This window comes from Pygocentrus nattereri, chromosome 5 (assembly GCF_015220715.1).
Source record: "Pygocentrus nattereri isolate fPygNat1 chromosome 5, fPygNat1.pri, whole genome shotgun sequence".
NCBI lineage: Eukaryota > Metazoa > Chordata > Actinopteri > Characiformes > Serrasalmidae > Pygocentrus > Pygocentrus nattereri.
The window spans coordinates 27,118,237-27,190,325 of NC_051215.1; the positions used below are offsets into that span (position 1 = coordinate 27,118,237).

The 72,089-nt window shown below is 40.1% G+C and overlaps 1 protein-coding gene and 1 long non-coding RNA gene across 2 annotated transcripts; one reads left to right on the forward strand and one right to left on the reverse strand.

Annotated features, from left to right (window-relative positions):
• Window positions 1-16,773: 16,773 nt before the first annotated feature.
• On the reverse strand, window positions 16,774-25,022 carry si:dkey-78p8.1 (ewing's tumor-associated antigen 1). Its single transcript, XM_017690697.2, has 6 exons — window positions 24,682-25,022; window positions 23,284-23,412; window positions 23,099-23,166; window positions 22,911-23,017; window positions 18,885-20,278; window positions 16,774-17,929 (listed from the first exon to the last, which is right to left on the reverse strand). Exons 1-6 carry the CDS (start codon window positions 24,848-24,850, stop codon window positions 17,805-17,807), a joined length of 1,992 nt encoding a protein of 663 aa, XP_017546186.1. The 5' UTR covers window positions 24,851-25,022; the 3' UTR covers window positions 16,774-17,804.
• A 7,398-nt stretch (window positions 25,023-32,420) lies between these two features.
• Window positions 32,421-36,892, forward strand: LOC108420892. Its single transcript, XR_001857528.1, has 3 exons — window positions 32,421-32,449; window positions 33,308-33,400; window positions 36,812-36,892. It is a non-coding gene; the product is annotated as an uncharacterized LOC108420892 (long non-coding RNA).
• The last annotated feature ends 35,197 nt before the right edge of the window (window positions 36,893-72,089 follow it).

A 72,089-nucleotide genomic window follows, 5' to 3' on the forward strand; every position in this document is an offset into this window, starting at 1 on the left:
TCCTAGCTGCTTTCCTTTTCCTTTTTTCCCTTTTTTTCCCGCAGCCTTTGTGGCTTTGGCTCGGCCTAGCTCGAGTTATTCGCTTTCAGCACCAATGAGGCTCATCACGAAGTGGCTGTTTCAGTTAGAGAAGTTTTCCTTCATGCTGAAACGGTACCCTCCCCGCGGGCTCCTCCTTTGAACCCCCCTCCCAACTCTCCGTGCGGAATCAACGTGGGCCACGAAAATACGAACCAGACTGCAGAATTTGGGGATTTCAGCTGCTGAAGGTTATTATGGCAGCTGGCCCACTTCCTGCGAAGCACCTCATTAACATTAATGTATGCAAATGAGGGGGTGGGGGAGGAGGGAGGGCTAGATGGGAGGTGTTGTTGCCCGAGCTGTAGATGGTTGATATCAGCCCTTCGCTTTTACTTAGACTGAACCATTTACCGCAGTTCTGTGTAATGGACGGAGGATTACGTCTACGGTGGGGTCAGCTTGCTGTCGCTCTTCTGGAGCTAGCATCCTTCCCCAGAGGCCTTCAATGGCCTGGCTTCTTACCCATTAGCTTCGTTATCTTTGATACGCACCGCGTTATCTACACCCAGATACGGAATGTGGTTGTGGGCAGATACTGATAACCATGCAAACAGTAGCTACCAGGCAAGCTGGTACACACTTACATACACAAACACACACCAGGCTCTCTCTCTCTCTCTCTCTCTCTCCCTCTCTCTCTCTCTCACTCGCTCTCTCTCTCTCTCTCTCTCTCTCACTCGCTCTCTCTCTCTCTCTCTCTCTCACTGTCTGTCTCTCTCTCTCACGGTCTCTCTCTCTCTCTCACTCGCTCTCTCTCTCTCTCTCTCTCTCTCACTCGCTCTCTCTCTCTCTCACTGTCTCTCTCTCTCTCACTCGCTCTCTCTCTCTCTCTCTCTCTCTCTCTCACTCGCTCTCTCTCTCTCGCTCGCTCTCTCTCTCTCGCTCTCTCTCTCTTTCTCTCTCTCCCTCTTTCTCTCTCTCTCTCTGTTTCTCTCTCACTCACTCTCTCTCTCTCGCTCTCTCTCTCTTTCTCTCTCTCCCTCTTTCTCTCTCTCTCTCTGTTTCTCTCTCTCTCACTCACTCTCTCTCTCTCTCTCTCTCTCTCTCTCTCTCTCTCTCTCTCTCTCTCTCTCTCTCTCTTTCCGTATATCTCTCTGCAAACACGTTCCCCTTTGCTCCTCACACCACAACAATCCTTCCTTTGTCATGGATGATTGATGACATGTTGGAATTTCATTCATGGACTTCTGTGTTTTGGAGTTGCCGGGGCGACCAGGTGTAAACAGACTGTGGCGGGGTATTGGGTTTCAGCCCTAAGCACTGCACTGAAACAACACCGAGGGTCTTCCAGAGGTTAAACAAACAGTTATCACTGTTATATCAGCAGATAATGGGGGAAATTATCTCGCACAAAATGTTTATTGTTCGCCAGCAAGATCGATCGGCGCTCGCTGCGGATTTACGCATTCCTCGTCTCTGATGAAGCGCTTCCTCCTATCTGAGACCAGGGAACCGATTTAAAGTCTAGTCGTAGAAATTCGGCCATCCATTTATTTGATAGCGCTCATCATGCTGAATTTATAAATAATGAGGAAAGTGAGGCACAGTGGCTGACCTTTGAGCATTAAAGGCCTGCTGTGGTTCTGACTCTGTCTCTCTCTAAAGGCAGAGCTCTTTAACTTCTCTTTTCAGGCCACGGCTCCGGGCTTAGAGGCTCCATTTGAAGGCGGGTTTGGGTTCAGATAAAAGCTGCTTGGCTCCATGATTTATTAATGCTCAGATATTAATACCTCGGCGCTTTCGGAGTAAGTCCTGTTGACTCTCTGACTTAGGTCAAAAGTATTGAGAGGATTTCCTCAAAGCAGAAACATCCTGGCCGTTCCTTCAGCGCCCCCACACTCCTGCTCATGCGCACACATGTCGGGTCACTGGGCGCCAAGGGCTTCTGGGGGATTTCACTCATGGTCCTCTACAGAGGTCCATCTGCAGGCTGGGCATTCGGAGGTTTTGTTGGGCAGTTATTTTGCATCTCTCATGTTTCAAGCGACAAACTCTGCTGTCAGGTCAGACATTATTAATGACATTGACAAAACATTTGGGTCAAATCAGGCCAGTTAATGGGCATGAAAATAGGATGCTGGAAAAAAAACCCAGAACCATTAAATGAAATCATCCTGATGTGTTTCAGCAGAAGGAAACATTAATGTGAAATCTCTGTTACCAGTTAAAAGGGAACTCCATCAATTGAGCAAAATTACTTAATCATTCAACTGTTTAGATGTAAACAAAATCATTCAGAGTGGTTTGGTGAGAAATGTGCCTTTTTTAGAGAAATGTGTTCACCATTGTAGTACTAAGAACCAGATGTCATTATGTCTACACTACAAATATCACCATTTTATCTGGCATCCAAAATGACCAGTGAACCTCCATGTGTCTGAAGTGTATGTAGATTTAACAAAGGTTACAGTCCAAGCAACACAAAAGCTGTGCAGGGTGGAGAGGTGCATGCAGGGCATTGTAAGGAAAAAAATAGAACCCAAAAACGTGTTTTTTAAAAAAATTTAGCACTATTTTACCTACAATGCCCTGCATGTACTTCTCCACCCTGCACAACTTTTGTGTTGTTTGGATTGTAACCTTTGTTAAATATACATATTATTGAAAAATATATATAATAAATAAACACAAATAAATGCATTTAAATATATATTTAAGAAAAAAATCCCTTTTTCATATTGCAAAAAATATTTCATAAATACATTTGGAATATATATTTTTTTCATATGGGACGACTCAGCGCTGTGGGTCTGAAAGGATGTGCAGCTGTTAAGAAGCCTCACTGAGAAAAGGAAACAGATAAAATAAGTTTTTAGTTTTTACTCGGATTGGGAGAAGCAGAAAATGCAACCAACTTCTAAGACTGAACTTTGGAGGTGTGTCTTCAGATGTCCTTGAGCGGATGAGAGCGAGTGTCCTGACACGGATGGAAGCTGTGATGAAAAAAAGGATGGTCACACTAAATACTAAAAAAAATATTTTGATTTATTTGTTTTTACTTTGCATTTTTTTCCTGACACTAAAAAATTGAATTAGGTGTAGTTGGTTATTTTTACTGTAAATGACATTAATCAAGGCTGATCTTTGACTCCATTTAAAGTCTACCTACTTTTTTATCTGTATGTTGTTTTGACTTGTTGGCCTTGGCACAACCAAACATTGCAAACGTTTTCTGCATTAGACAGATAATGAGGCCTGTTTGCCATCATAACAAATTGTGGTAAATGATTGTGGAATATATTTTAAAGGAACTTACTGATTCATAAACAGTAAATTTCCATAGTCTATGAATGTGTAGACCAGTCCTTCTCAGTACAAACAACTGCCACGACTAACAGCTTTCCATACCTGCAGCTGAATTATAATAGGCTCTAACTGGTTCAGGGATGCTATGCTGGTGTGGGTTCTGCTGAGAGTGAACTGATTTGTTTCCTATTCTGTTTCTGAGCTCTGGTTAAACCTGTCAGTGGGACATTTTTCACTCATATATATGTCAAGGACACCACACACACACACCACGCACACACACACACACACACACACACACACACACACACACACACACACACACACACAGAATGAGAGTGGGTACTTTGTGTTTCCCTAGCGTGGGGCTTCATCACCTCAGGTAAATGACTTCTTGTTTTAATGGAAGGATGAAATAACTGCCTGGTAAAGTGCACCATTAAGAAATACGGCTGCCCACAAATAACAAAGGCCTGATGCAATATTTATGCCACTCCAATCCCCTGCTAATGCTGTTTCACCTTTATGTACAAAGCATACATGCAATTAGATTACTGTCTGCCCGAATCACTGCGCTAAGCATTTAGCTTCATATCCAGCTAAGAGCTTTTCTCTTTTTAGATATAGATTCAACTGTGTATGGGTTCATCTTGGCCTAGGTTTTGTTTTCCTTCCGTATACTGTGATTGTACAGAGACATCAGTGGCAAACAGCAAAATCAGCACTGCCTCAATACTCTGAGTCACTGCTTTCAAAGGGCAACTCCACCTATTTTTCAAAAGTTTATAATTACATGGTTATGAAGTAAACAAAGTCATTCAGAGTGGTTTGATGTAAAATGGAACCAGATGTCTGAGGAGCTTAATGCTTCTAAAAGCTCCCCCAACAAAAGTTAATACATGAAATGGTTACGAATACACTGCCTGATGCCTAAGACATTGTTTTCTGATAGGTTTGAAAATATTTTTGTCAAATCTGTATTTTTAAATCTGTTATGCCAGGCTTATTACATACCCCAACTTATTATTCAGTAACTACAGAGACTTTGATGCAAACTGGTTGAGCAGTTCTTAGGCTATAGAAGTGCATAACAAAACTTTGGGCCCATTGGTTGGCCCTGGCTATTTAAGGGGTCAAATGGAGACGTACATTCAGAAAGTTTTAAGACAAAGTAGTCACCAAATAAATATTTTTGGATTTAGCAATATTTTACCATTATTACATATTGTTGCTGTGTAAAAAAATTATATATACCTTCAAAATGATAACATTACATGAGAAGGTGAAAATGTTATTAACTTTTAATGCAAGTTAATATAAAAATATATTTCTATTGGCCCATTTATCATATCGTTCAAAAATGTATGACTTTTTGGACAACAACTAACATAAAAACTCATAGAAAGATGTTTGTAGGTTCATTGATATTTTTGGATAGTTGTGGCCCCTGGTTCCTATCACCACCACTGTAAAGAAATCAGAGTCAGTGAGTTTTTTTTACAGTCATCCATTTCACATCAAAGTACTCTGAATGAGCTTGTTGAAATTTAGTGATTGAATTCTGCAGAGATTTTGCAAATTTGGTAGAATTTCCCTTTAACTAGATACAGTGTTGCACACACAGCACTGGAGCTCCATTAGCAACAGCAAAGGTCTCAGGAGCACACACAAAGTGTTTCTCTCTCTCTCTCTCTCTCTCTCTCTCTCCCTCTCTCTCTCTCTCTCTCTCCCTCTCTCTCTCCCTCTCTCTCTCCCCCTCTCTCTCCCTCTCTCTCTCCCTCTCTCTCTCTCTCTCTCTCTCTCTCTCCCTCTCTCTCTCTCCCCCTCTCTCACTCTCTCTCTCTCTCTCCCTCTCTCTCTCTCTCTCTCTCCCTCTCTCTCAGCCCACTGCATTCTGCCATTAGTCAGGAGATTAATGTATGAAAATGCTGCAGCTCCATGCTTTCCCCACTTCTCTACTGCATGAATTATTTACAGTTGCTTGGGAGCTCCATTATGCACACTGCCCACCACTTTAGACCACCCTAAACACACACACATACACTCACCGCATAACCCACACACCCATTCCCACATTTCACAGTATGTGAATATATGGCTTTGTTTGCAGAGTCATTTCAGTTAATTAACAAACAGGCCAGATTACAACTCATTCTGTGAGATGCAACAATCAAACAAAAGGATAAACAAAACAAACTGTAAACAACTTCTAATAGATATACTGTAATTTATAGAGGTTTTAAGTAGAACAGAACAAATTGGATCAATTAGCATCCATAGATGAGAGCAGGAGCAGCTCTGCTCTGTTCGCAGTGTCACACGTCGCTGCTCTGGCTGTAAGCGGAGGATGGTTCACACGTCTCCTTCAACTGAAGAAGGAAATAAGAAGAGACACACTAGATGTCACTATTGTAACTTGATGAAGAGCTCGTGTTACACACAGATTGAGCGAACGGAATGGGGACATTCCAGCATACAAAAGTGGTCCTTTGATGGTGGGTTGTTTGGGGGGGTGGGTAGGGTCTATAGCACTGTTTATACTGTCTGTACATACAGGTCCTTTATGGTCTCTGTATATTTCTATATATCACTGTTGTTGGAACAAAACCTCATATCTCCAAAATATGAACTTTATAGGAGAAGGAAAAAACATACTGTACTTTTAATGTAAGTCTATGGAACGAGACTTTTTCCATGTAATTCCAGGCTATTTGTTTTAGTCCATTCATCGTGAAATTTACACACAATGTAAATTCAAATGATGTGAATACGAGACCAGTGTGAGTTCTGTTCAGTTGAGCCCAGTGCGCTGAGCTTTATTAACATTTTTATTTGTAAATAAAATTAAAAATGTTAACATATTTTTTACTTTTTGTTTATTATGTACCCTATTTACGTATTTACATGTTCCCCAGTAATACAAAAATAAATAACACAAAAACAATTCTTATGTAATGAAAGCCTTTTGTGTTTCAGTGAATAAACACTGGTCATTGCTTTTGTAGTTTGATCTATAAGCTATTTTCACAAGTTGACCAACATCTCTAATATATAATAGACAGTAAAGCAGCTTTTCATTATTATCCTGTACTGATGACACTAATGGTAATAAACAGTGATCTCTAGTTAGTGGACAGTGAATGAAAATCAGAAGAGTCCCATTCACATATAGGTCAGTTTCTTGTGGTCCTTTTAATTGACCCATATGTGCATAAAGTTCCATATGTGCATTTTTTTTCTGAAAACAGTAGAAAATCCAAATTAGATTGTAAACGAGAGCATGACAATGATATATACTAAAAAACAGCTACTTTCAGATGTTCATTCACAGTGTAACCACACACAGTTTCATCACTTCAAACCAGTCAGAACAAGTTCAGTAGCATTTTTGCATTTTATACTGAATGTAGCTGCTGGGCATGAATGGGTTAAATCATTTAGACTGCAGCTCTGCGGTCAATACATGTTTCAGTGGGGTGATAGTGGATCTCTCATGAACTTTTGCGGAGGCAGGGGGGCTCAGGGGTACAAATACAGTCATATGCTAGAGTTCGGCTGTGCTGCTGGTCAAATTACATATTTTATTAAGTAAAAACTCTACAGAGAACACACTTATGCACATGTAGTTACTGTTAATGTTCTGAATTTAATATATGGGGGGAAATACAGTTTGACATATTTTATGTTAAAAAGTCCTATTTTTCACAAAATATGTTAAACCTAGCAAATACATAGAATTCCGTGCACTAAAATGTGCAGAAACATTTTTAATTTGGTTCCCTTCATTTAGAAAATCAACAAAACATGTAATTTGACACTGGGTGTTTTCATATGACTGTGTTTTGGATGATTTTTCTACAGAAGATAGTTTAACATCAAGCACATGTATTGTTTTATGAATTGTGTCTGCCAGAATCTTAGTTATAGTAATAGTTATATAGTGAAACACATGCATTCATCTATTAATGTACCATGCACACACGCACTCACACAGCAATCCGCACATTTGTAGAATAGATTTGTCTATCTCTACTCAATTGTATTCCCATCAGTTCCCTGAAGCAGGAGCTAATTGAAAACACATATCCAGCCTGGCACCCAGCAGAAAGCCAGCACACAGAACAGCTTTTATCACAAGACACCATAATAAAAGCTACAAACAGCAATATCGGAGTTACTCTTGTATCTGGCAAGTCCTTAAAAAGTGTGGTCATTTTCTTTTATGCCATTGCCAAATTCTTTCGGCCCGTAGAAATCTATCTGTTAAAGGCTGCGGGATGAGTCAAATCATAAATCACTGTTTTGAAGTTATGCATGTTGGAAAACACTCGTTCTCGGATGTCTTTTTTATTCATTCGATATTTCCAGAGGGCAGACACAGTAGGAATTACATGGAAACAGGCAAAATAAAGGCACAGTGTGCAATAGAGCCGTACTGAGAGTCAGCCTGATTATTTGGGCTGCTCATATCACGCTCTTCAAAATAACGGGGCTTTATTTTACTTTTTTGAATTAATCTTGGTTCCTTAAATGAACCTTTCAAGAATGTGGAAAAAGAAGATGAGAAAACTTTCTAGAGGATACACTTCCAACATGCCAGTGTGTTCTCTGAGCGATACCACAGAGGAACCACTTTTGCTTTGCTAAAGAACCATGTGTGCTGCAGAGGTTGTGCTTTATTGTGTAATTGGGCCAGCGGTGCCCAAATGTATACACACAACTGTATATTGTGTATCTTAGTCCCTCGCAGTACAGGCAGGCATGCTTTACTTCTGCTCGCATGTGTGTAAGGGTGGTGGAGGGTGCACACACGCAGATGTACCCCCTTGCTAAGGTTACCACCGGCGGATTTTTAATCTACATGTAAGATGTGGCCTAGCGTGCCTTGTGTCTACTCAGCAGTATGTGTCGGAGTGTGATTTGGTGCACTGGGCTGCATCGTATTGATTGGACGTGTCGTGGTGGGGAGTAGGCAGACGACACACTGGTGACTTTGTTGTAGATGCAGCGGGGTGAGTGGTAAGTGTCAGGCTTGGCGTGATGGCCAATCATCAATCATGTGCTGTCAGACTCTCGCGCTCTCTCTCCCCCACACCTCCTCTTTTCTTCCACCTCAATGATCACTCTTTGTTTAAATCGCACAGTAAGGCTCCAGCTAGACCGCATGAACAAGCCCCAAGTTGTTTGCAGGTGCTATGCTTCACAGCTGTCAATTAAAAGGGCCTGTCATTTCCATAACAGCCACGGGCTAAGTTAAACACAACACATTAGCTTCAGCGTAACAGTAATGTATGTACACAAGATGTAGAGAAAAGCTATACTTAGTTTTTTATCAATCTTGCATGTGTAAGTGCAAATGTACATGATTACCACACCTGCAAATGCCTGCAAATCTCCTGGCTGTATTTGTTAGCTGACATGATCGTATCTGTAAATAAATTTACTTTCTGTAGCTACAGAAAATAATCAGAGTAAAATTTCTGATTTAACATAAATTTGCAATTAAAGGGGTCCAAGCACACTAGTGCAGTTGCAGGCCTATTACACTTGGTGTTGCTTTAGCAAGTTCCATCATGATGTTAGCATGATATGCAAATAATAGCCACCTTGGCTGTCTCTTGGAGCATTTTGCAAATTTGGATAAATTCACTTCTAACGTGTTTCTGTATGGGGCAATAAAACGTCAATTTAATAATGCCTCATAAAGTGTTTTACTGTCCTTGAATTATACCTTTGCTACTTGTTGGGAAATGACATGTTATAAATCAGACACCCCACTCTTAGCATTAACTCAAAGTAGTCGCACTTGCTTATATCACTATAGAATAATAAATTCCAGGTCTTTTTTTCTTTTGTTGCTCCCATCTCCTGGAGCACGGTGCAAGAGAGCTGGCTTTGGAAACTTGTAATTTATAACCCTCATTAGAGTGCTGAAAGGCCAAGACTATAAGCCACAAACGCACAGCAGCATCCGGACTCTTTTTCCATTCTCTCGCATCAAAAAAAAAAAAAACACTTACATATTTACAAGTGTAGAATTGCACCATGACCTGCAAAGTACATTTAAAACGCTATAAGCATAAACGTCCTATAGCTCTCAAACCCTCCTCTACAAATGATCCTCCCCTTCTGAGAGCGGCTCTCAGGAGGGCTCGACAAACATCAAGTGATTTTGAAAGGAAAAGTTTCTAATTGAGTGCGCGCACATTTGCATCTCCGAGCCCCTTTGTTTGTTTGTTGCTGCGTTATTTGCATGTGCCAACAGCTTGTGTAATTTGACTGGGGACTCCCAATTTGCCTGTAAGGCCGTGATCCAGGTTGGAACGTATTTTTCTCATCTCTCTCCTCTCTCTCTTTTTCTTTCTGCTGGGTAGAGCTGGTCTCATCAGTGGAGAGCCAAGCCCATCTCCTCTCTTCTCCTCTCCTCTCTCTCTCTCTCTCTCTCTCTCTCTTCGCTCCGCTGCTGATCTCATCTCCATATATGAGCTGTTCTACACTCCTCCTGCCTGACAGGATTAATTAGCCATAGCCAGGTAAGGAAACTTCTGACAAAATGCCAAGAGCAATAAACATTGATCATAGTCACAGACTTTTTACTGGCTCACTGGATGAAGGGGGGGGGGGGTGATGCGGGTGAGAGAGAGGAAGAAAGAGAGATAAAGAGAGAGAGAGAGAGAGAGAGAGAGAGAGAGAGAATATGCAGTTGCATTCAGAAGTGTGTTTAGCTGAGCAGTGTAAGCAAAAGTGTTGTGAGTCTGTAACAAGACTAAATTCTATTTTTTATATTTTTGCTTTTCCTTCCAGATGCAGTTAGAAAGATGACTCTAAACTCTAATGGACCCATATGTGGACCTACATTTCAGTTATTGGTTTGAGATAAGATAATGCTTTCTAAGTCCCGCAATGGGGAAATTCTCAGTAGTGGCTGAATAATTTACACTAAATATCATATTTTAAGACTAATAAGCCTGGATATTAATAGATTAATTAATCCCACAACAGACTAACCCCACATGCAACCAGCCATATAAATATAAAGCTGGATTTCGTTAGGAAAACAGAGGAAAAAATGACAAAAACCAGAGCACAATGACGGTACCAAACAAAAACAGTAGAGTCTGTCCTGCTTGTGAACGCGTATGCGCAGAGGGGGAAGGAAGAAAAGGCAGAGTAGAGTAATGGAAGCCAGATGAGCTGACAGTAACAAATCCCACCATTCACCGCAGAGGGGGCGTAGGGTCAAGGACAGGGCTGACCTCACCCAGGGCACCCAGAAGAGCCCTCGAGAGGTGGCGCTGGCCAGGTGGGATGGGGAAAGCCTGGTTTGTGTGTGGAGACCGTCACCTGACTGGTCTCAATAGGGAGGAGCAATAGGGTTGGGTTCCACTGATCAAGTGTGCCTGTATAGTCTTAAGGGTTAAATGGCACAAATCCTCCCTTTTGCCAAACAGCATGACTCTCTATAGACTTTTCCTTTGAACTACCTTCTTGTGAAAATACTTTTCTTTTGCAAACAATAGCTTTTTTTTCATTTTATTATACAAAAAAAATCTCCCGGTGACTATTTGTTTTAAGGGCATTAAAACAGAAATATGTTTTGTGGTTACCTCATAGCTGTTACGTATGCTTCCAAGCAGGGCTGGCTCTAGACCCCATGTGTCAAACTCAAGGCACGTGGGCCAAGTCAGGTCCTTGCCACAGTCCTATTCAGCCCGCAAAATTATTTTAACATTAGTCCATTTCAACCTAAGCTGCTCTACATTTCCCAGCATGCACTGCAACGTAATGTGTGCTCCCTCCCCTTCCCCAACAACAATCTATGCCAAAAAAAAGTTGTCAGGTGTCTAATTTAAGTGAATGGGCACTTTTAAAAACCCTACCATACCCTGGAAACATATACACTCACCAGCCACTTTGTTAGGTACACCTTGCTAGTATAAAGATTGGACCCCCTTTTGCCTTCAGAACTGCCTTCATTCTTCATGGCATACTTTCAACAAGGTGCTGGAAACATTCCTCAGAGATTTTGGTTGGTTATTTGAGTTACTGTTGCCTTTCTATCATCTGGAACCAGTCTGCCCATTCTCCTCTGCCCTCTCACATCAACAAGGCATTTTCGTCCACACAGCTGCCGCTCACTGGATATTTTCTCTTTTTTGGACCGTTCTCTGTAAACCCTAGAGATGGTTGTGTGTGAAAATCCCAGTAGATCAGCAGTTTCTGAAATACTCAGACCAGCCCGTCTGGCACCAACAACCACGCCACGTTCAAAGTCACTTAAATCACCTTTCTTCCCCGTTCTGATGCTCGGTTTGCACTTCAGCAAGTTGTCTTGACCACCTCTACATGCCTAAATGCATTGAGTTGCGGCCGTGTGATTGGCTGATTAGCTATTTGTGTTAACAAGCAACTGAAAACCTAATAAAGTGGCCAGTGAGTGTACATTTAACAGTATCTGTGTATGTAGTCTATTGTTTTATATAAAGCCATTTGTTTTCATGTTAAATTATTTTTGAATCGTTCAAGTATTTAGTGCCTTTTTTCTGCCCTTGTAGTTTTGGCATATATTGAATAAACAATGGCCAGTTGAGGTCATCAGCTCAGATTATGGTGATGAAAGAAATCCCAATGGTGCAAAGATGGCAGCATCTGTGATATACTTCTGGGGGGGGGGGGGGGTGCATGTGTCACAAATCAAATTCCACTGAAATCAGCTAATGCTGATGACTCTCTAGGTCCTGTAATATCTCCATGAGGAGAATTAGGAAGTGTAGGGAGATACTCTGTGAACTGGGGAGTCCCTGACCTCAGTGCAAGGGCCTGCACTTTACTGCATTTTCCACACCGGGCACAAGTGTGTCTTGTCCATATGTGTGAGCACCTCAAGCACACACAGCTGGGATTCCAATCGTGAGCCGCTTTATGCAGTCTTGCAACACATAATGAAGTGAGCTACTACTCAACATGAGCCAGCCTTACTTCGCACACATGGCCTGGTTTTTAGCATCATCATCACACAATCAAAACCAAATGTGCTCCGTTCGGCCCGTGCTTTGAAGAAGCATGTCAGTAATGTTCATTTAGAGGCAATATGATCAATCCTCATAGTTTACACTGCGTCAACAATTCCTTTATGATACATATATACAATGAGTCCAAAGCCCACTAGTGGCAGCGCTCCAAAGGGGACCGTTTTGGCACCTAACTGCAAAGGGTACCAAAAAATGACCTCAGCCTAAAGCTGTCAACACACCATTTCAGCCCCCACCACCGTATTATGTGATGCAAAGGGGGAAAAAAGGCAAAACCAGTGTAGCAAGAAGGTGTTGGCAGATGTAGACTTAAGGAATGCAGCTAGAGGGTTATTTGCTGGAGAAAGTTCATCATATTGAGAGCGTAGTTTGAAGGGGAAAAAAACAGTTTAGTCTGTGGGTTCTTATCAGCAAGCCTAATAGACTTGAATGAGGGAACATCTAGATGAGATCAGATATGGAAAAAAATGGCAAAAGCAGCAAAACATAAGCTATGAAGGTTACAGTCAAGAGAATCAATGCTACGTGCCAAATGCTGGGTGAACCTGAAAAGTATGCTGAGCGTGGTACAGTTTGTTTTTCAAAAATGCTTGCATAGTTTTGAAAAGATAAATATAATACAATGCTGTGCAAATGTTAGAGACCACCCAGAGACTATTTATGAAATTTCCAGTTAAAACAGCCATTAAAGGGAAAGTGAAAGGAAAATAAGCAAAACATATAGCAGTTTCCAAAACCGGAGTGATTAAAAGATTCCTAATAAAGACCTGGCAGACCACCAGAACTGCCTCTATCAGATAAACAGTAATTAAAGTTTAAAATTCTGAAAAATCCACAGCTGTCCATCCTTTCACTAAAGAAGCCATGCCTTTATCAGAACTATGAACTGTCCACATCCCAACATTGCATCAAATGTGTTAGGGATGACTTGAATTGTATGAAACAGAAAGTGCAACCAACTTCTAAGACTGAACTTTGGAGGTGTGGAAAAATATCCCTGCAGATTTTTTGAAAAATTGAAAGCAAGCCTTTTAAAAAGAAGACAAGTAGTAAAAGTTGACACATATTATCTAGATACATAGATACATGTTTTTTTTTCCAGATGCTGAAAAAGAAATAACTTGAACATAATGGCTGTTTTGTCTGGAAGTATAAATAAATGTTGGGCTCTGATATTTGCACAATACCGTCTAAGAACAAAAAAGCTAGAAACCTAGTAGATGTCAATGGTAGAATAGCGCTAGCAGAGAAAAAGTGGCTTTTTCAAAACAATTCAGCTTTGTTCATGTGTACACAAACTAATCTACAGCAGTAAATGGCATTCATGAGCATACTTCCTTAAAACATTCCACTGCAAACACGCACACAGTGAGCAGTGTGGAGAGGCCTTTTTTTTGAGGGTTCAGAGTGTGCATTAGCCCATTCATACCTGGGGGCCTATGAATAGAGCCCTCAGGTAAGCCTTGTTGAAACAAATCTAAGCTGCTAATGACACACACTGTGAAAATATTCACAGTTCATTTAGCTTGATGACAACTACAGCCCCCTCTGCCCCCTCACCTGACTGTTTTCTGTATTAGTCATGCTTTTGGGCCACTAACCTGCAGTGGCAATGCTGTGGAAACAAACCTCTTCCAGCACGGCTTATTGCATGGGAAAGCTATTGCTGTGATCTGTTTGTGAAATGTTATCTCAGACAGCTGTGTCCAATACCATAGAAGCACTCATCTGATGAGTTGGAGAGAAAGTCTGCGTGACTGTGTGCATATCATTGTTGCCATAAGGAAACCTGGTCTCTCCAAAATAGTAAATTTACAGAAGAAAAAAAAAGCAAATGTTACTTTAATGTAAGATATACTTAATATACTGAGATTATATTCCTAAATGTACTATATGGTCAAAAGTATGTGGACACCCGACCAAGTTTGCTGGACATCCTGTTTTAAAACCATGGGCAATAATATGGAGATGTGGCTATAAAAGCCTCAACTCTTTCCATAGATTTTGAAGTGTGCCTGCAGTTTGTGCTCATTCAGTCAGAATTCGTGTAGTCAGGAACTGATGGGGTAGTCATGATAGAACAGGACAAGGCCTTCCTCAAACTGTTGCAAGTATTGTGCAAGTATTAACATTACCCTTCACCAGAACCAAGGGCACAAAACCTTGAAAAATCTGACACCAGTCCGTTAATCCCGCCTCCACCAAACTTTACGATTGGCACTGCCAGACACCGCTTCAACACTGCACTGAATGCATTTAGGATTACTATTGTATTGAATAGAAAATGCTACAAACGTCTAAGACCAAAATTTGGAGGTGTGGAAAAACATCCTTGCAGATTTTTGGAAAAATTGAAAGCAAGTCTCTAGAAAAGAATTTCTAAAAAGTTGACAGACTAAATATTGAACAACTTATTATAATATTTAGATTCCAAACACTGAAAAATAAATATAAATGTGTAAAATGTCTTTGCATGCACTAGTATGAACATCACCCTTCACTGGAACCAAGAGGCCCAAACCCTGGAAAACAGCCCCAGATCATTATCATTATGCATTCTGGCAGGAATAGTCCATCAGACAGCTAGATTCATCACTCGAGAACACGTTTCCACTGCTCCAGAGTGGTGGCATACTTTACACCACTCCAGCCAATGCTTGGCATTGCCCATAGTAATCTTAGGCCTGTGTTAACTGCTTGGCAATGGAAACCAATTTCATGAAGCTCCCAACACAGTTATTGTGCTGATGTTTCTTCCACAGGCAATTTGGAACTCTGTAAAGACTGATACAGCAGACGATAGCCGATTTTTGCACATTATGCACTCCAGCACTTGAAGGCCTCGCTCAGTGAGTTTGAGTGGTCTACCGCTTTGTGCGTGAGATGCTGTTCCGAGATGCAATAATAGTTCTTACAGTTGTCTAGGGCAGATCTAGCAGGGCAGAAATTTCACAAACTGACATGTGACAAGGGTGGCATCCTATGACAGTGCCTCTGAGCTCTTCAGTACTACCCATTCTACTGCCACTGTTTGTCTGTAGAGGTTGCATGGCTATGTGCTTGATTTTATAGATCTGTTAGCAATGGATGTGGCTGAAACACCTGAACTCCATAATTAACAGTGGTGTTCACATACATTTGTACACAAAGTATATTCTGGACTATTTCCATTGGTCCATTTTTCACGAAATGTACACAATGTAAATGGCAGATAGTGTTTTCCAAGTTGTTTGAAAAAATGAAAAAGCTTAGAGATTTTTATATGCCTGCAATTGTATGTTTCTCAACATATTAAATTCATTGATAGGATTTTTGGGCTTAAGTGCACAATTACACTTAATATTAACCGGTGGAAAAAATGTGTAAGTTAAACATACTTTGTGCACGTTCCTTTCAACAATTTTCAGAATGATTCCTTTTGAAAAGTTGTGCTCATTTCTCACTTCCAGAAAAGTGCAAACTTATATGTGGAGTTTTCTACACATCCTGATGTTTATATTTAAGCAAGTTCCACTCTATTTTGTGACCGAACACTCAAGCCTCCTAACAGATAGCATGTTTCAAATGAGCTTCTCTTCTCCAACACCATGTTGATTAGGCCGCTCTCTTGCGTCTGAAATACACCAACAAGAACGAAGAAACGTAAATGAGCTCTGGCACCAGCGTGTGGTAATTTGCCATAATTGCTACAGCTTGATACCAGGGTACGCCGCCGCTGCAGATGATCACTCCTGCTCTACAAAGCTGACTTTGTATGGCATGGGTCCATCTCAATAATCAGTAATTGCTCCCTAGTTTTTAGGAGGAGAAAAAAAGAAAGAAAAAAATCTTAAGCACCCATTACACTGTCCACCAGCAGCTTGATAACGCCACATTACTGAAAATCCTTCACCAACATCTATATTGTGGCAACTCAACACCTGTTGGGTGCAGCGTTTTCATCATCTGCTTGGAATAAATTGTAGTCATCATCATAACCATGATCACAGTAATAAAAAAGCCTTCATCCTCATGCCAAATTACTGTGCCATTTGATTTACAGTAATTGAGCAGGAGGAGGAGGAGAGCACTGCGCGAGGATATCTTGACTCAGGGAACGCAAACCCACATACACATACACACCTGTGTGCCTTACACCTGAGAATGGTGAGGGCTAGATCTGATATACAGACATTCCCCCTGGGCAAACAATGACTAACATTGTGGCATGTATAATGCACCAGGTGTGCAGGATCCTGGGAGAGTTTTCTCATTAAAAGTGAAAAAAAGGCTTAATTTTCACAAATTATGTTTTAAGAGCATTACACATAAACTGGCAGTGTCATCGTTTGACATATAACAACATTCAATTTTGGATTATTCTGGACGTTTTCACATCATTACATTATTAGGAATAACGACAAGGGCACACTGCTAAAAATGTTTCTGAGAAGTTTAATAGAGGGGAACAGTCATCTGTAAAAGACTGAAAATGATTTTTTACAGTCATTTTCTTTTTTCTCTTTCTTTTTAACCCTCAGGTTACATTAAATCAAAAACGCAACTATAGACACAGAAAAAAGACAAAGACCAAAGACTTCATCTCTGATCTGCATGTATAACACAAACTTGGGCTTCTTTTTACTTTATTTTTCATTAAATAATGAAGCTTCCTCTGTGATTGCCTTTCACAGCATGCAAACTGCACCCAATCTGCCTGTATCTCAGAAAGAACCTCTCATTTGCACTAGCTAAGACCCAGTACAACATACAGCCAGCCTTGATTTAGAAGAAAAATAAAATTTTAACAAATCACATTATCTATGCATCCTGATAATGAGGCTAAATGAAAGACTGGAGTTTTGCCCAGGCAGTATTCAGATCACAGACTGAGTTTTACTGCTTCATATGCAAATGTCTGAACACTTTCTAGAAATTTCTAAGTGAAAATAAGTTAACATCCTCTACAGAGAACAATTAGCCATTTTTCTGCACATATTCTTGCACAATTTCTATTTAACATATAGGAAAGGGTTTTTTTTTAGGTTAATTTAGAAAATAAACAGTAATTGTGCATGAAAAAGTACAGAAGTGTGTTCTCTGTAGAGGATGTTTTCACTTATTTACACTCATTTGAACAGGGGTGCCCAAACTTTTGCATATAACTGTGCATTCCACTTGAAAACCACTTGATTCACAATTAGCACTTTTGCTTCATTATTCCTCCGAAATATCTGGACTGGAGAGAGAGAAAATAAGTTTTGCAATATGATTTGTTTCTTTAGTCTCATTAGTGTTTTGACTAATTACAACAGGTGTAGAGACTTAGTCAAGTGTTAAAAAAAAGAAGTGATCTGTGTCATCAGGCAAAACTCTGTTAGACAGAATCAATGACCTAAACTGGTCTACTACACTTCAGCGGGCCTAAGCAACTCACTACGAGAAGCTGGATTCCTCTGTGGTGGTCTATGTAGGAGCTCCAGGATTTTGGTTAGTTTGCAGTCGGAATCTTCTCCTTGCTATGGCTTCCTGCTTCTTCCTCTCAATCTCAGCAGCAGTGCACTTCACAACAGGTTGGGCTGCAACAAACACTGCAGACACAAAACAATAATGTCAGGTATGGTTGGGCAATATGATGAGATGCTATTGACCAAGATATACGTATGATGAATAACAGTATTGAGCATACCATGGGCACTGTCAGTACTTCAGTACTACTATGCTGAACAACTGCATGCATCATTAAGACAATGAGATAAATTACAGAGACTGAAAACAATAATGACTAGCACAGAGTAACTGCATCCAACAGAATAACAAGCTAACTGTATTTCAGCACATTATGACAATATCTTATTTAATTAATTTAATTTCAGTTCAGTATGAGAAATTTTATTAAACCTATCCCTAAACCTAAACTCAAGGCAAAACCTACACATACTCCTAGCACAAGAGATTCTGAATCCTCTGCGCTGTGGCGTAAAGAAGAAAAACTGAATAAAACTAAATAAACGTTTTCACGCCCAAATTGCTGAGCACCCAGATACAGCCCAGGCATCCACTATACATTATCCATATTTCAGCATGTTCATTAAATTAACAGCATGATGTCAGACACTGAAACAATAATAATAATAATTGTATTCACGCCGATGGCAGCTCAAAGTGCTTCACAGACAATGAAAACAGTTTTCCAAAATTTCCACCCCAGAGAGACTCTTACTAATAAATTGTTTTCATGTAGTCAGGAGAAAACAATAACATTTTAAAACATGTCAAACTTCACAAAACACTGGACACAAAGTCTGTCTCTGACAAGCATTTGATTAAACAATTAACTGTTTGCTAGTTTACAATTAAACAGAAAACCTAATAACCACAAATAGCTGTACAGCAAACTCCCCATGCATGAACACCCAGCCACTCGAGTGAGTAAGACTCAGGATGAGAAATGGCTAATGGGTTATGCAAACTTCCTTATTACAGTAATCCACAGTAGGGGTGATCTCTAATGAAATTTTAGCGCCAACACAGTACAATGCTTACCTTTGTTGCCCAGAGGCACAGGGTCAGACTGATGTCTCTTGAATGTGGAATGATGGAAGGTACTTTCTGCAGATTGGCTGTGCGTGCTGACTTCATGGATAGTCCACTGGGGGTTAAGCGCAGCTGCAGAGGCATTCTTCACCTGTTTGAATCGGTACTGCCTATTAAGCTGAGGATTGTGACTTGTTCGTGAAATTTCATGCAAGTTCTGTTTATTTCCAAATGTGCTTGAAGCACCTGGTATTGAATGCGAGCGCCCAAATATGCGTGTGACTTGACTGGGCTCTCTGGGTTGTCCTGGTTGAGTATTATCGTTAACAAAGTTATTTGAAAAACAAGTAGTGTCTTTCGATGAAGGTGCTTTTGTGGGTTTGTTAGACTGGAAATCAGCACAGCTGTTCTGCTTTTGCTCCTCTTGACTGGCTGAGATTCGCTCCACGTCATCGCAGGCTTGATACAGCAGATCGTCATCTCCATCACCCCATACACCCCAGTCCAGCGTCTTAAAGTCCTTCCCTGAAGTACCAGTCAAACTGTCAGACTTTTTGGCTCCCACGATGCCTTTAATCTCCCTCTTTGTTCTATCAAAGTCACTTACAGGCCCCCTCTTACAGGGGAATATTTGTGCCTCTGCCTGATTGTTTTCAGACCTCTCCATTTTGGCCGGATCAGGGCTAGTTTTAGGCAGCTGTTGAGCAATTCCAGTATTAACAGGAGCAACTGGTTGTGGTCTAAAAGTGCTCGGGTTGGTATATGGAGCTTTTGATAAGGTCCTAGTGTAGCGATTGCTATTACTGCTCAGAAGCAGTGGAGAGAAACTGGCTCTACTGCCAGATCCAGATGAACTGGCTACATTCGTTGGTTCACATTTGCTGGACATAACAGACCCTGTTTTCTTTGGACATGAGCATGAAAGATCTGGGTTCTGAGTCATCTCTAGCACAAAGGAGTCATTGAGCAAATCGTCATTGTCCCAGTCATCATCAAAGACTGATTTTGGTACTTGAGCAGCATCCTCAGGGAAGTTCTTGCTACCTGCAGTGTCTGGTTTTTTTGCATCCAGGGCTGCTGATTCAGTCCTGCTCTCCTGTGAACCGTTCACTGATGGAGGACTTAGTCTCCCACTCAGGTACTGGGTGGGCCCGTCAAAAAGAGCATGCAGCTCCTCTTCATGGCTCAATACTTCAGGCTTGGCTGGAACAGGAAAATGCTTTGCACCTGAAGGTTCAATGCCATCTAACACTGAATGGCTGGCAATAGATCTGTCGAGCTTGTTAGATCCTTCTGTGTTTCTTCCTTTGTTCTCTAGTTGCCTCTCTTCATCTTGACGAGTCATGTTGATGTCAAACTGTTTAGCAAGTTTCATGAGATCCTCAACGTTGTTGCTTTGCCGGCTTAAGGGAGGAATAAGTGTAGAAGAAAAATTATATTTAAGTGAATTCCCAGTTCAGTGGGTACATCTACCTTTTACCTACACTCACTAGGCATTTTATGAGTAATACCTACCATATAGACATATTTCAGACATATATTTAAGAATATAGACATACTTTATAGTTACTGAATATACTGATGTACAACCCTAAATTCCAGTGAAGTTGCGACATTGTGTAAAACATAAATAAAAACAGAATACAATGATTTGCAAATCCTTTTCAACCTATATTCAACTGAATACACTACAAAGACAAGATATTTAATGTTCAAATGGATAAACTTTGTTTCTTGCAAATATTCACTCATTTTAAATTTGATGCCTGCAACACGTTCCAAAGAAGTTGGGACAGGGGCAACAAAAGACTGGGAAAGTTGAGAAATGCTAAAAAAAAAACACCTGTTTGGAACATTCCACAGGTGAACAGGTTAATTGGAAACAGGTGAGTGTCATGATTGGGTATAAAGGGAGGATCCCTGAAAGGCTCAGGCTTTCCCAAGCAAGGATGGGGTGAGTTTCACCACTTTGTAAACAACTGCGTGAGCAAATAGTCCAACAGTTTAAGAACAACATTTCTCAATGTGTAATTGCAAGGAATTTAGGGATTTCATCATCTACAGTCCATAATATCATCAAAAGATTCAGAGAATCTGGAGAAATCTCTGCAAATAAGCGGCAAGGCAGAAAACCAACATTGAATGCCCGTGACCTTCGCACTGCATGAAAAACCGACATCATTCTGTAACGGATATTACCACATGGGCTCAGGAACACTTCAGAAAACAATTGTCAGTGAACACAGTTCGTTGCTCCATCTACAAGTGCAAGTTAAAACTCTGCCAAAGTGAAAGCCATATATCAACAACACCCAGAAATGCCGCCGGCTTCTTTGGGCCCGAGCTCATTCGAGATGGACTGACGGAAAGTGGAAAAGTGTCCTGTGGTCTGACGAGTCTACATTTCATATTGTTTTTGGAAATCATGGACGTCGTGTCCTCCGGGCCAAAGAGGAAAAGGACTGTCTGGACTGTTATCAGCGCAAAGTTCAAAAGCCAGCATCTCTGAAGGTGTGGGGGTGTGATAGTGCCAACGGCATGGGTAACTGATGCATCTGTGAAGGCACCATTAATACTGAAAGGTACAGGTTTAGGAGCAACATATGCTGCCATCCAAGTAACGTCTTTTTCAAGGACCTGCCTCCCATTAAAAATGTGTGGTGCATTATGAAGCGCAAAATACGACAATGGAGACCCCGGACTGTTGAGCAACTGAAGTTGTACATCAAGCAAGAATGAGAAAGAATTCCACCTACAAAGCTTCAACAATTAGTGTCCTCAGTTCCCAAACGCTTATTGAGTGTCGTTAAATGGAAAGGTGATGTAACACAGTGGTAAACATGCACCTGTCCCAACTTCTTTGGAACGTGCTGCAGGCATCAAATTCAAAATGAGTGAATATTTGCAAAAACAATAAAGTTTATCCGTTTGAACATTAAATATCTTGTCTTTGAGGTGTATTCAATTGCAAATCCTTTTCAACCTATATTCAAATCATCGTATTCTGTTTTTATTTATGTTTTACACAACGTCCCAACTTCATTGGAATTGGGATTGTACTGTATATTTTATTGGTTTACCCTGTCAATCAATTAAAAGGCAACACCACAGGAACACAAACACCATTATATGGGTGGCGGATCATTCTCAGCCCAGTAAAGACAAAGCAATGGTAGTGGTATGTAAGCCAGTATCGTGGGTGCTGGTAAGAGTATCATCAGCCATGATATCTAAAAATCCCAACAATGAGGGGTGGACATAGCCTACTGTCCAGTGCCCCACAACACATCACATTTTACCCACTAAAAACAGAGCCCCACCGACCTGGCACGACAGATGCTGTTCCACTAGCTTAAGATTGCTAATATCACTTCTATAAAATTAAGTCTTAAGGTGTTATATTAAGATGATAAATAAGATGGTGTTACATAGGGAGACCATCACTGCAGTAGCTAAACAGTAATTAATGATAACCTAGATAGTTTGGAGTTCAGCTGACCAGATTAGCCATAGGGGGACCACCATAGACACCACAACGACAATGTAAAGCTTTTAATAAATATTTCCTTTTTCAAACCAAGACTAGTGCACATGTTTGGTGTCTGATAAAATCGTAGCAGTATAACATGTTGGTGTCATTACTGTGCTGAGCTTGGTCCATCACACAAAAACATATGGTCAGTACTGGTCTTTTGGTGCAATAACTTTATTATTAAGCACTGGGGGAATGTGAATATTTGTAGGTGTGGATAAAAGAAAGAGAGAGCAAGTTTATTCATACTTCCTACTTCATTTTATATATTTTCTTCTAACATATAAATAGTACCATTCGGAGATTGAATGCAATATCGTTGTCTACTGACAATGACAATAAATCTACAGACAGGGTAAAGGGGTTTGATAAACAGTACAGCAATAGAGGAGCTGCAGTCAGTAACTGTAAACCTATAAAGTACACCAATATGATAAGTAAGTGAAGATATGAGTGTGAATATAGGTTAGGGGAACTTATGAAAATGATGACCATATACTGACCGTGCTGAGATCCTCCGAACTCGTGGCTGCTGGATCTCTGGAGTGCAAGGGATGGCACTGTCTCCAATCCACTGAAGCACCAAATCTTTGTCCACAGGCTTTTCATCCTTTAACATCAAACGATACAGTCTTACATCAATGCTGCAGATACTATGAATAGCAGGTATTATCACAAAGTCAATACTTACCTTTGGTGCAATCCTGTTGACAATATCAGATATCTCCACGACTCGCACACCTTCCCCAGCTCCTTTTCCTATGGAGATGTGCGTTAACCATACCATTATACATGTCTTTTGGCGTGAAAAAAAATGTGAATATTTAAAAATAAGCACCCAGGTGGAGTAACGGTGTTAATATGCAATACACTTACCATTCCATACTGGAGTTGGTGAAGCAGGATCCCAAATGATGTCCTGCAAAGCGTCAGCCTCACTTGGTGAATCTCCTGTACTACATCCATTAAATCTGTTCCTTGATTGACGTTTTGGGGTTTCTAGATCTGATATAAAGTCATTATTATTCTCGTGTTTAAAAAAATTTACTAGATTTACATGATTAACATGACTGCAATAGGTTCTACTACAGTGTTCAGCATAATCGCAGAAATCCAAATAATGTGTTTCATGCTTGAATCCAAAGGTTCCTCCCATCTCAAAGTTAGCTTACCTCAATAATCTATTCTTCCCGACTTAAATGTTGTGGCAAATCTATGGTGATTAATATGTTTATCCCAAAATTCACTTCAATTTCACATGTTCAACGATTTTCAGTTACTTTACAGAAATCTTGGTTTAGACACCTAACGCGCAAGCCTTGAACACAATATGCAGGTAAACCATCCTAAAAGAGGAACCAGCTTCTGTATCCTTGAAGCTTTTCAGTGTAGGAGTGCTGATCTAATATCAGAGACCTCTTAATATTCACTATGATCTTACTAACAAGAACAGGTCCCAGATCAGCACTCCTGCTTTGAGACACTTCATGAACACAGGCCCAAAGCTCAAAAGGGAAACTTGTCCATTCTTGTCAGGTTGACACAGTCACTTCCAGACGTCCAGTGGGATGTATGCAAAGATGGACCTCATCTATAAAAGTAACTGTGATTTAGATATGGCAAAATGTAATTTTACAATATTTCAGGAGGTTTTTTTTAATGATACACAATGTGTCACAATATTTATTTTTCTTGACATCTGATGAGCAAGAACAGAAAACACATTGCCACAATTACTTGTATTCAAGATTCCCCACACCGTGCTGCACTAAATCTGACACAGGACTTATTTTGCTCTCTTTTCAGTGAAGCATGCAGTTGGTCAGTGTTTAGGTAATGACTATAACCACAATATGCTCAGAAAAGCATATGGTGATGAAAAAATTCACGATGATAAATACGGTCATATTGCCCAGCTTTACTGGTACTCCGCATATAAACACACTGGAAAAATGCTGAATATTAAAAATACAAACCTTAAACTGCTAATATGTCTTATTAAGAAACATGTTACCTTTGGCTGCACAGCGCAGGCCCGTTATCTTTAAACATGGCTTATAAAAATCGACCGATTCGGCAGTAAAGACATCTGAATAGGTTACTAGTAAGTCGTGATCTCTAGTTAACAAGGCCAAAGCTGTACTGAAATCTTATTTCTCGGTCAGTGAGCCTCAGACAGAGCCCGTGAAGCGCCCGAGCGGCTGGCCGGTCTAAACTCGGCTGGACCTTCAGGAACGGGTTCGAACTGCGAGTCACACCTATTGGACCTCTTACCTTTGCGATAATAAAGCGACGTGCCTAAACACGGAGACTGGGCTCGTTTTCGGCCTTTGCTGTATTTCTTTGCTTTGAATTTGTCCTGTGAGAGTTTAGAAACTCGGCTCCAGCTTTCTTTGGAGGCATCGGACGCGCAGCGACTAGCGGCGCTTCTGCTGTCTGTCATGCTTATATATCACAGATGCACATTGTTTAAGGCTTCTTTTCAGCGTCTGACTCATTCGCTTCGTACGTATTTAAGTTGTGTTTCTTATATTTAGTGAGAAACGCGGCTTTGTTATGGCATGAATATCCTCTCACGACGCCGCCATGTTTTCTTCGTGCTCCAGGATTACACGTTTCTAATTGGCCCACAACGCACACGTTTGATCTCGCGAGATCTTGCGCGATTTGAGCTGCTCGCTTCTTGAGGGGGTTCATGTCACGTGCACGCGTCATTCACAGTGTGACACCACGGAACAGGTTGTTTTCCTGTGGGTACGACAAAATATTCTGGGCTGAAACTGAAAGAAGCTTTCTGCTTTTTATTCGATCCTACCTGCATTTCAGTGCGAAGACGTTAAGTGTTCATTCAAACATTCTAGTGACTTTAGAATTAATCTCTTTAACACTGTTTTTGCTTTCTATCCACAACATGTCTATATGTACACACGTACACACACACCTGTACCTGCTGAGAAGGACTGCTAGTATATATATATATATATATATATATATATATATATATATATATATATATATATATATATATAATTACAGAGCCTCACTGGTGACATCCTGTAGAAATAGAAATAATGCGTGTCCATGACTTAGTAAAGCATGTGAATGAGATCCTAATGATTGGCCACAACTTAGTAAGCCACAATCTCACTCCCATGCTTTACTAAGTCATGTCATAGCCACAACTAAATCATTTCATTCCCACGCCTTACTAAGTCGTGGCCACACATTATTTATATTTCTACAGGATGTCACCTGTGTATATATGTCCATACATGTCCATATATATATGGACCCCCTTTTGCCTTCATAACTGCCTTAATTCTTCGTGGCAAACTTTCAACAAAGTGTTGGAAACATTCTTCAGATATTTTGATCCATATTGACATGACAGCGTCACGCAGTTGCTGCAGATTTGTCAGCTGCATGTCTATGATGTGAATCTCCCATTCCACCACATCCCAAAGGTGCTCTACTGGACTGAGATCTGCTGACTGTGGAGGCCATTGGAGTACAGTGAACTCATTGTCATGTTCAAGAAACCAGTTTGAGATGATATGAGCTTTATGACATGGTGCATTATCCTGCTGGAAGTAGCCATCAGAAGATGGGTACACTGTGGTCATAAAGGATGGACATGGTCACCAACAATATTCAGGTAGGCTGCGGCATTTAAACAATGCTCAACTGGTACTAAGGGGCCCAAAGTGTGCCAAGAAAATATCCCCCACACCATTACACCTCCGCCAGCCTGAACTGTTAATATAACGCAGGATGGATAAATGCTTTCATGTTGTTTACGCCAAATTCTGACCCGACCATCTGAATGTCGCAGCTGAAATCGAGACTCGTCAGACCAGGCAACATTTTTCCAATCTTCTATTGTCCAATTTCGGTGAGCCCGTGTGAATTGTAGTCTCAGTTTCCTGTTCTTAGCTGACAGGAGTGGCACCCGGTGTGATCTTCTGCTGTAGTTGCAGCCTTGTGATTGGCTGATTAGCTATTTGTGTTAACAGGTGTACCTAATAAAGTGGCCAGTGAGTATATATACATATGTATATACAAACCCTCCTGTGCAAAAATTATGGCTTTTTTTTATATTTATTATTATATTTTATATCAATTTCTTGTTAAACTCTTGTTCATGTTCATGCTAAATTCTTATGTTAAGCCATATTTTACATATTTATTTTATATATACATATAGTTCTGTTGTACCCAAACTTATTGTGTAATTTTTGTGATTTGTAATTTTTTTTTGTGCAGTGTTTGTGATGGATTATACACAAGATAGTTTTCAAAAATATGTTGTCATGAAATTAGATTTAATTAACTTTAAACCCTTTGAACCCTCACATGATCAGACCCTGCTGGCAGGCCCAAAGTTTTATTGTGCACTTCTATAACCTAAGAATAGCTCAATGGTGTGCACTGGGGTCCCTATAGTTACTGAATAAAAAACATTACTATGTACTAAGCCTGTGACTTTAAGGGGTTAAAAACATACAAATGTAAAAGGAAATGTAAAGAGTCATATTGTGTGTAGTATATATAGTACACACTTTGGGCAGCCCTGCTGTGGTTTAGAGGTAGAGATACACATTCGTTAGTTTCTCACTCATATACACAGTTTCTCAAAGTACTTTAAATCCTTTCCACGCTCTAGTTGACACTTAAGGTCACCAATAAAACATTTCTGTTTAATCTTATTGTGAAATTGTACTCTGGTCATCCATCTGCTAAGAGAAACAGACTTTAGAAAACACGTCACTGGAGGTTTCCTGGCCATTCATCTCTGCCGTTTTGGATGACCTCAGAAGAGCATTACTAATGTCTGCTGGATGGGATTCAGACACTGAGCCTGTGTTTGTCCCTCGGCACAACATGCCAGTGAAACAGTACGCTTACTTATAATGGTCTCTGTTTGGCCTTGCCACAAGTTGGAGTAGGCCTAATGATTTCTCTTTGTAAGTGCTTACAGAGACTGGGTTACTGGCAGATAAACTAGGGTACTTTAGTATTTTTAAAGGGCCCATTTCATGGAAAACTGAATTTTCCTCACTTTTTTTTAAGAAGAAAGGTTGATGCTGCATGTAATTATTGTTAAAGTTGCGAAATGTAGTATTTGCTCTCCAGTCCATGCTGTCCATCAATGGTCACTAAACTATTGTGAAAATCAGCACATTTGCACAAACCCACCTATTTAGGCTACAGTACTTTAGCCCACATGACTCAACCTGAAGTTATGAGAAAAGTTTCAGCCTGCACAGCTTTTCAATGAGGTGCAATACAGGGCAGACAGAGGTCATTCACAACATCAGTTTTAAAGGCACAGCAACAAAAACAACCTGTTTATTTCTAAGGGGTAAATAGAAGTGGTCATGTAAAAATTAATTGCAACTGTTTTGGGCACATAAAATGACACAAACATCATAAACAGACCTCAGAAATATAAAATAAAATGTACAAAAAAGTAAGATATGGGCCCTTTAAAGCATTAGTATGTGTTTTTCTCTATTTCTTTCTTTTCCTTTTTTGGAGTTCATGTTTTTCACCCCAAGATTGTACAAAGAACCTAATGGACTGCAGCTTGTGTTTCTCTTATGGGCTTTTCTTTAATAAAGCACTAGATGGTGCCTGTATTCTCTCTCTGCCTGTCTGTGTAGCAGAACAAGAAAACAGTGGTGTACTGCTGGGATCCCCCGCTGAAGTGCTGTGTGTTTATGTGTGTGAGGAGCAGACTTAACTGTCAGCACTCATACTTCACACACACACACACACACACATACACACCGTGGACTGTACCTGCTGAGAAGGACTGCTAGTCACAATATAAACCTTTGGCTCAAACGTGTGCTTTTCAAATGGTTACTGTAGAAAACTCTGTCACAGATAGCCGTGAGAGGGAGGAGGCCAAACCCTGCTGTGTTTTTTATGGGCAGGGCCAGAGAGGTGCCAAAAAAAGAAGGAAAGAAAGAAAGATGTGTTGGAGCAGAGGTGGTCAGTAATGTAGTGCTGCACTTTGTAGCTGTTTTTAAAGGGCCCATATTATGAAAAACATGGCATTGTATCAGTTTTATTTAACAAAATTTGATGTAATATGGAAATGTTAAAATTTCAAACTGCATCGGTTCATACAGTCCACAAACGGAAAGCTGAAAAAACAGCCTGCTTTTACACTGTTTTTGTGATGTAAAAAAAATCAGTGCATTTACATATATCCACCTATTCACAATACAGTTTAGCTTCTTTCACTCATTTTAAAGAAGTGTTTCAGCCCAGACTGCTTCCTGAATGAGGCACAATACAGGACAGCCAACCAGAACAGAGGTCATTGACATATATCAGTCTTGAAGGCACAGTAACAAAGACAACCTATTTATTTATTTTTGGTACAATAAACTGCACAAATGTCACAAAAGGACATCCACACACGTTTCATAGTAAAATATCGTATGTTTACTCCACTACTTTCTGCATGTATGTGCCATTAATCACTTATCCAGATGCGCTCCATGCATATGAATTTGAGTGACATCCCATTCTGAAGCCATAGGGTTTAATATGATGTCGGCCCACCCTTTTCAGCTATAAGAGCTTTAACACTTCTGGAAGGCTTTCCACAAGGGTTAGGAGTGTGCTTAGGGGAATTTTTGACTGTTCTTCCGGAAGCGCATTTGTGAGGTCAGACACTGATTTTGGACGAGTAGACCTGGCTCGCAGTCTCCACTCTAATTCATCCCAAAGGAGTTCTGGTTGAGGTCAGGACTGGTCAAGTTCTTCCACATCAAACTCGCTCATCCATGTCTTTATGGATCTTGCTTTGTGCACTGGTGCACAGTCATGTTGGAACAGGAAAGGACCGTCCCCAAACTGTTCCCACAAATTTGGGAGCACGAAATTGTCCAAAATCTCTTGGTGCTGAAGCATTAAGAGTTCCTTTCACTGGAACTAAGGGGCCAAGCCCAACTCCTGAAAAACAACCCCACACCATAATCCCCCCTCCACCAAACTTTGCAGTCAGACAAGTACAGTTCTCCTGGCAATTGCCAAACCCAGACTTGTCTATCAGATTGCCTGATGGAGAAGCATGATTCGTCACTCATCTCCACTGCTCTAGAGTTCAGTGGCGGTGCTTTACACCACTGCGTTCGGCGTTTTGCATTGTGCTTGGTAATGTAAGGCTTTGATGCAGCTGCTCGGCCTTTTAAATTCCATGAAGCTCTCTACACTGTTCTTAAGATAATCTTGAAGGCCACATGAAGTTTGGAGGTCTGTAGTGATTGTGATCGTGAAGCTGTCGACCTCAACCTGCTGTCATTTTATGTGGCCTACCACTTCGTGGCTAAGTTGCTGTCGTTCCCAATCGCTTCCATTTTGTTATAATACCACTGACAATTGACTGGAAATTTCACGCTGGAACTCACTGAGCTCCTGAGAGTGACCCATTCTTTCACAAATGTTTGTAGAAGCAGTCTGCAGGCCTAGGTGCTTGGTTTTATACTCCTGTGGCCATGGAAGTGATCGCAACACCTGAATTCAATGATTTAGATGGGTAAGTGAATACTTTTGGAAATTTGTAAGTGACAAATAATCCAGATTAAGCCACTTTTGATGCCTAAAAGCTCCGGTTCAGTCTTTAAAGTTGCATTTTGTCATAACAAACACCACATTGGAGATCATGGCAAAGCTAGTGTGTATACATTATCAAATTACTGTTGCAGTGAGGAACACAGTAGCAACGATGTGGAATTAATCAGCAGAGGGTAAAAAAAACACATCTAGAATGGGATAAAACAGGAACATTTTCATCATCTGGTCAAGTGTGCCATCGTGTCATATCACCCTCTGCCATGGGGAGGCCTTTAGGCCCAAACTGTAGTGCATCTAAAAGTCAACGTAACACCCATTGTCACATCAAATGTTAGCATTTCACAGAACTGATAGTTGGACGGGGGAATAAGGGGCATAGAGTTGTCACTTTCAATTTGAATATGAGTCTTCAAAGCCGTAACAATCCTGCCTCCTCCACCTTCTCCTCATATCTCTCCCTCCTTGGTATTTTCCTTTGCCTCTCTACCACGGTGGTGCGGCAGAAACCCAAAGGCCACTCAGAAGAAGCACTTTGCTTCATGGAGCTCCAGCAACTCGAGGCCTGCTGTGTTTTTATTTATTTGTTCTGCTTTGGTTCTTCAGACCCTATTAAGAAGCTAATTGGTAGATTAGGGAAGACTGGATACAATTACCGAGTGCACGGCTAATTGGCGTGGCAGCTGCTAGTGTTTACAAAAAATGGCAGGCCATATCTGAGACTATTCGCTATTTTATTGTGGTATCCATAAACAAAGGTAGAGAACATCCAGTACACTCTTACAGTCTCACAGGGGAAAGTACTGAATTTGCCTAGCTGCTTGAGTACTTGTAGTACCACTGTAGTTTGAATTTCGGTGAATAAAATAAATCTAAAAATACTAAAAATTCATCAATTGCCGAAGTAAGAGTATATTATTTAAAAAAACTAGTTGAATAATTTACTTAAATATGTGCTTACAAAAAAAAAAAAAAGAGTTAAGTGGTTTTATTAGGTTCATGGCTGCCTAAGCTAAATGATTATCTTACCCTAAATGCTAGCTTTTATAGATTAGCTAGCAAATATAATTGCAGTAGGCTATGTGGAATACTCTGTTTGTAGTCTTGGACGAAGAAATAAATGTATAATTAAATGTGTTGCCATCTATATCTAGCACAGTCATGTCTTTTTACTTTTTACTCATTCTGAGCTTAAAAAAAAAAACCTAACAATGCCCATGTCTGTGATTAAGCAGCTAGTGAATCTAGGGAATTAGTGAATATGTTTGAATTCATTGTATCGCTTTTTATAGTTCCCCCTAATAGCTATACATTTTGGTCACAGCCAATATGTCTCAGGCTTTACTCAAACTTTTACAGTTTCAGTTGCCTGAAACCTATGTAAAATGAAATTGCACTTAAAGTGCATGTAAAGCTTCCCGCAACTCAGTTGAAACTCAGCTGCAACAGTTGAAAGCTGCTCAACTGCTTTTTGGGGGCAGTCGTGGGCTGGAGGTTAGGGAGCTGGCCCTCTGACCGGAAAGTTGCCGGTTCGATCCCCAGCACAGTCCATGACTGAGGTGTCCTTGAGCAAGACACCTAACCCCCAATTGCTCCCCAGGTGCCGTGGATAGGGCTGCCCACCGCTCCGGGCAAGTGTGCTCACTGCCCCCTAGTGTGTGTGTGTTCACTAGTGTGTATGTGGTGTTTCACTTCACAGATGGGTTAAATGCGGAGGTGGAATTTCCCCGTTTATCTGTTTCATAATCCCTATTGGGATTTAAAAAAAGCTTCACTCAACTGAATGGGACATGAAACAGCCAATCCCGCGTCACGTGATCACGGCGAACGGCGCATTTCAAAAGCCTGGTTTCAAACGGCTTCGGTTCCACGGACCGGAAAAAGAAGACAGTTTTTCAGTCAGTTGGAGAGGAGATATTCCTCACTGCCTTTAGGCAAGGTTGGCATTTTCTCACTGTGGCAGTTAACCGAGGAATTGCGAGAAACAAACAAACTCGTTGCTAACGTTAGCGTTCCTGTAACCAGCTAGCTTGACTAGCCAGTATGTGGCGTAAGGGTGCCCACAGAGGACAAACGTAACGTCACTGTAAAGCACTGTAGTTCGGCTGAATCTGTAGGAATGACGCGTAAACGCGATTTCTCGTTTGACTGGCGCCGTCCGGCACGCAGCAGGAGCTGAGCTCCACACTTAGTTAAACGAGCAAATCAAGTTCAATCATGAAACAATACAGTCACATTTTACTAATAATATAATATATTTCACAATTTTATACGCTGAATCTAGGCTGAAAAATGACTTGCGGAAAACCGCCGGTATTGGGGACCACCATCATTCTAGCGATACTTGTGTCAAAGTAAACAAAAACGTTATTATTGAAAAAACTTTTCTCATCATTCTCATCAGATGACTCTTGTACATGAATCTACACATCTATCCCAAAAAACATCGATTTGGGTGAGTGAAGTGCTCTTTCATTTCTTTGCAGTTACCTTAGATTCCAGATGTTTTGTATGGAGGTGGCCGATAACGGGTAGGTTACCTACGCTAGCTGCTAGCGTTAGCTAGGTTAAGCCTTAACAGCGGGTTTCTCTCTTTTTTAGTCGCCAGTGTTTCACCCACATTCGGCCACACTGCCGTTTTAGTCTGTTTTTCTTTGTCAAGTACAAGTGTGTGCAATGAGAGCAACTTAGAGCTTAAATGAAATAATGCAAAATTGATAAATGTGCTTAGTAGCTCCTGTGTGGACAGATTAGTTACACACCACAGATGAGTTTATACTGCAAGAGTGACACAATACAACAAACAGTACGACGTGTATGACCTGCAACTAGTTGCATTGAAGTTTCATTGTGTAAAGGCAGCCATAGATAGATAGATAGATAGATAGATAGATAGATAGATAGATAGATAGATAGATAGAACGTAGTGTTACAGTAGCAAGATATATAATTGCACATAGACGTACATACATTAGGCAGAAATAAAAACAGACACGAATTAAACGCAAGTTAAAGTAGGAGAGATTGGGAATAAAAATATATCTATTTACATATTTACATAGTAAATAAGATGGATTTGTTGTATTTACGTGAGAGCAGGTATTGCTCTTTTAAGTGCAATAATACCCACAATGCACCAGTTAGTTTGCTTGAAGATTCACATGGATTTACTTATCAAATGCAGGCTGTTCATTTCATTAACAGCATTCATGAAACACTATGTGCAAAATATTCTTAGGTACTCAGGCATGTTGTCAAATTTAGCATTTACTGTGGATCTGATTGCATGACCTGTTTTTCTCTGCTGTCACAGGATGAAGAGGAAACCTTCTAGTGTAGGAAATGATTTACCTGAATTATGGTTAGAGGACCATTTTGACCCCTGATGGCATGCATGAAGACCCTGGTAGGTAGGCAGGCGAGTGCACACAGACATAATGATCAGGGATTCCTGTTCATCTTCTCTTTGAGTCTCTCCACCAATGCTCTGGGACATGCAAAGCCTAGTGGATGGCACTTAGCATGTGGTGAGACTCAGGGATTGGGAAGGAGTCCAAAAAGTGACTTTTATGCCAGATTGTGACTAAATGATCTGACTTTCTGGGCCAGTTGGCATTGGATGTGGGCATTTGCAAAAAGTATCATGTTTATGAATCAATGTGGTGGGTGTAATGGTAACTGTGGGCATTCAGGTCTTGATGGACTATCTCCCATGGTCCTTGAGAACATTTAAATGAATGTTCCATACAGCAGGCTGTTCCACACGCTGTTGTAGCTGCTTGTCTTCTGTAGCTGCTTCTAAAACAGCAGAGTGTTGTAACAGAGGGGCTCTGCATCGTGTTAAACTTGTTTTACATTTCTAGTTCATGTCATAAGGACAAATGATTATAACTTTTAATTTAGAAGGCAACACTTTTGTTTTCTATCAAAATGTGCTGATTGTTTCCTGCATCTGAAACATCTTCTGGGTTTTGGCATCATTACTGTGTACCAGCAGGCAAGTAGAAATAATGTTAACCAATAATATCATGTTTAAATGTACCCTTCCTTCACACCCACTTATCAAATGAAAATACTCAGCCCCTCCCTGATATTCAGAGACTGTGTGGTTTCTGTCACTGTATGATGTATTGTTATTTATAAAGTAGAACAAGGTACCGATGATAGGCCTGTTAGCAATTGAATTAAAATTGCAGTCTGTTTATTTTTTTCCTTATATTTATCCATTTTTATAGAGCAAACATTTGTATATCAAGCATGTCCTCTCGATGGTCAGCCCATCTCTGGCCAAGACAAGTCCCTGCTGTATGTGCGGGCCACTGAGAAAACTGCAGAAGAAAAGACTAAAGCATGGTTGTTTCCAGTGTAGTCCTATATGAAATGAATGCTGCTGCCCCTACTTGTACCTTAAGGCTACAGATGACTAGCTTAATGTAGCTTAATAGTCACCCACTGGCTAATTAACTTGCTAGCTGTACAAGAACATGCATAGTCATACACTGGCTAATTAAATAGCTTAACTATGAGCCACTTCAGTTTTCACCCAAGCTACAGCGTCTTTGACATGTTCACATTCAGATAAACCAGGTTTACTGTTTTTCATAATTATGCGTCCACTCACTGTTGCTATGATAGCAAGCTTGGTCTTGGCTTGGGGGAGGTCACTGTGATATAGTGGACTGGTCTAGGCAAAAGTCCAGGCCTGAATTTAGAAAATGTGCAAATGGGTAAAAGTGTGTACATTGATTTTTTTTGCTAAGCTTATTAACTGTGTGAGAAATACTGAGTGAGAGAATAAGAGAGACCGGTGAGGGTAAATTCTGCAGGAATGTTAGCTAAAATTGTCAAAGGTTGGTTTAGCCGGCCAGATTTACATTCCTCTAGTGCTCCACTGCAGTTCCTTATTTTGAATTCTTAAGTTAGCATGGGCATTTCTCCCATCTTCTCCTGGAGGAGTGCGTTGGTGTTGCCTGTGGAGGTGTGCGGTAATGAGGAGAGGAGTGATGGAAGGAGCTGACGAGCTCATCCAACGCCTCCTTCAGCACATCTGCAGAGGAGTGACTCCTACACTCCTCCCTTGAGGAGAACCTGACTTTTCTCGCTCTCTCTCTTTCTGTGACTCTCTCATTAATCAGCTCACAGGAACGTCCGGCTGTGTGGCAGCTTGACTGCTCATTTATTCTGTTTATAATAGCAATGCCGGTGATAAATGTCCCGCAGAGTGCACATGTGCTAAAATATTCATAAATTGGAACTCTTAATTTGCAAAGGCGGAAAACCAATAAATTTCAAACGCGGTGACAAGTCATGTTATATTTATATGAATATGCAGGCCATGGGTGGGACATTGAGATTAATTTCCTCACCGCTCGTTGTTAAGCAATTGTAATTTGCTCCTTTTTAGAATTAGGAAGGAGAGCGGTTCATGGGAGGAAAACAGTGTTGCCTCTTTGATGTGGCCCACTGTAGTAACAGACCTTGTTGTTGCCACTTGCGGTATTCAAGGAGGAATGTCAACTGAGCTGAAAATCATGACTAAAAAAAATCATCCTAAAATCTAGAACCTCTGATTAAAGGAGAAGAGCACAGCTGTTTTATCTGCCCTCCATTTCTCCTCATTATTTGCCTCTAACAGAAAAAACAGTGCATGCCATTTAAGAACTCTTCAGAGAAAAATAACATATTTCATTATTTGTGCATAAAGCCAGCAATGTCTCCCTGTCTGTGAAACACATGGAAAAGAGATCAACTTGTTATTTAATCAGTTTACAATTTTCCCCTTGCCCAAAATGTTGTTGATTAGCCAAGACATGTCTAGCATCCAAAGTTTGCTTCTTTAATTTTGCACAGGAGCTCTTAAGGTAATGTAATGGAACTTTATATCCACTAGTTTAAATCACAGAAGTATGTTTGAGATTAAGTCACAGCTTTTAATTTACCAAGCGTGTAAGGATTTTGCATGATGCTAATTGGTGTAATCTTTCATTACTTGTTAGCTACGTCAGTCTCATAGGTCCTATGCAAAACTAAATAAGCAATTATTCTGGGTAAATCTGGCAGCCAGACTGTGCCTTTAGGTTCTTCATATACAATACTTTTAAAGGTCAGGTACCCCCGTTAATTTATTTCACTCAATTTCCACTCAGAATGGGCAAATACAAGTTATTGTTCAAATGCATGTCCACACTTTGCCTTATCTTCTGTGCTAAGAAACCTGCAGGGATATTTTTGGATGCCTCCAAAGTTCAGTCTTTAATTTAGAAGTTCAGTGATGATGGACAGAAATACCTTTTGGATGTTTTCTTTTTTTTGGAGCTGGAGAGTGTTGCTTGATTTTCTCCACTCTCTGAAAGATGAAAGCTGTTTGGAGACAGTGTTGATGGTCTGCCCTGTCTTGCATAGTTGTTAGGAATCCATTTTTTCTCCATTAATATCCATATTCATGTTATATCTTTTATTTTTTATTTTTCAACTCCAGTTGTGGGAGAACTTTTTTTCAGCTTATTTCCCTTAGACTCATTCCTCATTCAGGTGGATTGTCAGCAAGTCAGTTACTGTTGATTTGCTGAATTTAACATATTGGGGGAAAAAATAAACATAAAATGTGGCCTGTGTAAAAGTTATGGTACATTTTGTTTTTTCCCCCTCGGTATGCTAAATTACATAAACTTAATGGTTGTTCTTACTGTAAGGTGGTCTCTGACTTTACTGTATAAGTATCGAGCAGTCTGTCTCAGTGTGTCTCACTCTTTGTGGCTTTTGGCTAACTTTGTGCCTCCTTTATGTGTGTGTGTGTGTGTGTGTGTGTCTGTTGTAGGTGGGCTGGGGGCCGCGGTGCACTCTGCGTGCAGGTCTGCTCGTCCCGGGGCCAGATGGTGCAGGGCAGGGGCAGATAGAGAGGGGCTTCCTCTAGCCTGACCGGCTGTACGGCGGCCAAGGTGAGAGCACGTGTCCCATGCTAAAAAACCCATGCTGTGGCATCTGCCAACTGGGCAATGGCCTCCTCCCTGTGCCAGTGTGGGAGAAATTTCTGTTCAAAGTCAACGAGAGGAAAGAAGCAGAAGAAAAACTGTCTCTCCTCACGCTCTTCCATGACACACTGTTTCTTTCAGCTTGGTGAAATGAATGAAACCTGAATCCACTTTAAGGGGAATTATTTGTGGTTGACCGTCCAGATCGGGTTCCCATTTTCTTTATTACAGCAAGGGGATATTTGTCATCCTTTTTTTTCCTCTCTACTTTTTTTCCCCTCTTTCATACCAAACGCCTTCCATTCAGAGCCAGCTTAAAGTCCTCCTGGAACTTCCCTTGCGTTTCATACTTTCACTCACTCTCTTTATCATCTGTAACTTTCTCTTCTGCCCAAATGCCTTTGATCTAAAATTGGCCTCCATCGAACGCTTGTATACAGTAATTTTCATATGGGCTTTGAACATATTGAAGGGAGTTGTAGCTGTTTTCACTTTCATCCTCTGGTTCCTTTTCCATGGGAAATGATGAGCATATGGCAAACACCCTCGCCAAATTCTCCAACAATGGTGGGAACTGGATTCCAGCTCCTGCATTCTGTGATCAGCCAATCCCAGAGTGCAGCACCATCCCTCCATTACACAAACATGCAGTACTTTGCAAATGTCAGTTATCCTTCATCTATTTGATTTCCAGTCAAAACAACCATTAAAGCTGAACTTTATTTGCTAACTGGAATGGCATTATTGGATAAAAGAAAAACAGTACTCAAATACGGCACAGCCTGAAACGATCATTTAAAACCATTTAAACCACCTTTTGACTGAGTTCTCTTTGAATTATCTTATAACACGCTCACAGTCACCGGATTGATCTTCATGAGGAAGGTGTTGGAGCGCAATACGCATTGCAAAGTGTTCTTCCAAACAGTATTCTGAGTCTTCAAATCCCAAGAACTTACAAAGTGTAGATTTAAGTATCAAGGCAAAGAGGCTACAAAGCAGTAAAAGCATAGAACATATCGCTGCTGTTGTAACAAAACCTCGTATCTCTATTTGCCTGTTGCCCTTTACATTGTGTGTAAATTTCATGATAAATGGACAAAAAGAAACAGCCTAGAATTACTTGGAAAAAAAGTTTGTTCCATTTACTTACGTTACAAGTAATTTTTTCTTTTTTTTTTTTTAGTTTATTTATTTTTTTTAAAAAAATTTCCCTTCTGTAAAGTTACCATTTTGGAGACACAAAGTGTTGTTCTGACAACAGCGATATATTTAACAGAAAATGAAAGGGGTAGTTGTGGGCTGGAGGTCAGGGAACCGGCCCTGTGACTGGAAGGTCGCCGTTTCGAACCCCGGAGCCAACAGCACGTGACTGAGGTGTCCTTGAGCAACTGCTCACCCGGTGCTGCGGATAGGGCTGCCCACTGCAAGTGTTCTCACTGTCACCTAGTGTGTGTGGTCACTAGTGTGTTTGTGGTGCTTCACTTAACGCACATGTGTGAAACTCAAGGCCCGTGGGCCAAATGTGGACCGCCGTGTCATTTGATGTGGCCCGCAAGAGCTTAAAAGATCTGATTGACTGCAATCTAGTGGCTTAATGCCGTCGCTTCACAGGTAACATAATCGCATGAATTGTGGGAAATGGAGTTTGTGGTCAATGCACGCCTTTAGACTTAATTATTAATTATTCCGCCACTAATTCTAAAGCGTGCATTGACCTTAAACTACATTTCTCACAGTTCATGGCGATTGTGTTACCCGTGAAGCGACGGCATTAAGCCACTAGATTACAGTGTGTACTCTTCGACGTGATTTTTTTTCAACAAGTGGAATTAAGAAATAGCTACAAATATTGATCCTAAAATGTCCAGGAAAAGAAAAATTGATGCAGATGGAAGACGTTTCAAGAGAGATGGGAAGGCGAATACATGTTTGTGCTTCAAGGAGAAAAACCGGTATGTCTTTTGTGTTATGAGGCGGTGGCAGTTGTCAAGGAGTACAGTTTACATCGGCACTTCGATACCAAACACGGAGCTAAGTATGCCAAAGTTAGCCTTCAAGAAAAGCAACAAATTGTACAAGAATTAAAAGGCAAACTGCGATCGCAGCAGAATATGTTCACAAGAGCTACGGCTACGGCTAGCTTTATTGTAGCTGAAGAAATCGTTTGCGCAAGTCTATTTCAGAGGGTGCGTTTTTGAAGCAGTGTATGCTGAAGGTCTGTGAGCAGGTAAATAAATAAACCCTGTTTATTACATTGACTACTTTATATGTGTAGCAGTGTATTTAGTGTTTACACAGGTTTGTGTTTTTTGCAGACAAATGTTTACTGTAATCAAACCATCTGTCATTAAGTGTATGTATGACCTCTGCAAAGACGTGCAGCCATTTGTTTTTTGTAAAATGCCACATCTGTTACAGATGTTCTTAGCAGCTCACAGTTGTTGGTTGTATTGTTATTCTGCCCCTTTCAACTGTGACAAAGTTTTGAGTTAGTTAATGTCGTAACTTGTGTTTGATGATATTTTTCTTTATTCACTTGGATAGTTTGATCGTTGATTGATGGAGTAATATGAGTTTCTTAATCTGACAAACAGGATTTATGTTAACAGAGCAACAAGCAAACATATTTTTACATCTATGCAAATATTTATAAGTTGAATAAGTAAATAAATTCAGAGTTATTTAAAGAGCACTTACATTTATTCTACATTACATTTGGTTACATTTAGTTACATTTATACTGTCTTACAGTTACATCTGGCCCTTTGAGGGCAACCATTATGCTGATGTGGCCCTCTGTGAAAATGAGTTTGACACCCCTGATGTAACGGGTGGGTTAAATGCGGAGGTGAAATTTCCCCGTTGTGGGACTAATAAGGATTCACTTAAACTTAAATGGCACATAGGAAACAACTGAACTTAATATAAACTGTTTCAGGACTTGGTTGCCTTTATTGCAGCATCCATTTTTTCAGGAGCCTTGCTTTTATTTTTTTCTACGGAGCCCCGCTGGTGACATCCTGTATAAATAAAAAAATAATGCGTGGCCATGCCTTATTAACGTGTGGGAACGAGATCCTAATGTGTGGCCATGATTTACTAAGGCATGAGAAAGAGAGTGTGGCTTACTAAGTTGTGGCCATGTGTTATTTTTATTTATACAGGATGTCACCAGCGGGGCTCTGTTTTTTTCAGAGAAACCTGTAAAGATATTTTTCAGTACCTCCAAAGTTCAGTCTTAGAAGTTACGTGTTCTGCTTCTCATTATCCAAATGATTTGAAATGCATTCAGTTGAGGCCTGGACTCTAGATTAGTAAGTACCTTTTTCTGAGAACGTCGACAGCTTTTGTTAGATCTACAAATTTCTTCTTTTTCTTTTCTCAGTAAGGCTTCTTTCAGACCCACAGTGCTGAGTCTTCTTCTCACAGTGGAAGGATGGACAGAAACCTGTGGATGTTTTCAGATCTGAAGCAGCTTAATTTTCTCCTCTCCCTCAAAGATGAAAGCTTTAAGTGCTGTTAATCTGACGGGGGGACGTTTTAGTGTCTACCAGGTTTTCCTGGTGGTTGATGGGAGTCTCGTTTTCTCTGTAGTGTTATCATTTTTGAACTCCAGTTTTTAAACTCCTGATATTTCACTTATTTTCCTTAGCACTATACTACACTAGAACACAAGAACACTTGCTGCTTTTTATGATGTTACTACTGATGTGTGTTTTAGTAAAGAGAGTGGTCCATTTATTATTTACTCCACCAATTAAGAAGTTTCCATCTCACTTTGTTCATGTTCTCTGCCTTGTTTTGATCTTTTGACATTCAGTACAGAATATAAGAAAATCCAGCCATGATTTAAAGTGTCCCTCACTAAGCCCACAGCTTTACTGGAAACAGTAAAATCTCATAATTACCTGCTGATCAGAGGGAATATGTACTGTATAAAACCATCTTGCCTCTTAAAAATGACACTTTTGACAAATGCAGAGTGCTTGCTGCAAGTGGTAGAGCTGTAATTTATATCTTTAACTGAAGCAAATCCTGTTTTTCACTTGTAATTAATGTCAAGGAAGTCTTGATAATTTAGTGCACTTGAGTGGGTTAAAGAAAAACACTGAAGATTTTCGGTTTCTCATTTTAGCTGTGCTTAGTTCCGGCATTATACTGCTCAGTTTTTTTTCAGTGAAATGGAACACAGTTAATTGTGTGTGTGTGTGTGTGTGTGTGTGTGTGTGTCATTGTCCATTTTATCAGCTCCACTTACTACATAGGTGCACTTTGTATTTTGACAGTTACAGACTGTAATCCATCTGTTTCTCTACATACTTTGTTAGGCCCCTTTTACCCTGTTCTTCAGTGGTCAGGACCCCCATGGACCCTCACAGAGCAGGTACTATTTCAGTAGTGCATCATTCTCAGCACTGCAGTGACACTGATGTGGTGGTGGTGTGTTAATGTGTTGTGCTGGTATGAGTGGATCAGACACAGCAGTGCTGCTGGAGTTTTTAAACACTGTCCTCTGACTGGAAGTCCCTGCAGAGGTGTTAAGGACAGCAGAGGGAATTATTGGGACTTCACTTCCTCCCATACAGGACATTGCGACAAGTCGCTGTCTGACCAGAGCTCAGAACATAGAGACCCCTCCCACCCCCACCATGGACTGTTCTCGCTGCAGGCCTCTGGAAGGAGGTTCCGAAGTCTTCGAAGCAGAACAGCCAGGTTCAAAAACAGCTTCTTCCCACATGCCATAAGACTGCTGAACTCTAAATGAAATGCTGCTCCAATTCTTTCTTTATTACTCCATACGAGCTCTAGTGTAATACACAAATAAAAAATTAATTTGTATAAATTTAAGATTTATTCTCCTTTGTCTGTATCAAATATAGAAACCTAATAAACCTAATTAGCAGCATTATGCAAGCAAGACTTACACATGTTAATATGCCCATATGGATGCTTAATGTTTTGTTTAATGCCAAATGGTTGCTAGTATTTTTACTACAAATGCAACTGCAATGTGAGCGCTGTGCTTCTGTCTCCAAGGATACGTCTTTTGTTTTCATCTTAAAGAAGTCACGTGCATTGCTCAGGAACTCGAGATCTCACAATTACCATAGATTAGAACCAGCACTGCTATGTTGCCACATTAGGTAATTATGATAGTCCCGTGTGGACTGTATAATCAGTCTTAAATTTGAGCACGTTTAGAGTGGTTTACTGCACACCTATTCAATGTTGTCTCTAAGGCTCCCTTGGAACTACAGTGTAGTGAGGAATAGCATACAGTGATATTTCTATGGAAAGAAATGCACTGCGTATTCTCACTGCACTTGTGAAAGAGGCTTGCGGAGGATGAAGCGGATATGAGCCCTTGTTAATGTATTGTTGGCAATTAGGTGGAATTAGTTTGGGGACTGGAGCAGATCCAGAGGCCGGATCCAGAGGCTCTATCTGAACTGCAGTTCAGTGGATAGCATTGTGAGCAGAAAAGTGAATCACTTTCGTCTTGGACCAACATTCAGCCCTTCTAGTGCCCTAGACAAGACATTGTTTTGTTATTCTTGGCAATAAAAGTGCATATTTGGAGCATAACCACAAAAGATCTGCTTTAGGTTCCCTAAAGAACCTTTCAATGGATTATCCTTTGAAGAGCGTTTTTTTTTTTTTTTTAATGTGATGAAGATTCTTTTGAAGAACTGCCTGGAAACATCAAGCATCTAACCCAATTAAAAGTTACTTACAACCATATGTCAATGCCAAGGGTTAAACTGTAGACACTGGATAATATGCCTGAAGAATAATGATTAATTAATAAACCTAGAGTGTAAGTTCAGTTTCTCTTTAAACCAAACAGTCACCCTAACCCTAAATATAACCCTAAGCTTTGTTCTATTCCTAATCCTAACTCTAACTTTTGTTTTAGTCCAAACCCTAACTGAGTGCTTACTTCTGGTACTAATCCTAAATCTAACCTTGATTCTTGTCCTAAACCTATCTCTAATTTTGACTGTTGTCCTAATCCAACTCTAATCTTGTTTGTAATACTGACTCCAACTTTTGCTGTAGCCCTAATCAAGATTACAGTTAATATTAGAACCAAGATTAGGTTTAGCATTAGGACTACAACCAAAATTAGATTCAGTATTAGAATCTTAGATCTAATCCTAACGCTCATCTTGGTTGCAAATGTAATCCTAACTCTTAAATTATAATTCAAATCATAACCCTAATGTTGGTTCTAGTCTGAATCCTAACTTTAGCCTTGATTATAGTTCTAATCCCAACCCTGATGTGGGCTCTAGTTTAGTAGATAAGCTATAAGAGACCGAATTAACCGTTTTTATTGTGTGTTTTCACTCTGTGGCCTCTCACACTTCCTCACGTTCCAGCGTTGTCCCTTCCTCCTCCTTGGAGCAGCTGGCGAGTTATTTATATCCAGGATAATTAGTAGTGGAATCGGCATGGCAAAGACACTCTGAAGGGACAAAGAATCTGCAAGGGACACAGCCAGTGATGTCCCTGTCTATCCTCTTCCCTCTATCCTTCCCCTCCTCCTCTCTCTTCTCCTACTCATCCAATTCCCAAGCAGGCTGATCTGGAACAAGTGGGAAATAAACCAGAACTTGACTTCACTGAATAATTTAAGCAGTTTTTACAAGAGCAACAGCCGCTATCTGACCTCATAAAGGCATTACAAGACACAATCAGGGCTGTGCAGGGACCGAGCGCGAGGGATCTGGAAGAATCCAAAGAAATGCTGCTGAGAATTGATAGATAAAGAACAAGAATCTTGACACAGGATGCGCATCACAAGCATTTCATTATTTTGGGTACATTAATATGTTTTGTGTAGAAATCAATAGAATTAATACTGTTAATTCAAACAAAAAATGCTGTGGTTTGTTCAAGTTGTGATAAAACATTAATTTAAGGTGTATTTGTATTTCATGATTCAGTGTTTGGGGAGCAGGGCGGCACGGTGGCGCAGTGGGTAGCGCTGTCGCCTCACAGCAAGAAGGGCCTGAGTTTGATTCCCGGCCAGGCGACCAGGGTCCTTTCTGTGTGGGGTTTGCATGTTCACCCTGTGTCCGTGTGGGTTTCCTCCCACAGTGCAAAGACAGTAGTCAGGCCAATTGGACATGCTAAAAATGCTCCTAGGTGTGAATGTGTATGTCTGTCTGTCTGCATGACAGCTGGGATCGGCTTCGGCACTCCATCGCAACCCCGAAGGATGAATGGTTTAGGTGATGTGTTTGTTTGAGGAGCCTGTAGAAATCAGTGGATGCATGAACATCTCAAAAACTGAAAGTCATGTTTCTCTCTTTTTTTTCTAACCCTTTTCTAACCTTTGAAGAACTCTCCGGTTGTTTTCTGTTTTCCAGTATTTTTTGACAACTGAAAATAAGTAAGTAAATGAATACTGGAGATATTAAAAGAATTTATACAGTAAATGTAAGATAAACCTTCATTGTTCATTGTGCTGGTACAGCGATGGAACCCAGAAGGTTCAACAAACCGAAGAACTACAGTTGTGAAATTACACCAAAACACTTATAGATGTGTTAATGTGGATTAGACAGGTAGAGCAGATCTCTCCTGCTTATATGACAGTGAGCTGACAAAGGCAGAAACAGCTCCTGTCCTGGGACTGCTGCTCCCAGGTGAACAACCCCCCATCCCCCACACCACCGCCTCATGCTAATTTCCAACTTTCAAAGCCTGTAAACTTTATCTAATTATGCAGCAGAACACATACGCACACACTCTTGCGCTCAGGTTCTGGCAGCTTGCGCCTTTTAATTTATGAAAAACAAATCTGAAATATGCAGATGTCTTTTGTTTGAAGCAGATGTTGGGTCCTGCTCGCCAGAATTCAATCAGCGGTCTCGGGGGGGTCCTGTGTGCCATCCCTGTCCAAGGGCCTGTTTGAAGTCTGACAGGGACACGACGACGGGCCTGAAATGCTGTTCCCCCCAACCCCCCTCCACACACACAGCCCGGAGCCGGATCTTGGGCTACGACGCTGCTTTCAAGGAACTGATATGTAGAAGCTGGCTGATCTACTGTTGTGATGTTATGCCTTTATTTGTTATTTAAAGATCTCTGTGCTGTAGATCCGTGAATTGTAGTGAATATGTTTAACCCATTTAATTTTCTTAACTGTAGAAATGTTTTTGTAGTCAAGTAAATTGTCTTCTACCTGTAGCCTTATTTAAAGTTATAGTTTGATGACGAAAATGAAATTTGCATATTTTCCACTAAGCCTGAATGTGGTCATGTGTAGACACGTTGGTCCAAAATTGACTTTAACTAGGTTAATGGATGCTTTATCAGCTATCATTGTGCCAGCTGTACATCTGAATCATCACTGAGTTGCCTCAGCAAGACATCGGTTGGCTGAATAATACTATTTGTTCATAAACAGCTTTCTAAACCAGAATAATATTCTTTTTGAGTGGTGAGGGAAGCTGGAAAATACCTGTTTTCCAACTTAAAATTGAAGAAGGCATGGAGCTTCCAGTTTATTAGGAACTGCTGGAATGCTAGATATACTACAGTTCCATAACAGTTCACTTTGAAACTCAGTATATGGGTACTGTTTCTACATAACATCTTTCTTGGTAGATACGTTTATTGCTATTTGAGTCTTTATTTTATTGAAATATATACTTTTACTACTCACAGGAGACAAATAAGCTGTAAGGTCTAAAAGCACCTAAAAATGTCTGTTTCTCAGATATCAGTAGTAAGAGGGCATTATGAAGTATTTAGATAGCGGAAATATTAGACAGTAGATATTGGATATTAGATCCAATCATATTTTTATTTCTCATGTAGAATAAGTGATGCAGCTCTGCTCAGGAGAGCAGTCATCATGTGTCAAAGGGAAGAAGGATTTTATTCCCTATCTAAACTTTTTTGTGCCTCTGTCTGGCTGTGTTTACATCGGATGTGTTCTGACAAACACTGTTAGCTGCGTTCATTTTTAATTTATGGGACTCATTAAATGCCAGGAATGGAAAACACGGCAATTATCATTTATCTTGATATATTATTTACAAGGTCTCAGTCTCATGGCTGGGGAGGTGAATGCGAGGCTGGGGAATTTGGCGGAGTTACGGGGGTTTGAGCCCAAAACCTTTGGGGTTTAGATTGCACCTGGCATAGAGAGAGAGGAAAATTGGCATTTGACTTTTCAACACTTTGAGTTTTGTTGTTCTGGAGCTCCTTGTTTCATCGCTTAATGATGCTACTTGAGGATATAACTGAGGGGCAGTCTCTATTAGACATTGGAGTCATCAATTATTTATTCTTTCTTTACTCCTAGTCAGTTGGTTTTCTCCCTCAATTTTTTTCGCTTGGTCTCTTCATTAGGCTCTTTGTGGCTTCTTCCTTTAGACTGATTGTGTTCTGTATTACTGTCTCCCTGCAGTTGCTTCTCCAGCTGTAGACCTACTACCTGGCCCATTGTCAGGGGAGCATGAGCGAAGGAAAGGTTGCAAATTCTACCTGACAGTCCAGCCCTGATATTGGGCTCACAATAGGAGAGGCTTGATGGGAACAGAGAATGAGAAAGGTAATGGTGACCTGTCTACTTTAGAAGCTATTTATAGAGGAAGGTTGTGATCTGAATGTGTCTGATGAAGGAAATTGCCATGTTTTCTTTACACTTTGGAATCAGAGCAGTTTTAATAATTCTGTTGTCAGTCAGCAAAATGAGCTGATCTATATTTGCACGAACAGGCAGCCTGCATTCTTGGTAGGGTCGTGCATTAATAGTAATATGTTCTCCCTTTGTCTGTAGTTAAAGTAATCGTCACTCTGCCCTTTCCTTGCCCCAATCTTAAATATCCGTTAGAATCTGTGTGTTTAATCTGTGTGCCCATGGCATTGCAATTAATTGTTTTCTACCTTCTTTTGCTCTCCAGCTGCCTTTTCACTTCTGTCTCATGGCCTGGCTTTCTCACTTTGGAAGTTTTTGCCCCTCCCCCTCACTTTTTTTCTGGGTCCACAACAGATGCCTAATTGAATGATGGATGTCACTTCATTGCTTAGTGATTAAAACAGCAGGGCTGTGGTTGGTTAGAGAGAGCCATGACTCTGTTCTGATTGGCCAGGACTTGGGGGTCTGGGCCTGTACCCCATCTGTCTGCAAGGCACTTCTCACACGCCCAGAAAAGGGTGGGGCAGGCTGTGTTGGCGAATCAAAATAAATTATGCAAATGAGGCTTTAAGCTGACAATGAGAAGCATCATTTGGGGGTCCAAATGATACCCCCTCCAGCGCAGTCCTGCTCTTTTTTGCTCTTCTCCCACTCTTCTACTGACCTGACAAGGCAGCGATGAAGATTAATGACCCCACCCTGACTGACAACGGTGGGAATTGAAGGGCAGAGGGGGTCATTTATCATCCGCTGACAGGTGCCATTCAGCCCACGCAGGGCTTCATGCCTTTCTCTCTCTCTTTCTCTCTCTCTCTTTCTCTCTCCCTCCCTCTCTCTCTCCCTCCCCCAATCTCATTTTCCAGCATGAGTAAAGCAGCACTCGGAGCCTAATAACGCGTTCCCGAATTAAAACTCATTCTTTGGAGTGAGGCTGACAGATGAAAATAAGAAAAATCAATCGGCGGCTTGTTCAGGGGCTGCTTACTCGCTGACTCGGAGGCTCTCCGCTTTAATTTGGACGTGCGATGCATAGGGCTGGAGCTGGCGGGGGAGGGTTGAGACTTTTACGAGGCATCATCCATTATAATTTACCAATAATGCCAACTTCCAGGATCATTACCGTCCAAGCATTAATGATTAATTCCTTAATCTGTAGAGTAATTCCCTGTGGGGTCTGGCTACCAGGACGTGAAGAATACTTTGGAGAAATGTACCTCATCCATGTCGACGGTTGTTCGAACCACTTTAACTCATTCAGATCAGTTCCTGTAAAACCTCAGAGAGCTTTGGGTGCCTCTTGCAACAGTGTGGATGTTGTGTTGTGTGGATCTACCACACTACCACGCCTTATTTCAGTCCCTTTCATGGAATTGAAGTAATGCAAATTACATCTCTGGCTGTCATGATTACGCAAAATAAAATATATGTATGCATATACACTATATTTTCAAAAGTATTCACTCACTCATCCAAATCATTGAATTCAGGTGTTCCATGGCCACAGGTGTATAAAATTAAGCACCTTAATTTAAGCTTCATGGGATGGATGCAGCTGCATCTAAGACTTACATCATGAAGTGCAATGTAAAGCGTGGAATGCAGTGGTGTAAAGCGCCGCCACTGGACTGTAGAGCAGTGGAGACGTGTTCTCTGGAGTGACGAATCGCGTTTCTCCATCTGGCAATACGATAGATGACTCTGGGTTTGGCAGTTGCCAGGAGAACTGCAACTGTCTGACTGCATTTGTGCAAGTGTAAATTTTGGTGGAGGGGGGATTATGGTGTGAGGTTGATCTTCAGGAGTTGGGCTCGGCCCCTTAGTTCCCATGAAAGGAACTCTTAATGCTTCAGCACCAAGAGATTTTGGACAATTTCATGCTCCCAACTTTGTGGGAACAGTTTGGGGACGGCCCCTTCCTGTTCCAACATGACTGCGCATCAGTGCAGAGTACACAGAATCTAGACCTTAACCCGATAGAACATCTTTGGGATGAATTAGAGCGTTGACTGGTTCACTGGTAACAGTGATTTTCACAGATCGGTTTCTCATTGTTACTCGGATAGGCCTCAATTGTAGTCCTTGGTTATCATCGCTTAATCTGAATACTTCTGTCCAGTTACAGGCTTTTTTTTAACCTTTTCTCTATTTAAATACTAATGGTAAAACATTATTCTCTGCTTATATTGCTCTTATTATTTTTGCTATCCGGTGTTGACCTGAGTAGGATGGGTCTTTAAGTCTTGATTCCTTTCAAGGTTTCTTGCTTTTCTTATAGAGTTTTTCCTTGCACTGTTGCTATTGGCTTGCTCATGGGTGCATGGATTTTTCTGTAAAGCTGCTTTGTGACCAGGCCTGTTGTAAAAAGTGGTGTATAAATTAATTTTGACTTTAACTTTGACAGTCTGTTTAGCAGACTGAAGATTCTACACAAGGGGAGGAGCTGTTATAACTCAGGTCTCTTTTTTTTAAGCACCACTGAAAGAGAGGAAACCCTGGGCAGCAGGATCTCACAAGTGCATGTATGTTTGTAATTACAAATTGTAGGTATATGTAGGAAAATATTATGTTTGTTACAAATTGTGTGTATATAAAGTGAATTGTTTTATTTAACTGAAGGGTTGTGCCATTTTGTAGGGGAAGAGTTCAACCATTACCCCTTGTAATTCAGTTCCAAGCAGCAAGGTGACACTCGTGAACAAGGGGTAGGGGTAAAAAATAAGAAATGGGGCCTAAGTCTATGTCAAACAGCTTGGCAGACAGGAAAGTAGACTACTTCAGTCATGCTCAGTTAGGCTTCACTGAATTGATTCACTGTAAAACTGCCGTGTAAAAAGAAAATATATGCATTGATTCAAATGTCTAAGTTTAATCAGCCCTAATCTAAGTTACCCTGTGTGAAAAGGCAACAAAACACTGCTGCTAAGAAAATAGTGAACTAGAAGAAATTAGCATCATCATAGTGGTGTGGAATCAGTACAACTTAGAAAATATCATTTTGATGGATTATGGTACAGTTATGTTCCCTGACTAAAGGTACTGAGATGTACCCCTGAGGGTCCCACCACAAAAGGGTACTGCCCCAGTGACGATGTCATACCTTTTTTTCTGAGAGTGTATGTGACTGTTTAGTTAAACTCATTTTTATAGTTTGACTTTGGAAAAAAGAGAACAGGTGACTCAATCATGAAAATAAACAGATTAAATAATCATCAAAATGATCGCAAATCAATAATAACATCCCTAGATTCACTCAACATATTGTTACTATATCACCAATAATGATATAAAGAGGTGAATCCAATAGATAGTGTGAGATGAATTTTACTGAGCCATTCTAAAGATTTAATCTTGTTGGTCAGCGTGAGTGGAATTAAGACCAGTGGTACATTAAATAATTAATCATTTCTGATTTTATATGTAAAAACACAATTGCTGTTAATAATTTGGATGTCCCATGAATAGGCTAGATAAAGAAATACAAGGTACAGTATCACAGTAGTCATATTTGAACACAGTTAGTATGATTGTACACTCATATGTTGCATTAAAATCAGCAGAAATGTGATATTCTGTGATGTACAGTGGGCTATTCCTCTTACCTCCTCTCCTAACCGCTCTTATTATTCTGCTATTTTTGACTCTCGGTTTCGACATTATAATATAGATATGCATTCATGCATTTTTATTGAGCTTTCTGTTCAATAGCGTGCCCACGGCTAATCAATCTCTGCCACATTAGTGCACAACTGGATTAATGAAGCCACTGCACCATTCAATCATTTAGCTCCATCTAATAAAACAAAGAGTGCATGCTTTTACCTGTTCCACAATGCCCCAGCAATTCCAAATAATTATTATTTTTTTCCCTTTTGCTCAAGCTTTATTAGCTAATGGAGCTTAATAATTCATGAACGATTAATGGAATCGTAGCCAGTAATTAGCATTGTGTCAGAGAAATATGGGAATGTATCTTCATTAACTATCACAGAGAGTCCTTTAATCTTAATTACAACCTCTCGGTGTCGTTTTTCACTCTCTTATTATGCCTTTTTTGTTTCTTGCTCTCTGCTGTTACACAAATGGGGACTGGTGAGGAATCTGCTCATTACAGATGGAGATGCCTTTTGAAGATGTAAAAAATGACTCTGGAGTATCCTTTGAAATAGGCATCCCCCAGCATGCTTACAGCAGCACTTAACATGATTAAGAGACAGCCCACAATTCTTATTTTGGGTCTAATATAAATAAATTGTATAATGAAGCTATAAAACTGCTTCCATTATTTCAGCAGGGGCGCAGGATTAATTATCCATCAGTCCTAGCAGCACTGATTGAAGGATCCAGCCGTGGTGTTTTAGTGCAAACCCCAGGACTGCTTTAAAGGGAATGGCAGCCGTCGTTGAGAAATGTGCTCTTTGGCCATTGTGGATAAAGCTGAGGTTGGCCTGGCAAGGTTGGACTTATTGGTTCTGGCTCTGGAATCCAAACAGTGAGAAGCACTTCTTTAGTCTACTGATGGATAATGAAACTGTAACAGTCATAACATTTGTTTTAGGCTTGATCATTAAAGGAGGTGAATCAATTACTAATACTTTTAGTGGTTGGTATAGTATAGTGGGTACCACCTATGCATTCTACACCATACACCATACCAATAAGAGTGCCTGGGCAAGACTCATAACACTACCTTCGCCTACCTGTGTAAAACTGTCAAATTTTGAGTAACTCAATAATAATAAGATAAGAGATAAGAGTGTCTGCTAAATGGCATAAATGTAAATTTAGTAAAGCTATACTATGTAAGTTTTTGAGGTTTGTAGACTTCTCTGGTGGACATTTGTAATTGCATACAACATGTAGAAGAATACAACACTTTGTAACATGGGTTCAGCTTTGTAACTGCTGCATCATTTAAGGTGTAACAGGAAAGTTCAAACAGCTGGTGAATATCTGACTTCAGCTTCGTATCATTGAAGAATTAGCGGTGGGGGATAATAAATAACTGTCTTTGAAAGCATATGATATCCTCAATGTGACTAAAGCCCAACAGTGAGGAGCTGAACTTTGCCCTCCTCTGCTATCACTGCAGACTGGCAGGGTCGCCTACAGAGCAGCGTTAGTCTCTGTTAAAGAAGCAGTTTTTGTTGCATTTCGTAGGGCAAGATTTCACCCAGTACCCCTTGTAACTCAGTTCAAAGGGTTGAGGGTGACACTCAAAAACAAAGGGTAGGGGTAAAAAGAAGAAATGGGATTGAGCCTAACTCTGAATTACTATTTCTGGCTTCAAAAGGTGACTGACAACAGCACGCAAACTCCATATTTTAGCATATTATTCAGTAATACTACCTTGTTTAAACAAAACAAGCATACATAGTGCAGCTTTAAGTCATGCAGTGTAGGCCAAACTTCACCTTAGATCTTAATGCTGCCAAACAGTAGTTAATTGTGTATTTTTAAGGGAGGGGCATCCATGCTCTTATCTACAGCCTCACTCTTCCCTCAAGGGCACACATGTCCTCATAATGGCCATATCCCTCTTTTACGCTGGGATTCATAGGCCCTCTTTTTCCAGTTGTATTATCTTAATTGTCCTGGCAAGTATGTTCAGTAGTTATATTATCAATTTATTGCCCCCCCTCCCCCATTGCCACCCCATTAATCCAGCCGTTAAAATAGTGGAACCGTGGGCTCTGGCTCTGTGCATGGCATAAAGCTGTCCCTGTGTTGCCACCGGCTGTGTAAATGCCATTGACTGTGGATGGGGAGTTTTCTTTCTCCTCCTCTCTCTTTGCTCCCACTGATTCGGCGCTCCTGCTCTCTCGCCCACATGCTGTCATTAAGCTTCAATTTATGCTGTGCCATCTCACAGATGTTAAATTTTTCTTTTTACTGAGTGTCATTTCATGTGTGCAGTCTGTTATTGAGTTTGTTTTATTTTACAGAATGGAGGTGTTTCTGTGTTGATCCTGCTCATTCTAGAGGATAACTATGATAAATTACAACCTTTTGTTATTCTAAACCTTTGATATTAAAGGGCTGTAGCAGTCTCAGAGCAAGGTGATATTTAAAAAAAATCCTGTAATTACATTGCTGTGTAATGTGATTTGAATTGCAGTGTATTAACATATTAGAGGGATAAACATTATTTTGCTTTTTTTTATTCATATTTGTTGGATCAAGTGAGAGCATTCATCAAAACACCCACAGATCATCTCATCTATTAAAGATTTGTAAATATTATTGCTTTAGTGTTATTACACTCATGGACACTCAGTATTGAGCTAGTGAGATAAAAATGAACAGTAACATTGTGCAGTTCTAAAACTGATACTAAGAAAATACACAATACACAAATACACACAAATGCACTAAACTACAATACAGCACAAACGTCAGAGCTTTTATTAATTTAATTTCCAGGTAAAACTGCCAATAGGGACAACTTACTAATTTTTCGGAGTCAGGAAAAAAGTGGAAATAAACGAAATATCTGATGTTCTGTTAATATAAATCAACATATTTTGTCAGTATCTATTGCTGTAGTGTAAATTTTATTCTGTCTCCTTTTCTCAGTGAGCCTTCTTGTCAGCTACACATCCTTTCAGACCCATATCGCTGAGGTGTCGCTTCACAGTGGTGGGATGGCTATGGATTTTTTTCAGATCTGAAGCAGCTTGATTTTCCCCTCCCTCTCGAAGATGAAAACTTTAAGTGTTGTTTATCTGTTGGGGACAGTTTTGGTTTCTACCAGGTCTTGCACAGTTTCTTGCACTCTTGTTTTTGACTTTCCCCTTCCTTATGTAAGTGAATTATCTTGTGTCTAATCTCCCTAGAAATGAATGAAAACCCCTGAAAAATGAATAGCTTGTACTTGGCAATGAGCATCTTTTTGACATTCACACATGATTGTGCGTTTCTATGTAATAGAGGTCGCTGATGATGTGGTACGAAAGGCATTCTCTCCAGTTACTGACACGGTGTGAGACCAGACTGAAAGGTGAAAGAAGTATTGGCTTTTTTCTCCTCCTAATGCTTTAGCAGGTATAACAAAGGGGGTCGTTTAATGGCAACCCACTCTTCGTTAGAGCTAATTGAATTGGAGAGCTTGGAGAAGTGGCATTACGAGCTCCTAAAGGTCTGTGGGTATCTGTGTGCTGTGGACTCTCATGGTTCAACCTCGTGTGTGTGTGTGTAAGAGAGAGAGAGAAAGTGTGTAAGTTTTTTTTTTTTTTTGTCTCCCCCTATCTCAGCCACCTCTCGTGGAAAATCTCATACACAATAATTGCCTGACCTTTACAGCATTGGGATTGCCTCATTAAGGCTGATGGATAATGATGGCGGCTCAGGCGAACGTGAACTTCAGTGATAATGAAACAACAGACCAGCTCGGCTTTCCATCTGGGGTCGGAGGATCATCGGCAGGCGAGAGACGCGTCCCGTGTCCTCTCTGATCAAACCCCATCCCGGCACACACGACTACTTGTTTTTAGGGCGCTGTCAGGACATGAAGTCACACATTTGTCCCATAGACCTCTGAAGTTGCGTTGTCACTCTTTCCTGGCCATATTAGGAACTCTGGGTCTAAGTCAATTTCTCTATGGGGAAAAACTAAAGGTTGTTTTTGAAAATCATTTTGAAAAAACAAACAAAATGTCCCAAACCTGATCCTCTGAATCACAAAGTCACTGGGGAGCCATAATGCAAACATTGCTAATATTGCTAATACTGCTCTGCACTAACTTGACATCATAAGACTGACAGCATTACCAAAATATATACAAACCAATAAGCTTTGTCAAATGTGGTAGTTTAGAGCCTTTGACAGTTTTAAGCTACAGTTTGAGTTGCTAGTGTTGATATGTAATAATGTCTGTATTTAATAGTGGACTGACCTCCATGCAGCATCATTTCACTGTATGGAAATGTCAGCTGCCTTTTAGGCTGCATATAACATTCATATTTCAAATGATAAACATAATTCTGAAGACGCTATAGGGAAAAATGTATACAGGACAAAATTCAAATTTAGTATCTATATGCAGTAAAGATTTGCTAAGCATAACTCTAAATCTAACACTACCCTTAAACAAAATGCAAGAAAAACATGTAGCATACATTTTTCTTGCATTTTATTTTTTACAATTTAAAATATTTGTGAGGTTTTATGTACCAAATGGTCATAATTAATATTTACATCATCATTTTCCAAACTCTCTTTATTCCTTACAGTTAAACAGGCTGTTTTTATTACTGTACATTTATGACTGATGCGTATAAATGAGATTTGATTGGCTGCCCTGTATTGTGCTTCATTTGAAAAGCAGTTCAGAATGAAACACTAAACTGCTGTAGACTGAGACTTTAACTTCATTTACATATGACATCAAACTCTGATTATCTATAAATTGTTGCTGTCAGAACAAAATTTAAACAGCATTTAAACATGCCAGTTACAGTGAATTAAGTAGTTCTGAATTGAATAGAAGGTCTAGCTCATTGAATATAAATGGCCCAAAATGTCTTGGAAAAAACTTATATAGGTGTATATATATGAAGATATGTGTATGTGTGTGTGAGTGTGTGTGTGTGTATGTGTGTGTGTGTGTGCGTGTAGAAATGTGCCATCCCTCCGCCCCCCTTCTTTATCTCTACTCTCTCAGCCTGTAGTGAAGTGATCCTCGCTGTGGTTATCCATCTCGACGAGCTGCACTGTGGACCACAGTGGAAATGCCTATATGCCTTAATTCCCCATTTTCACCATCACTTATAAACAGCCCTCTCTCTCTCTTGCTGTTGTTCAGTGGGTTTTGCTCCAGGGTGGCCCTTGGCATATTGGAGGGTCACGAGGCCAGAGGTTTCATCAACCAACAGGGGGCGCTCACACTCTTGCATGCGTTTTCTCCTCACACACCCCACCACACTCTCACTCATACACACGCACTTTCTCTCTCTCCTCTGTGTGTGTGTGTGTGTGTGTGTGTGTGTACTGTGTGTGGATGTGGGTTTGTGTTTGTGTGATGAGATAAAGCAGCCTAGTCAGAGACACTGACACAGACAGCCTCGCTCAACAATCACAGAATATCCCAACTGAACAGCATGGGGCGAAAATCATAGTCATAACAGCCCTCCTGCCCCTCACTCTGCAGCTTTTACTGCTCTCTGTTCTGCTTCACAAATTTTACAGTCTCCTCTGAAAGCTGCATGCAAAAACGGTTTAATTAAATTGTTCGAATGACAAATACTGTTATATCTCAAAAAAGTTGTTTTAGTTTAATTGTTAAAATATTTTTTACATAATTTTAAATAAAAAACAGATTTTTAAATATTATAAGTGTATCATATTTTAGTGTGTACATTCTTTTAATAATTACAGTTTTAATTATAATTATGACTAGAATTATTATTATTGCTATTATTATTATTACTATTATTATCGTTATTGCTGCCAGTATGCGGTAGTAACTGGCAAGTAAATTTAAAGAGTGTGTGTGTGTGTGTGTGTATGTGTATGTGTGTATATATATATATATATATATATACACACATATATATATATACTCTTTAAATATGTGTGTGTGTTTGTGTGTGTGTGTAATTATCCTTTTTATATACAGTGTACATAGAATTTTATACAATGTTTAGTTAGAGAATTTTAAATATATAAAGAAACTTTAGCTTTGTACTCTGCAGGCTTGCTTGCTTATTTAGTTGTTTATGAAAATTTAGATGCAAATTTACTATTTTAATCTATTAATTTTACATAGCATAATAAGAAAATAAGCCAACTATAAAAACAAAATGGAAATCTGAATCAATTCTTGGTTGACTAATGACTGTTTAAAAAACAGTCATATGCAAAAGTTTGGCCGCCCTGGTCAAATGATGTTTTGGTGATTTTTTTTTTCTTTTTCTTTCTTTCTTTCTTTCTTTCTTTCTACAAAGTAAAAATAAGTGAACACAGAGAACACACTTCTGCATTTTCACACCAATTATTGTTTATTAGCTGAATTTGACACACAGGGGGGAAATACAAAACAAAATATGTCCTATGCAGTTGGAGTTATGGCACATTTTATATTGTAGTTTTTTTTTCTCAGCAAATTAACAGAAACTTTTTATGTATGTAGAAAATATTTATGGTCTCTTATTTTCACTTAGAAAATAAACAAAACATGTTAAATTGGGGGTTTCAAACTTTTGCATACAACTATATGGTAAAACAAATGCGTTGAGGAATAAAAAAAAAGTTAACAAATTTTATTTTAATAATAATATCCACTGCAATCTGACGACCTAACATTTTTGTTTAATGAGTTAATATAATTACAATCAACAGAATAAAAAAAAATGTAGCTCAAAAAAATTAAGGTAAAATGTGAATAAACATATTAAATTTAATAAAGTAATAAAGTATCCTCAGTCATGGTATTGATGAATTTCTTTGACTTGGTGCTGAGCTCATACAGCAAATATGACTTTGGCTTTCTTTGTATATGCAGTGAAACTTTTGAGTTGTGGTATGTTTATAGTAAACATTCAGGAGTGTGTGTGTGTGTGTGTGTGTGTGAGAGAGAGAGAGGCTGGGATGGATCAGGTCTGTGATAGTGCAGGGCCTGCTGGGCCCCCACCTCAGGGAGAGGTCAGAAGTTCAGTTCCCTCGTCTGCTGTTCACACAGGAACACCAGGCCCATACCCCCCCCCCCCCCCCCCCTCCCACTAACACACCAGAGCCAAGTCCTGCAGACAGCGTACAGCAGTATCATTAACAAAGGTCGCAGAATAAAATAGCTTGAGAAGAGCAGGAGTCGGGAACTCTGCTTAGGCAGTTGTTGAAACTGAGCGATTATTTATCACGCAAGCCGTAAAAAGAAATGGCTCATTTAACGACTCCTGTCTGTCCAAGTTTTTTTGGGACTATGACTGAAAATTATGACAAAATATGACTTATGATCATTGTGTAATTTTAAAACACAAAGAATAGTGAACAATGAAAAAGCAACGCATTAAATTTCACTAAAAAAAAAAAAAAACGATTTTTATTTTTCGCTCTAAAACTACTTAAAATAAAGTCTATTACCTGAACCTACTTTAAAGGTTGAGAAGGTTTTTGCCTTCTGTAAAGTTACCGTTTTGAAGATGTTTTAGACAGTGATGAATGTGTGTTGAAATCAGCTTGTTCAAATATATCAACACAATTTTTGTCCTTCTGTTTTTTTTCCTTTGGTAATAAATTGCATATAATGTATTGCATTCATATGAAAATGATGCACAAATAAATTTAACGCGTCATTTTTTTTCAGTGTGCTCTGTAAATACTATTCCCACCGTAGTATTGTTTGTACGTTGCAAACGTCTGTGTAGTTGGTACTGTTTTGTTTGGTAGGCTTGTCTCTCCACAGTCTAATTCCTGGGGGAAGTATGTGCACCGTCTAAAAGCCACAGTCAACAGAAAGCTCTGCTCTCACTGGCTACCTGCTCCTGTTTGCATTACAGATCATTTCCAATTTATTTCAGCATGCGCTACAGGTACATCAGTACAGGCCTGTCACTGCTGTTTTGAAATACCATCATCCCCCAGAGAGAGACATGCAAAACATATCTAAACTGGCGCATATGTACTTTGCTTCTCCAGAGATGGATAAAAAAGAGGAAATGCCATGAAGCAGCCCTTCCAAACAGATCATTTGACTTAACACAAGGTAGCCACAAAGTGCTTATGGTTTTAGAGCTGTCATCAACAGCAAACGAGCACCACCGTCTTATTTACTCCCCGTTTTTAGATAATAAAAGGAGGATTTAGAAGTGCAGTCCTTTCATAGAACTTTTGCCATTACATGATTGCGATGGAAAGTGACCTTGTCGCCCCTCGAGCGGCAGTTTCCTATGTAATAAAACAAATAAACATCCCCTCTCATAACATTTGCACTAAAACCTTAACTGTGCAAATGCCGTTTTGCGTCTGCTTGCAAGAACTAACTTGTGTTTGTAATTTATTCAGGAAAACTAAATTGCAAACTTCTTTTAAAAGATCAGGGTCACCTTGGACTCAAATGCAGTTCTATGGCAGCCATCTTGTGTTGGTGCTGCACTGTATGGCTTGGACTTGTACCATTCCTACAAGGCTTTCTTTCACTGGGCTGCAGGGCTGAAGAGTGCCCCAGCCTCGGTAAGCTGACTCCAGCTAGCCGCACAGAGGAGCTGGTGTTAGACCACATCGCTGCCAGGACACTTAAGGTTTGGGAAGGGCAGCGATCAGATTTGGTTGGACTTGCCATAACTTGAAAACATAATTTATATGTGTGAACTCAAAGTTTAATATGTGGATTCAATTTTATTATTAATACAGATTTTTTATTGCACATGGATTGTTTTAAAAATTATAATATTTTAAATGCAAAATTGCAGGCATTTTTACATGTCCATATAGACTAAATAAAATTTCTATTGACATCAAACCTGTTTCCACATAAACAGTAAGTATTTATATTTAACATAACATTTATCTGGCCTTATTCAACATTGATACTGTTATATAGCACCTTTATTAGAGAAATAAAAATGCATATTCCATTATAAGCCAGCTGTTACTCTGTGCAGAATTTGTAAAAAAAAAAAATTAAAAGTTTAAAAAATATACAATATTTTGGAGTGAATAAGTATAAATATAGATATGGCAACCCATTTTCAAGTAGTGTAAATGTTATATACATCAGCTTTCAGAACAAAACCTTGTATCTCCATATTGATACGTTTACAAGAGAAGGAAAAGATGGATACTGTAAGTTAATGTTACTAGGCTTTTTTTCCAAGTAATTTCTAGCTGTTTCTTTTGATCCAGTCATCAGGAAATGTTCACACAATGTTAAGAGTGACAGGCATTTTCAAATGATATCAAAATCTGAAAAATGACAAAATAGGTTTTGTTCCGACAGCAGCAATGTTTAATATTTAAAAACAACAACAAAAACTGACAAGATTTTCTTACATACAGTGTATATAGTCCCATAATTGTATGCTAAATAGTACATGCACATATGTGGTACATGGAAAACAGAAAAAAGACTAAATGTACACCAGCAGAAAGCAAAAATACAGGAAATGGAAAATTCTATACATTTAAATGCTCTATATAGATAAAAATACATAAACACATACACTAACATACATACACTAAATGCAAAAATACAGTAAATGGAATATATAGATTTAAATGCTCTTTCAGGCATATCCATGAAAGAAATGATAAACATACATGTATATACGCACACACTAGTGTATATAGTCTCATAATTATTTGTTAAATATTACATGCACATATGTAGTACACGGAAAACACAAAAAAGACTAATATACACCAACAGTAAATGGAAAAAATATGTGGATGTAAGTGATTTATTTAGACGTGTAAAAATATTTTCCTCTTGATGTCTGCCTTAGTATCTGTCAGTCTGCTCTCATTAATAGTAAGATAGTCTGTGTGTCTGCAGCAGAGAGTCCTCACCCCCCTGTTACAGTATTGGAATACAGTGTGAGAGATGGACGTGACTCTCCCACATGATTCTTAAGCATTTCCCTAAGTAATGGTGGGCTTTAGTGTTTTCAGCACTGGTCTGGCCGTTGTGACCTGTAACTGATTTTGTCAGCGAACATGAATCTCTCTCACGCTGATGTGTGTGGCCTCTGCGGCCATGGAGCAAATGGTCCGGGCACCGATCCTTTTTCCTCGTCAATGCCTGCCCACAACTTTCCCAACTCGCATCTTTGTGCGAGAACCATTTAACATTAGCCGCTCTGGCTCCTCTGGCCCTCACCTTGTGTTCATTTGTGCGCTGTTGAGAGCAAAGCAGATCAGCAATCTCTTACAAATGCTCCCTTTTGGAATTGCATACCAGTGGCACCTAGCCAATGATAGATATGCATAATATTTCACGGGGAGACCCTGCAAATAGAATACCCTGCTGTGCTAAAGAAAACAATGTGTTTCTGAGCACTGAGATATAATCCATCACTGTGCAGTCAGAGCAGAGAAGGGGGGGGTGGGGGGGAGCACACTTACCTGTTTTTCACATCAGAGGGAGAAGAAAAATGACAGTGCTTTTGCTTCCAGAAATGTCTCCCTGCTTTAAGGCTGACTCCTGCTCGTACCCTAATCAAACAGCCCATACTGCCTTCTGGACTGCAGAGTGGAGCTGCTTAGGCAGTGGCGCATGCAAACCTGTATTAATCAATCAGTGCCCAGTTTGGACGTGGAAGGTCGTATTTTGTGTCGTCCATTTGGTTAAAGCAAAGTGAAGGCGGCTTTCATTAGGAAAATGCTGGTGTAATGGATTTGCTCATGGTTTCTACATCCTGTGTGTGGCCAGCCTTAGCACTGGAGCTGAATGAGTGGACTGATTTGTCAATGGTTAATGTGGATTAGCTTTTTTCCTTTTTCACATTTATTGTATTTTTGGACAGATTTAAGAATGAATTCACCTTACAGGAGGCTTCAAAAAGACATAATACATAGAAATGTAGTGTATCAGACGCGGTGTCCAACTCCTGTCCACTCTGTTACGCATTCCTACATTTTTGGCCACCTTATAGATGTAAAGTCAGAGACAGTAGCTCATCTCTTGCTGCACAGTTTGTGTTGGTCATGTACTAGTCCTTCATCAGTGGTTGTTGGATGCTGTCCACAGGACGCTGTTGGCTGGATATTTTTGGTTGGTGGACTATTCTCAGTCCAGTGCACACAGACTGAGGTGTTTTAAATACTCTAGCAGCCATGCTGTGTCTGATCCACTCGTACCAGCACAAAACACACCAACAAGCCACCAACACTCCATGGTCTCTACAGTGCTGAGAATGATCCACCACCCAAATAATACCTGCTCTCTGGTGGTCCTGACCATTTGAAGAACAGGGTAAAAGGGGGCTAACAAAGTATGCAGATAAACAGATGAACTACATTCTCAAATTGTAGAATTACAAAGTGCACCTATATAGTAAGTGGAGCTGATAAAATGGACAGTCAATGTGGAAACATGGAGGTGTGCCTAATGAAGCAGCAGGAGTCATTGCTGACGCACAGAAACCTTGGATCTCCTTTTAATAATTCTCCTGTATAGATGGCATTTTGAAGATATGAAGTTTTGTTCATAGCACTGAGTCGTCTTCTCACAGTGGAAGGATGGACAGAAACACCTGTGGATGGTTTCAGATCTGAAGCAGCTTGATTTTCTCCTCTCTCTCAAGATGAAAGCTTTAAGTGCTGTTTATCTGACAGGGACAGTTTTGGTCATCTACCAGGTCTTGGCAGAAGACCTTAAGGGTCCCCAGAAGTTCTCTAAATCTCTGATCTCATATATATATATATATGTTTTTGATTGTGGTATCTAAAACTATTGATTGACTGGTGATATCTAAAACTATTTAGATGGAAGTGAAATATAGAAAGAAAATCAATGCAATAAATAAATATGTATGTTGATTTTTTGATTTTTACATTATCCACATTTTTGGGGGGGGGGGGGTCGACAAATAGTGTATTTTTATTGAATAACAATGAATTATCTGTAGAATCTATTATAATAGATTTTGACACTCCAGAACTGATGCAGTTGAATCACCGCCTTCAGTGCAGCACGATGTATGCACTGATGCATTTTTACAACCATAACGGCGTCAGTCCTGGCAGACCATCCTCGGCTCCTCAGCCATCTTACGGCCCATCGGCTTTCTGGTCCCGTGTCTTCCCGGGTCACCCAAGAGTATTGTTAAAAGTCTGTGGTGGTGCTGAGGACCTGGAGAGTGGAGCGTAGGCTTGCCAGCAGTGCTGTTGGCCCTGAGCCCCAGCTCCAGACATGAGCCTGATGGATGCTCAGACGGAGCTGGGTCTCCAGGCCTGCTGAGGGAGCGGCAGGTGTCTTGGGAGGATGCAGGCGTTACTGTTGAATCCCTGGTCCTTGGCTTGATGCTCTGCTTCTGGCTATCACTGGCTTTTGGCCTTGTCTCTCAGCACAAGTCTCATCCCTAGAAGGAAGCTATTCATTATCCGCCCGGCGACATGACCTCCGTTCACACCAGCTCAGCCTGAGACCTACATTATGCAAAGTGAGGCTTGCGCCACCTCGACCTGAGGGGACGGTGAAAGACACCAAAGCCATTGCTAATGATAACAAATCTATTATAATGTTGAATAATGGCCTCATTAAAAGGTTTAAATATAAGTCTTAACTTACGTGTTAATGACATGTTAATGATTGCCAGTTATTACCAGGATAATGACATCTGCAGAGGAAATATTACACAGTTAAGTCAAACTTCCAATATCATCCTCCACCTCCTGCGTTATGACTCTTTGGATGAGTGTGATGAAAGATCCTTGCGCCAAGGGATCAAGTGCTAGAATGTCAGGGGAGAATTTAGTGTTAACACTTAGAGATGAGTGTTATCATACTCAGTATAGACTAAATTACATTAATGATTAGACTGAAAATGTTGCTGTGCTCCCCTGATCTTAAAGAAGCACCATTTATTCTCTTTTAATAATAACATGTTCTTTGGAGTGATGCTGTAGAAGAACCACTTTTGGTTCCATAAAGCAGTGGTTATTAGGGACCCCCAGATTTTCCATATTTTTGCTACAACCCAACTTTCAACACTGAGCAAAATTGAGAGGTGACCATTTTGCAAACCACTGCCCTAAAGAACCCTATGAATCTTCATATTTGCAAATCTCATCTTTTTTAAAGAGCCAGTCATTGGAAGGCTGTTCTAACAGCATCCCACAGAAGTGGAATCTCTTTTCTTTTTCTGATGCTTTAGGTATTTGGTTAGTCGTTGAGAATTCAGTGGTGTGTAATCCAAAGCTGAATTTTTATTTTGCTCATTTTGTCCTTTGGTTTACTTTGAGCGGACATTCGAGGATTCTTTACAGACCCCAGTAGTCATCCATTTGAATCCTTGTTTTACTCAAGACATGCTGCATGGGAACGTCTCCTGGTTCACTTAGCTTGACCCCCATGGATCCTTTTGGGAAGACTGGGGCAAGGGTCGAATCTACCGGAGAGCAATGGAAGTGCACTGGTCTCTCTCTTTCTCTTTCCATCATCAGACCTCTGCCTGTCAACTGCCAGGCCTTGGAAAAGCACACATCGCATCGTCCTGTGCATTCCAGACCTCCTCTCTCAGTGACCCCACCGACCCTGCTTGGGCTGGTTGTCCCAGAAAGCATGCAGCCATGACGCCATTCGGAGTGAGGGTATGGATGTATGGAGAGTACAGGCATAGGTAAGCAGTAAGGCAGCCAGGCCTCCATGCTCTGGGACTCCTTCATATTCTAGGGGGGTTTTGTAAGGCAGATCCTGCAGTGATGCTTTTGACAGTGCTGTCGGTGCCATAGAGCTCACAGCAATCCCCAGAGATGGCTATCAAACTTGTCAGATGTTTCCATAATCTCGATGAAGTTCTGAAAGTTTTGCACCACCGAACTTTGGGACTACTGTATGAAAATGGTGTAAATGGTGCCATCGTGTTGTGTCATTTCTCACCATTTGCACTGTGATGGAATTAGCCTCTGTTTCATTCTTAAAGTGTTTTGAATGCAGGCTGTTGTTTTAGTAGTGTGTTTGAAGTCCGGGTTATGATGCACATGAATGGGTACACTTTGATTTCAAGTATGACTATTCAGTGCCAGTGTTACCAAATAATAAAAATAATTATCCAGTTAATTGTGCTGTGCGCTGTGGCAAAAGTTGGAAAAATGGTGCTCTTAATGGAACATTCTTCTTACCGCTGGGGTCAGAGGAATGTTGCCATTGTGGAAATTTCCATTGTGGCTCGATGGCAAACAGTGGAATATCCATTTTTTTTTGTCGTCCATGTACTACCAACAAGTAAATGCAGCAATATTTATAAACAAATGCATCTATAAGATTGTGAGGACATGGAAACTGAATGGAAAGTGACTTTTGGCAGATTTTACAAACACAAAAATGAGTTATCCAAAGAATAGTCCACATTGGTAAGCAATCTCCATGCGTGGCCATGGGCTTCATGCTCCCCGTAGGCCAGTTCCAGCTGTACGATCAAGAGGATTGATGTCTTGGCAAGAGTGGCTTCCTCATGAGTATCCTCCTCTCCCTCATCCCCGTCCAGGCACACTGTCTCAATGTGAAACCACGGTTAATGCTCCATGACAATCTGACAGGATGGGCAGTGCAGGGCTGCTCCATCTGCTTTCAATTTAATTTTGAAGGGGGGTGGATGTCAGATCCTTTAGATGAAAGTGAGGTGTGTTGTTTTCAAATGGGCTACCTCGCCATCTCTTCTAGCTGGTCAGCAGGCATCAATATTCTGTGCCAGGAAAATTGCTCGTTGATCAAAAGTGGAAGTAAAATCTACCGAAAACCAGGTAGGTGAAGGCTGAACTTATTTAGACAGTCACACAAGGGAATTGCATCAAATTGGGTTTGAAGGGTTCAGTGTTACTAAGTGGAATAAAGGGGGGAAAAAAATCTTCCTGTATGATGCTCTCACCCCCTTGTCGAGGCAGAGGGAAAAAAAAGAGAATAGCTTTGCTAATTTAGTTCAGTTAAAAGTAATTTTCTTAATTATGTGACAGAGGAACACATTCGCCTAGAGAGTGTCAGACTGCTGGGAGACAGAAAATTGTGAGTGGGCCTTGCGTTAAGCTGTCTTGCTCTTGCTTCTGTGGTGGTGCTGCTAATCACGCTAACAGAGCTTTTATGTGTTCCAGTAGTGGCAGAATTCAGGAAGGTTTTCTTCCTATCTGCATGCAGAGTTCATCTTCTCGATGCTCAGCTGACATCAGAGGAAAATAGCTCCTCACACTCCTCCCGAACAGTGAGAATGGTCCCAGATGGTAGGAGGAGGAAGAGGCCTCCGAGAGCTAACTGCTCCACTCTTGCGACATCGATCACCCTTATTTTCCTTCTGCCTTCAGGATGCCATGCAGCCCAGACCGGCTTTATGGACAGCTCTCTGTGGGTACGATCTGCAAGGGCAGAGTCTGAGGGATCTATGGAAGAAATGAGTTCACGTCGACTTCCATTTATGAGCCGTATAACTGGTGCGTGCAGTCGAGAGGGGAAGCCTTCCAGCCCATGGTCCAGCATCTCCTGCTCCCAAGTGCATGTCCATTTTCATCAAGGGTTATCAGGTCAATAAAATTCCTGACCTCGGCCAATCATAAAACAGTCACAGCAGCGGAGCACCGATTGATTAAGTTCATAACTCGATTTGAGGCGTATGGAGCGAGAACAATAAAAATCGAGATGGATATAAATCTGTTGCAGGGGTACATAATCCCAGAAAATCAAAATGTAAAGTAGATGTTTTTAATGTCTTTTATTTTCATTCCACCAGTGCACTCTTTGGCTGCAAGAATATTTATGTCCTTGACGTCAAAGAGGTTTTTATGTGGCTGAAGCTTTTTGAAATGAAGAAAAAAAAACAAAAAACAAAAACCAGTCCTTTGATAGTCAGATGTTGCTTCGTTGAAATTGCTCTTGTGGCCATATGTTAGTAATGTAAGCCAGAGTAAGAAGGGACTTCAATAAGACTCACCTAGGCCAGGTCTGTGCTCTTTGGATGACTAACTCGGCTTATTGAATTTACGGAGGTCAAAAGTTGATAGCACTGTTTCTGCCTTATAATGAAGTCTTCTTTGGGGATTTCTCCTTTTAGCTCCAAATAGGCTTAACTTCATATTGCGAGGTCATTAAGCAGAGCCAGTGTAATCAAATAATCCCTCACTTAGAGGAAACACAAAAAGAGGAGAATTTGGCAAAGGCATAGCTAGGGTACTAGAGAGCATAATTTGAGAATTTAAAGGCAAAAATATAATTATGTTTTGCAGGTCACGAGGCTAATGGCCATGCATTCTGAGTCGATTGGGATGTTTATAATCAGACCTGATCCCTTTTCTTTGTTGTGCTCTCTGGTCTCATAAACATCATAATGAATAGATGAACATCTAGTGAGTGCCTTACTTTCAGGCACTTCTAAGACTTTCTAGGACTGCTGACCTGATGGAGATTATGGATGCTCCAGCTGGAGTCTGTGCATGCTTTTAGTGTTTTTTAAAGCTGAAATTGTGAAAATGAAAGGGCACTTAATGAATTTGAGTGCCCTTTCATTTTCACAATTTCAGTTTTTTTCAATTTCAGGATTTTCACAGGTTCTTTGTAGCTTGGGCTGCAAAAGGCATTAACTGAAATGTCACAGTACAAACTGAGTACCGAAAAATCTGTGCCATTTTGGTGCTTTGAATGAAAATTACATTATAACTGAAAGTATTTTAAGAAAAAGAAAAAGCAAAAAACATTAGATAATATCTGTGTCTGACTGGCTCCTTGATGCACACAGAGCTTAAAGCAATAGCACGTAGAGTTATGACGCATAGCCAAGTATAATATGTCAAATCTGATATTTGATGAAACATAGGATATATCTCCATCAAGAAAACTAGACAAAGAGCAGTGCTAACATTACTCATTACTACTGCCACAGGAGAAACACACCACAACCAAATACAGACAGAAATGTTTTCAGTGAGGACATTTTGGCAGGTAAAATAGCTGTTTAATGAGCTGCTTTCTGACTTTTGCAAGAGGAAGTGAACTACTGTGGAGTTTGTCAGCATAGTGAACATGTTTATATTCAGCTAGCACCAAAACTAGCATTTAATAGCTTTAAGCTGGCTGCCATCCGCTGCTGGATTGAACCACTGACATACTATATCATTCTCTGAGGGTTTCGAAAATGAGCCCTGTTAACGCCAATGCTTCGTTTTCATGTTCTAGTGTTCATGTTGATAGCTTTGACCAGGATACGGCTAGTTCTTCTTTAGCTAATGTGGTCATCCATACAGTACATACGATACAGTGTTGCTGATGTACAACAGTAAATAAATTTATCGTTAATGATGATTACAGTCTGTATTCACTGTTAAATCTCCCTGGTTTAGGTAGGCCAAACTGGCTGGAACAATGTTTTTTCCTTTCTTCCATGCCTGATTGTATTTAGTGGTTAAGTGTTTATCAGATTCTACAGTCAGGTTATTATCAAATCACTGAGAATGATTGACACTCAGAGGTGGACAAAGTATAAAAATCATGTACTTGATTTAAAGTAGAGATACCCAAGGTAAAATATTACTCCAGTAAAAGTAGAAGTCCTTACTCTAAACCTCAACTTGAGTAAAAGTACTAAAGTATTTGGCTCCAAATGTACTTAAGTATTGAAAGTAAAAGTACTAAAAGATTAATTATGACTCTGATGTTCTGTTATCATTTTTATAAAAAGACTCGCTTCATGAACTCATTTTAGGTGAAAATCCTCCAGCGTCTCTCTTGGTAAACTAGTCTTTTAATAGAATGTCATTAATTAGTGACGCTGACGTCTATTAAAATGATCATAAGCACAAAACACAGAAGGCAAACAGTTTCCATCAGGGAGAACCGAGTGGCTCTGAAATCATCCATCCATTTTCTAAGCCGCTTCTCCCTTAGGGTCTCAGTGGGGTGCTGGAGCCTATCCCAGCAGTCATCAGGCAGAAGGCAGGATACACCCTGGACAGGTCACCAGTCCATCGCAGGGCAGACAGACACAGTCACTCACTCACACCCAGGGGCAATGTAACATGTCCAATTGGTCTGACTGCATGTCTTTGGACTGTGGGAGGAAACCGACACAGAGAACATGCAAACTCCACACAGAGACCCTGGTCACCTAGCCGGGGAATTGAACCCAGGCCCTCCTCGCTGTGAGGCGACAGCGCTACCCACCATGCCACTCTGAAATTACTTTTTACAAAAAAGCAAAGTTTCAGTTTAAGATTACTTTGTAAGTTAGTTACAAGTTGAATAAAAACTGGCTTTAAACTCAGGATCATAAATGAGTTTCCTTTACTATATTGATCTGCAGGTCTCTGTTCATAAACATGAACTAACCGAAACTAATTTACTATAAAATGAAAGTGTTTGTATAAATTCAGAAAAAAGACGCGTCAGTCACGACTGCATATGTGTACATATTTCTATATTGTGGTCTATTTACACAAAGTTAGTTTAATTCCATCATTTAGGTAGATGTGTGTGCTCCCAATTTTCTATGCTGCTGCACTGACGTTGAACCGTGTGCTTGCAGTGGGTCGGTATGACCAAAACAAAACAAGCTCAGAACAAAGTGACAGCTGTGCCCTGATTGGTGTTTTTGCTTTGCACTTCTTTTGTTTTGACATGTTATGTTTTATATACACAAAGAAACCAAAAGGAACGACAGATTTCTCAAAACGTAGTGGAGTAAAAAGTCAGATATTTGACTTTGAAATGTAGTGGGGTGAAAGTAAAAAGTCACCCAAAATGGAAAAACTTGAAAAAAGTAAAGTACAGATACATGAAAAAACTACTTAAGTACAGTAATGAATTACATTTACTTAGCTACTGTCCACCACTGTTAATACTATATATCTGCACAGGAGATCTGAGATATTTTTTCCCAGCATCCAGGTGAATTGATTAATGCAGAGGGCCAGGAAGAGAGAAAGATTAATAAATAATAATATTTTCTTTACCTGACTTGCTTGCCGTAATTAGGAAGAAGGACATAGATAAAAGCATTGTTTTGGTATTTGGTATTAAATTTAAGGTATTGGATCATATGGGTATAAAAAATTCAGCACATACCAAGCCCTACTTGTAGCTGGACAAAATAAGCTACAGTGGTTTTGGCTTCACAAAAAAGAGATCATAAAATGACCAAAAGAGAACATATGAACAAAGAATTTGTATATCTTAAAATGCTATTCATTATGGGCTTTCTCAGAAGTTTTAGGTTTTACAGTCTCCCTTATGCTTTTTGAAGGATGGCATTAATTTCTCTACCTCAGAACCATAAAGGCTTGGCTAATTCACGTCTGTCTTGTTTTGTCCCACTACAGAGAGCCTGGAGAATGTTAGCTGAATTGCTCCAAACTGGCTTCATAAGGAGGTACAAAATATTCCATTACATTTTTTTTTTGCTGGAACACTTAAGGGGAGTTTTCAACACCAACAATTTTCAGTTCTTACATATAATTTTTTTTCACACACCCTCCTCAAGTCTTTGCCGTTAAAAATAACCTTGTGTTTACGGTGATAAAAATGAATGAGTCGAATGCATGCCTGCGACTCGTTGCCAATATATGCCCAGGATCCCAGAATCCATATGCCCTGCTGGTGCCTGGCTGCCCAGGCAGATGGTACAGAGTTGGAATTAGTTTCTGGTGTTTAATTACAATCATAATCATGGGAAATAAGGATCAATTAAAGCAAAAGTGAAATTAATTAAACAGGAGAGCCATAAGCATTGGGCAGTTGTCTGGACTGTGGTTAATTTTTACAGCACAAAATGCTGCCACGGAATATTAAATGCCAATCCAGATTCATCGAGCAGAATAGCTCAATAACAATATAAGAAGCGCTGGGGGTGACATTGATCGTTGAGACTTATCAGCCTTTCACTGTTGTGTTTAGATATCAGCTAATACAACACAGAACAGTGGACCTTTTAGTAGAATGTAGAACACACCAGAATACCTACTTAATGTGTTTAATACCACTGTTTTGACAGACTTGCATGGTGTGAGTTAATGGAAGACACACTCAACTCATTGTGTGAACAGTGAAATAGCAAACTGGCTTGATTTGATGTGGAGGTTTTCCTTTTAGTAGCCAAAGCTAGCAGAAGCAGAACTGGCCTTTAACACATATGAAGGCATAAACAAAACAAAAGGGTGTTCAATGACATATATACATAACTTCTCTCCCTACAGATACTCAATATAGAACCAGGATATAACATGTAGAGGGCATAATCAGTGTATTAGGAACATTATTCAGAGAAAAAAAATGTTTCTAAACCAGTTGCAATATTTACAATTTCTTTACTAATATACACTAGAAGACAATGCGGCTTTTACCTTGAAAGTTCTTTATTACACATAACACTTCTTTAAGAATATTCTATTGATGTTATCCAGACAACTCAAATCTTGCTAAATAGAAAACAATACATAAAAATAAACATTGCTTGCTCATTTTGTAGTAACTGTGATGAATCTGTTATCCATACATCTGGACTTTTTTTTTTTTTAAACATATCGTTTTAATTAATTTACTATTTTTCAGTAGCACTTATTACTTTGGGTTTTTTATAGTGTGTTATCCATATTATTGTATTGTTTAAAAAAATAGATAAACAACCAAAAAGACAGTAGTCAGAGCTGAACTGTCCGCTTTTAGGAAAGAAAGAAGCTCTAAATGAGATGCCATTATACAGAAGTAGCCATAGCCCATATAGACAGAGAGCTGCTGGGGGGGATCTGCTCTGTTCTTGTGAAGCTTGGCTCCTCCTGGGTTGAAGCTGGCATTGGTTCAGCTGCTTTCCTCCAAGCTGCATGTGTCACTCCCACCACCTGAGCCAGAGAGACACCAGCAGGCGTCAGGAGCGCCTGTGCCCGGTGCACACAGATGCCACCACAGCGGCCGATACCTCGCCAGTTATAAATAGACCCAGAGCCACACTGTGCCAGGCTCTTAGCTGCTTGAAGCAAGCAAACAATGCTGTATGGAGCAAGTACTGAGAAACACAGGATGAGATGAGTTTTAGAGGTTTAAAAGATTGTTAGTTGTTTAAACTCTAATACAAAGGCAAAAAGAATATACTTAACACTTCGGTCACCTTATACTGTTACTCTGGTGAAATGATTGATTGATGAAAAAATATAGACAAGTTGTACAGTCAGGTTAGATAGACTTGGCTGATGTGCATTGTACAAAGGTTGAAAACATTTGAGCTTTGCATGGCCCTGCAGAACTCAGCTAGAGCCGACGGCACCTGACTACTTCCTATTTCTCCCATTATTTCAAAAACATAACTTCAAAATGCTAGAGCGCCCACGAGTGAGTCAATGAATAGGAGCTAAGTGGCTAAAAACGAAAAGGTACAATAACCTAACTACTTGTCCAGGACCGTCATTTAATTTTGGAAAGAAGAAGGATTTATTTCACTGAAAAACAAAGAAAATTTGTCTGTGTTTTCTGCTTTTTCAGAGCAGATGAGCGTAGGACAGCAGGACAGTAGCGCTATTGCTACTGGTTGGCGAGCTGCTAAGCTCTCTGGGTGAAGTGCTTTGCACTCACTGACTTCTTGAACGTACATGAGGTGCCGTTCTTAAGTCCTATAACGACAATATTCTCAAAAATATATATTTCTGATGTTCTTTGCTCAGGAGATAAATGCATTCTTCTATATAAAAATGTTTAAGGGTTAGTGCAGCAGCAAACAGAGTATTCTGCTTTCGGTGATCATTTCCAGGATGGGACATACACCAGTGAATTAATATTTATCTTCGAACTGAGCTTTTTTAATCACAAATGCAAGCAAATCTGTCCTATTGTACAGCCCATATTGAC

Coding starts and splice junctions, on each gene's coding strand:
- si:dkey-78p8.1 (XM_017690697.2), bottom strand. CDS start 24,850: ATGACAGACAGCAGAAGCGCCGCTAGTCGCTGCGCGTCCGATGCCTCC. Junction 23,413..24,681: donor GTCGCTTTATTATCGCAAAG/GTAAGAGGTCCA, acceptor ACTTTATATCAG/ATCTAGAAACCCCAAAACGT. Junction 17,930..18,884: donor TGTGCCTCTGGGCAACAAAG/GTAAGCATTGTA, acceptor TTGTGTCTGCAG/TGTTTGTTGCAGCCCAACCT.